At 40.6% G+C, this 72,089-nt stretch overlaps 1 protein-coding gene across 1 annotated transcript; it reads left to right on the top strand.

Moving 5' to 3' along the window:
• Positions 1 to 50,994: 50,994 nt before the first annotated feature.
• LOC104242325 (small ribosomal subunit protein uS13c) lies at positions 50,995 to 53,800 on the top strand. Its single transcript, XM_009797354.2, has 3 exons — positions 50,995 to 51,202; positions 51,672 to 51,896; positions 53,485 to 53,800. The coding sequence occupies exons 1-3, from the start codon at positions 51,089 to 51,091 to the stop codon at positions 53,650 to 53,652; spliced, it is 507 nt and encodes a 168-aa protein (XP_009795656.1). The 5' UTR covers positions 50,995 to 51,088; the 3' UTR covers positions 53,653 to 53,800.
• Positions 53,801 to 72,089: the final 18,289 nt, after the last annotated feature.

Below are 72,089 nucleotides of genomic sequence, written 5' to 3' on the forward strand. Positions count from 1 at the left end.
CCATATTCCCCCTTTGGGGGAGTATTAAGAGTTGGAGCTACGATGACCTATCAACAGATGTTTTACCTCTTCATCTTTGGCATCCTTTCACATAATCAATGTCCCTTGCTCACCTTGTGGTAATACTTATGTACCAAGCATAACAAAATTCCTTACTCACGAGAGTGACACTTAGTATAACTGGCACATACAGTTCCTTAAGCTGAACTTTGCTCACATTGCTTGCTTTAGGGAAGCGTCTTCCTGAATGACCATTCTCTGAATTTCTCATGACTATTCTTCTTTTGTCCATTCTATTATTGTCAGAACAAAATATGAAATTCTCATGATGTCGCTTATTATCAATCACTCAGTCCCTAATTCATGTTTAGTTTATCTTGTTCACTAATCCACACTGGTTCTATTACTCTGGGGTCTACTTTTTCCTTTTGGTAATCGCGTTAGAGTTGTGAACTTATTTCTCGAAATGAGGACATGACTGTATGGCCTACACTCTTTTGTTGTCCTAAGGCCTGTCACCTCTCGTCACTTCCTTCACTTGAATATAAATTCTATAATACTGTCATCTTTTGATCTTTCATTGTCATCCATGTATTATATCTTACTCATAATGCTTCATTAACTCTTTTATTATTTCCATCTAACATTTATGTCTGTCACTTTATTCTGAAAACTCGAACAAGACATACTTTTGCTTTTAGCTCCCATTTGCTCCATCCAGTGGCTCTTCGGGTTGCTTAACGTTCTCGCTTTACTAAGGACATGAGCCACACTAAGGTAATATTTATCTCTTCTGTTACACCCTATGTTTTCGTATGTTAGAGTATCCGTAAGTTAATTAATGTAAGCTCAGAAATGAGATCAACTTTGAAAGTACATAAAGTAAGTTAATACTTTCATAATGGAGGTTACAAACCTTTATGATCATGAATAACGAGTATCAAAAGGGTTGGAAAGCTTAGGCGCTAAATGAATTAAAGAAAATAAGTTTCATCGAATGTCGACAAGTTTGGAATGTTATAACCTATACTTTTGGGGTGAGACAAGGGTGATTAACATGATGATGAGGTTATGTTATGAGTTAGTTTAGTCGTATGATAGTCGTGTGTTATGTTTTTAAGTCAAGCAAGTTGTGGAACAAAAGTTGGAAAAGGTCATCACAAGTTACATTCAAAAATGAGTTGAAACTTAGGTTAAATGTAGCTAAGCTTTTCTCCCAACATACTTTGAATCAATGAATGATCTACATATGAAATTGAATATATATGAGTCTAGTTATCAACTCATTAAAGCGTTTATTAATACGATCTCAGAGTATAGAGATATTCGCATTTTCGCGAGACCGCGCAACTAGTAGGTGAAAAGTAGGTGCATCACCTACTTGCCAAAAAGAGAGGCCTCAACTAAGTCGGTCAAGAGGGGAATTTTAAGGGATTATAAACTCAGTTATTTCACCTATTATTCAGACCAAGAAAACCTAATTGAACCCCTGCAACTCTTCCCCAAAAATCCCACACAAACCCTAGGATATTCCGGGTGTTACGACGCGATTCTAGTGCTGAAAAGTCCGGACAGCTTGCTAGTTTCTCTTTCTCCTTCTTGTAGCCGTGTTGAGGAACTTATTTTTGATGAAAAAGGACCAGGTTTCGTGAGTTATACTCAGTACAAGGTAAGTTTATGCTTCTCCTTCCATTATCTATGCGTTTGCGAGTTGTAACTCGATCGTAAAGAATAGACCTAGCTAGTTTCGAAAGAATGGTATGTTGTTTGTTCTTGTGTAATGGTTGGCTGGTTGTAAACTTATTTTTAAGTGGAATTCATGGCTGGTTTATTGTATAAGAGGTATAATGATGTACTTTTGGTTGTATTTCCCAATTTGAAAGAAAAGACAAGTCGAAATGTGTTTAAGTAAACTGAAAAATTATTTTTGAGTTGATGAACTTGTGGGAATATTTTTGGGCTGTTTCGTGTTGGTATTGGGTTGTCTCTTTTCCTACTATTTTTATGGAGTTGAGAGGAGGAAGGTTGTGGAGAAACACCACATAATGGCAAGGTTGTTTGTTGGTCGTTCGTCGTAACATTTTCGGGTTGGTTGACACTATTATGGTTGTCGTGTTGTGTATGAAGTGATAGGGGTATGTTGGGTTGTTTGTGATTGTTTTTACTAGTGTGAAGTCATATATATAGGGGAGGTTCTGTCCGTTTCATTGTAAAATAGGTTGTGGTCGATACATAATAGTTACGACACTTAAACGATAACGAGAGTGTCATTTCTCTTATTGTAGACTAAGGAGCCGTGACATTGCATAGCTTGAGGTTGGGAAGAATATACAAGGTATGTTAAGGCACTTACTTCTTTCTTTTGGCATGATCTAAAGTGACATGAACATAAACGGTACGCTAATTCATAACGGATCTACTCCTAGAAACTAAGGTTGTCCATGTTGTTCTTTCCTTATAAAGTTATTCTAAACAAGTGTGTATGATCCTTAAATCCCACTAAGGTTCATATTGATGGTAGGGATGTCCATAATGTTAATCGAAGGTGCAATGACCTTACATCACTCCGAAAGGGTTAGAACGTGATTCCATAAGTCGAGCATGCATTATATATATGTATCTATTTTACTCTACCGAGTCGCGCTATAGTTGGCCGGGTATGGCACCTATTGTGCAACCATTGATCAGTTGGTTTTACCGAGCTCCACGTGGCCGGGTACGATTCTACCGAGCCTTATGATGGCCGGGTACGCTTTTATCGAGTCCTCTTTGAGGCCGGGTACGATATGATGATGATGATGCCCATAGAGGCGAATGTTTTTAAAAAGTGCATGTATATATATGTATTATGCATTTCATGTCAGTAGCCCCCAGAGGCACTCAGATGTTACAGGTTGTATCTCTTCTATCTCTCTTTACATCATTGTTCTTGTTTATGCTTTCCTGCCTTACATACTCTGTACTTTATTCATACTGACATCCCTTTTGCCTGGGGATACTGCGTGGCATGCCCGCAGGTCCCGATTGATAGGTTGACAGTCCTCCTAGTAGGCTATCAGGTCAGCGAAGGTGTTGGTGCACTCCACTTGCTCCGGAGTTGCCTAGTTGGTCAGTATGCTTTGGATATGTATTGATTGGTATGGCGGGTCCCTGTCCCGATCTTTATGATTTTATTTACTCTTAGAGGATTGTAGACAGATGTCAGGTGTAGGGACACTTGTATGGCCTTGTCGGCCTATGTTTTGAGTTTACAAATGGTCATGTCAGCCTTATAGTCCCGTATGTCACATATATAAGTTTGTATATCATTTTGGGTCTTCATATGTTGAGCATTCCCTTATGTTTTATTCTGGTTATCTCATGACCGGTTTTCTGGATCATTTACTCATGATAGTATGATAAGAAAGATATATTACGTTAGTACTCGGTTGAGTAAAGCACCGGGTGCCCGTCGCGGCCCTCTGATTCAAGTTGTGACAAAAGTGGTATCAGAGCAGTTCTATCCTAGGGATTCTACAAGCCGTGTCTAGTAGAGTCTTGTTTATGGGTGTGTAGTACACCACACTTATAAGCAGGAGGCTATAGGGTATTTAGGACTGTCACTCTTTCTTCTTATTCTAGATCGTGTGGTAGAGCTCTGTTGTAAGAATTCAAACTCCTAAATTCGACTTTAGTCGTAATACAACGATACCTACATTTAAAAAGATGGTTGGTAAAAGATTGTATGTGGCTGTGAAAGAGTTGAGTTAGAGGAGCTCGATTTTGCATGATGCATATGATGAGTAAATATAAGGTCTTCAATAAATCATGTGTGTACTAAGAAGTGTAAGCTTCTCGATAAGGAGCCTTAAGGCAAAGATTATCTATCCACCCCTAAAGGCAATGAAAGATTCAAAAGATAGATACAAGCTTCAACAAGTAAAAGGAGAAAGATGAGAAGGGTACAAGGAACCTAGTTAATAAAGATTATCGGTATTTTCATCTCCGGCAGAAAAATATAAGCATTGTAAGTTACCCTCAACAGTAACAGAGGTATGTATAATTGACCATACCCATCTCAGTTATACCCTATTGGGGGCTAACATGTGTAGATTAAGAAAAGGACGAGATATCAGGATCCGGTTGGGGTTAGGGTAACCCATAATGTTGAATTGATTGTTTGTGTTAGTTGACAATTTCTGAAGCATAATGCAAATGTGCTAATAAATATCCTTGTGAGATACCCAGATGGCGCACTCTAAAATAGTACAGCTAGATATGAGTACTATAAAGATAGCCACTGGAAGCCTTGAAGGGATAAATATTACCTTAGCATGGCTCGTGTCCCTAGAAGAGAGAATTTTAGGCATCCCGAAGAGCCAATGAGATGAAGCAAGGGGAGCTAAAAGTAAAAGAATGTCTTGTTGATGTTTTCAGAATAAAGTGATAGACATAAATGTTAGTAGGAAAATAAGAATAGAGTTAATGAAGAATTATGAGTAAGATGTCCACATGGATGACAACGGTGGAAAAAAATGATGATGAAAATGACAGAATTATAGAGTCTATAGTTAAGTGAAGGAAAAAGATGAGAGGTGACAGGCCTTGAAACAACAAAGGAGTATAGGCCATAAAGTCATATCTTCTTTTCGAGAAATAATTTCGCAACTCTAACGTGATTACCAGCAGGAAAAGATATACCCCCAGAGTAGTAGAAATCAGTATGGGCTGGTAAACAAGATAAACTAAACGTGAGCTAGGGACTAAATGATATGATAATAGTCAGCATCATGAGAATTTTAAAGGTTGCGTTCCGGCGATAATAGAATGGATGACAAAAGAATGCCCTTTAATGGTCATTCAGGAAGTCGCTTCCCTAAAACAAGCAATATGAGCAAAGTTAAGCTTAAGGGACTATGTGCGCCAGTTACACTAAGTGTCATCTTCGCGAGCAAGGAATTTTATTATCCTTGGTACAAAAAGCATTACCACAAGGCGAGTAAGGGTAATCGATGATATGAAAAGACGTCAAATATATAGAGGTAAAATATCTATAGGTAGATCGTCGTAGCTCCAGCTCTTAGTACTCGTCTAAAAGGGGGAATATGGAGTGACGTGGCATGAAGTCAAAATTTAGTGGTTCTACTAATCATGGAGTGGTAGAAGAATAATGCGGTAATGTGAAAAAGGGATGAGATTGTACTTATTCAAAGCTTACAGATATGTTACGATATCAGTGCATTATACAAACACGATATCAAGGAAAGAAAGTAAGGGTTTCTTCCCGAAATGTCATTGATATATCAGAGGCTAGTGCATGAGGTAAGTTAAAACAAAGGAAGTAACTCAAGAAAGATTACGCGGAAAATTGATGTGAGGATAGGCCAACGAGTATTTGGGATTTGATTAAGGAAGAGCCCAGTTATGGCAAAACAGGAGGTTATAGACGAGTCAACAGATCATGCAAGATAAATGTAGTGAATCCTAATATAGTGAATTCAATCTCGCAAATATGACGTCATAAACCTTGAGAAATGCTCAGATAGGAGTTGGGGTATTTAAAGGTATTGTATAAGTATTACGGGAATAATGGAGGGTGACACTAAGGAGATAATCAAAATCTGATTTTACAAGTAATCCTACGAGAACAACGGCATGAAGGTATGTAAGTAAGGATGTTTGTAGGCGAGTAAGAATATCAAAAATTCCTTCGAGTATACAGTATAACAAGATCACAACTTTACAAGATCCAAAAGGTCTCCTAAGTACTGCCACGAAAGACTAGCTGAGGAAATAAGGAAGAAGGTTTCCACCTAAGCATAGTGACCTAAATGATCTTTGATTTTGTAACAGCAGTCTCACTATAATATTGCATGCACTCCATAAGAAAGTGGCACCTATCATGGCTAATGAACAGAAAAAAAAAGGAAAAAAAACATCAAAGGTGATACTTAAGAGCATACGAGTTACAGGGAATTCCAATGTTCGTGGGCACTATGATAAGCCAAGTATCCATGTAGCAAGTGGTAGAATGACCAGAAAAAGTAATTATTTACATTTAAAGAAAGCTGAGAATGCGCAAAAGGGAATCTAAGGTGCTAGCAAGTTAAAGGAAGGTTCTGAGTGGAATAAATAAATATGTATAGGTCGCAAGCGAAAGTATAGTAGAGTGAAAAGATTTTGGGTAGATGTGAGTAAGGGTGAGAAAAGGTGAGTTAGAAGCTGATAAGAATAGGTAAGACCTCGGTATTAAGCCCATCAAACAAGAGAGCTGATGGTTTATATATGTTATAAAAGGCTCAGTATAGCTTGAATTAACACAGAGGAGTCTAAGACTAGGAGCATTTAGAAGATATGGAATGCTCCTCTGGTCGTAATGTAAGGGTGTAATAGTGGTAAATTATAAAAGGATGATATATAGGCCTCCATTTGAGTAATGATTCAAAGAGAAGAGATTTCATGGATGGCACGGGACTAGGATACCCCCATAAGACGAATCACATTGGGATGCTATGAAATACGGTTATTGAAGTATAGTATTGTCCCTAGGTGGATTAGGAAAACCACTTCAAGTGTTCCCCGATGAGACGTGAGACTTGTGGCAATGTATTACGTAAGAGGTTTCAAGTTATCAGTGGTGGATTATAGATTAACATTAAGGTAAATCAATAATAGATGGATAAAGATTCCAAAGTATGAGAGGAGATTATGATGTCATTCTTTAGATGAACAGTAATAAGGATTATACATATAGGATAAGCAGTGAGAGAGTAACCTGGAGTTGGGTGGCAGACCTCGGTAATAGTAAACCGAAGTAAGAGTTATTGTATAATATGACCTACCTAGTTGTATTAAAGCCATAAGCATAGATAACTGAGGCTATGAAACAAGATATAGCAAAAGTCGTAAGTTTAACAAAGTACCGAGTGAAGAACTTCACCCATAGATGCCCAGACGGACAAGATATCAAGCTTTGTATATGTTTACAACGTGCTACCTAGAGATTGGATAAAAGACGGAGAAAAAAAAGAGTCGCATAGGCGCACATACAAGGAAAATGTCGTACAGGCTGCATGACAAAAAGGAGCAACAGTTACGAGATTGGAAGGGGTCTGACCACAAGTCGTGGTATGAGAAGGAGGACTAAAGGGGAAATACCCTAGACTTTGGATTTATTCAAAGAATAGTTGCCTACATGGCTAGAAGAGTATTAAAGTGTTCACAAGAGCTATGGGTTATGAAAATGATAAGTGGATCAGTGAACATTCGAGGACGAATGTTCCAAAGAGTGGAATGATGTTACACCCTATGTTTTCGTATGTTAGAGTATCTGTAAGTCAATTGATGTAAGCTCAGAAATGAGATCAACTTTGAAAGTATGTAAATTAAGTTAATCCTTTTATAATGGAGGTTACAAATCTTTATGATCATGAATAACGAGTATCAAAAGGGTTGGAAAGCTTGGGCGCTAAATGAATTAAAGAAAATAAGTTTCGTCGAATGTCGACAAGTTTGGAATGTTATAACCTATACTTTTAGGGTGAGACAAGGGTGATTAACATGATGATGAGGTTATGTTATGAGTTAGTTTAGTCGTATGATAGTCGTGTGTTATGTTTTTAAGTCAAGCAAGTTGTGGAACAAAAGTTGGAAAAGGTCATCACAAGTTACATTCAAAAATGAGTTGAAACTTAGGTTAAATATAACTGAGATTTTCTCCCAACATAATTTGAATAAAGGGATGATATATATATGAAATTGAATATCTATGAGTTTAGTTTTCAACTCATTAAACCGTTTATCAATAAGATCTCGGAATATATAGATATTCACATTTTCGCGAGACCGCGCAGCTAGTAGGTGACAAGTAGGTGCATCACCTACTTGCCAAAAAGAGAGGCCTCAACTAAGTCGGTCAAGAGGGGACTTTTAAGGGATTATAAACTCAGTTATTTAACCTATCATTCAGACCAAGAAAACCTAATTTAACCCCTCCAACTACTCCCCAAAAATCCCACACAAACCCTAGGGTATTTCGGGTGTTACGACGCGATTCTAGTGCTGAAAAGTCCGGACAGCTTGCTAGTTTCTCTTTCTCCTTCTTGTAGCCGTGTTGAGGAACTTCTTTTTGATGAAAAAGGACTAGGTTTCATGGGTTATACTTAGTACAAGGTAATTTTATGCTTCTCCTTCCATTATCTATGCATTTGCGAGTTGGAACTCGATCGTAAAGAATAGACCTAGCTAGTTTCGAAAGAATGGTACGTTGTTTGTTCTTGTGTAATGGTTGGCTGGTTGTAAACTTATTTTTAAGTGGAATTAATGGCTGGTTTATTGGATAAGAGGTATAATGATGTACTTTTGGTTGTATTTCCCAATTTGAAAGTAAAGACAAGTCGAAATGCGTTTAAGTAAACTGAAAATTTATTTTTGAGTTGATGAACTTGTGGGAATATTTTTGGGCTGTTTAGTGTTGGTATTGGGTTGTCTCTTTTTCTACTATTTTTATGGAGTTTAGAGGAGGAAGGTTGTGGAGAAATACCACATAATGGCAAGGTTGTTTGTTGGTCGTTCGTCGTAACATTTTCGGGTTGGTTGGCACTATTATGGTTGTCGTGTTGTGTATGAAGTGATAGGGGTATGTTGGGCTGTTTGTGATTGTTTTGACTAGTGTGAAGTCATATATATATAGGGGAGGTTCTGTCTGTTTCATTGTAAAATAGGTTGTGGTCGATACATAATAGTTACGACGCTTAAACGATAACGAGAGTGTCATTTCTCTTATTGTAGACTAAGGAGCCGTGAAATTGCATAGATTGAGGTTGGGAAGAATATACAAGGTATGTTAAGGTACTTACTTCTTTCTTTTGGCATGATCTAAAGTGACATGAACATAAACGGTACGCTAATTCATAACAGATCTACTCCTAGAAACTAAGGTTGTCCATGTTGTTCTTTCCTTATAAAGTTATTCTAAACAAGTGTGTATGATCTTTAAATCCCACTAAGGTTCATATTGATGGTAGGGATGTCCATAATGTTAATCGAAGGTGCAATGACCTTACATCACTCTGAAAGGGTTAGAACGTGATTCCATGAGTCGAGCATGTATTATATATATGTATCTATTTTACTCTACCGAGTTGCGCTATAGTCGGCCGGGTATGGCTACTATTGTGCATCCACTGATCAGTTGGGTTTACCGAGCTCCACATGGCCGGGTACGATTCTACCGAGCCTTATGATGGTCGGGTACGTTTTTACCGAATCCTCTTTGAGGCCGGGTACGATATGATGATGATGATGCCCACAAAGGCGAATGTTTTTAAAAAGTTCATGTATATATATGTATTATGCATTTCATGTCAGTAGCCCCCAGAGGCACTCAGATGTTACAGGTTGTATCTCCTATATCTCTCTTTACATCACTGTTCTTGTTTATGCTTTCCTGCCTTACATACTCAGTACTTTATTCGTACTGACATCCCTTTTGCCTGGGGATGCTGCGTGTCATGCCCACAGGTCCCGATTGATAGGTTGACAGTCCTCCTAGTAGGCTATCAGCTCAGCGAAGGTGTTGGTGCACTCCACTTGCTCCGGAGTTGCCTAGTTGGTCAGTATGCTTTGGATATGTATTGATTGGTATGGCGGGGCCCTGTCCCGATCTTTATGATTTTATTTACTCTTAGAGGCTTGTAGACAGATGTCAGGTGTAGGGACACTTGTATGGCCTTGTCGGCCTATGTTTTGAGTTTACAAATGGTCATGTCGGCCTTATAGGCCCGTATGTCACATATATAAGTTTGTATATCATTTTGGGTCTTCATATGTTGAGTATTCCCTTATGTTTTATTCTTGTTATCTCATAACCGGTTTTCTGGCTCATTTACTCATGATAGTATGATAAGAAAGATATGTTACGTTAGTACTCGGTTGAGTAAAGCACCGGGTGCCCGTCGCGGCCCTCTGATTCGGGTTGTGACATCTTCAAGGCTTCCAGTGTCAATCTTTATAGTACTCATATGTAGCTGTACATTTTTTGAGTGCGCCATCTGGGTGTCTTACAAGGAGATCTGTTAGCACATTTGCAATATCGTTTATAAATATCAACTAACGTAAACAATCAATTCACCATTTTGGGTCACTCTAACCCCACTAGGATCCTGATATCTCGTCCTTTTCTTAATCTACACATGTTAACCCCCAATAGGGTGTAACTGAGATGGGTGTGGCCAATTATACATACCTTTGTTACTGTTGAGGGTAACTCACAATGCTTATATTTTTCTGTTGGAACTGTAATACTGATAATCTTTATTAACTGGGTGCCTCGTATCCTTCTTCACCTTGCTTATTTTACTTGCTGAAACCTGTGTCTCCCTCCTTAATCCTTTTTACCGTAAGAGTGGATAGACATTCCTGCCTTAGGGATCCTTATCAAGAAGCTTACACATCTTAGTATATATATGATTTGTTGAATACCTTATATATATCCATCATAAACATGATGCAAAAATTGAGTTCCTCTGACTCAACTCTTCCACAGCTATATCTCTTATCAACCGTCTTTCTAGATGTAGGTATCGCCATACTATAAGTAAGATAGAGTTTAGGAAATTGAGTTCTTACAACTTAGCTCTACCACACGATCTCGAGTAGGAAGAAAGAGTGACAATCCTAAATGCCTCGTAGCCTCCTGCTTATAAGTGTGGTGCACGACACACCTATAAACAAGACTCTACTAGACACGGCTTGTAGACTCCCTAGGACAGAACTGCTCTGATACCACTTTTGTCACGACCCAAACTGATGGGCCGCGACGGGCACCCGGTACCATACTCAACTAAGTACCAACATAACGTATCTTTTCATGTCATACTATCATAGATAACTGAGCTAGAAGGGTGCCATGAGATAAGTAGAATACAACATGTGATACCAACTTATACATAAGACATACTGGCCTATAAGACCAAAATAACCACTCGTACACTGAACATAGGCCGACAAATCCATACAATCGTTTACGTACATAACATCAGTCTACAAGCCTCTAAGAATACATAATTCTCATAAAGGTCGGTACAGAGCCTCGCCATACCAAACAATACACGTCTAAATCATACTAACCAAATAAGCAACCCTGAAGCAAATGGAGCGCACCAACATCTTTTGCTGAGCTGATAGTCTACTTGGAGGGCTCTCGACCTATCTATCAGGACCTGCAGACATGAAACGCAGCGTCCCCAGGCAAAAGGGACATCAGTACAAATAATGTACCGAGTATGTAAGGAATGAAAATCAATAGATAATACACATGAGAGAAACATGGAGTAAAAGACTCGACATATACATTTTCGTAGCTCTGTGAATCATTTTATTTTTATAATGTAATACATATACATATAAATGTCATACCATGCATAGGTATATGCGTCATAACATCATCAACCCTCTGAGGGCATCCCATCATATCATTTCAACCACTATGGGCAAATCATTAACATATACCAGCTGATCAGGTAGTGGTGCATATATAATGCCATAACCTTTTCCCATATCCTATATATATATATATATACACACATATATATACGCATATATAATACCATATGGTCATGGGTCAATATGAAATGTATGAGAAGTACGTCAATAAAATCTTTCGGAATGTCATAAAACCATTATACCTTTGATTAATATCATGAAGTAAACTTTATCAATCTTACATATTTTTTTGAGACCTATGACACACGGGGAATCAAGAACATAAGCATCTCTAGTATTAAAATGAATAGAGTCATTTATGAAAATTATGTATTTGCTCATTTCATTTGTGTAGTATAAATCATGCCAAAAGAAAGAAGGGATAACCTTGACATACCTGAGCCAATTGTCTTGACAATCCCTCTAACACACGTCAATTGCGACAACACATAACAACGAATCGGAGTAGAGGAAAATCCATATGATATTCTTGGAAAAGATTGCACTGTACTCCTTTAAAATTACAAAATCTCAAGTCGCTAAGATGCTAAGAAATCTTGCAAATCATGTTGAAGCATTTTTGTGTCACGTTAATTAATCCCTTTGCAAAATACCATGTATGAGTTTGCTGAAGTATTTCCATCTATTACTTAGTAAGTGTGACCTTCATTTGGTGACTTTAGGGAAGCCTTTTGTATTAGTGGGTGTGAGCCCCACTTGTGATGAATAAGCCACAAGATTCCTCCAAATGTGACACCTTATAGTAATGACTAATGAGTCATTAATTAGGATGGTGGGTGGGGGGGCTGCCACGTTAGGGATTTAGACTTATCCCAAATTTCACCATTTTTCCTTAATCAACTTATTAATCCCCCACTAATTCAATAATTAACCAATTACCCACATAATTAAGTATTATCTCAAATTACTTAAAATATTACTTACTTTTAACACACCCTATACACCTTACTATCAAGGCCATGTGGTACCTTGTATGATACTAGTCCATAAATACCGGGTATTTTAGCTCGGGCCACCTTCACGAATTTATTCATTACTTGTTTGAAATAACATAAAATGTATATAATCTTAAAATAATCTCATTCCCGAACTTATGTCGATTAACTTAGGACGAAACTTTAGCGTACGAAAAATGCGAGATGTAATATCTCATTTCCGAACTTTCATCAACTTACTTATGGCATACTTTCACGTATACTTTCACGTACGAAAATATGGGGTGTAAAAAACTCCATCCGTGAAGAGGGTCCACACCCCCAATGATGTACCCAATTTTAATAATAGTTCCTTTTCAACCTCGGGTACAAGGGTTGGCATGAAGTTGGCCACAAAGTTTGCGAAGATTTGAGACTTGATGGTCGTTTGGGGTTGATACTCGATATCGTACCTTCTGATCTCGATGGCCCATTTGGACAATCAGCCCGAGAGTTTGGGCTTGTGCAAAATATTGCAAAGGGGGTAGGTGGTTACAATACAAATTGGGTGACATTAAAAATTTGGTTTTAGTTTCCTAGAGGCGCTTATTAAAGCAAGCGCTAATTTTTCTAAGTGTGGGTATCAGGTCTCGGCTTCACCTAAGGTCTGACTAACATAATAAATACGAATTGCATACCTTGTTCTTCTCGAACTAAGACCCCACTTACCGCTATCTTCGAGACCACCAAGTACAAGTAAAGTTGCTTGTCCGCCTTCGAGATATGAAGCAATGGCGGGATATACATGTACCGTTTCAGTTCCTTCAAAGCTTGTTGGCATTCCGGGGTCTATCTGAGGACCTCAAAATAAATCGACCTAGGGCGGCTATGCGTCATGTTAACCTTTGTAAAGCCTTGGCATTGTCAACAATTGTGATGTTTTCGATTGCCTTGATTTTATCGGGGTTGAATTCGATCCCCCAATTTGACACCATAAAGCCGAGGAACTTGCCCGAGCCGACCCTGAATGCATATATCTCCAAGTTAAGCTTCATGTTACACCTTCTCAGTATGTCGAAGGCCTCCTACAAATGTTTCAAATGGCCCTCTGCTCGCAGGGACTTAACTAGCATATCGTTAATATAAACCTCCATTAATTTACATATTTGTTGTTTGAACATTCGATTTACTAGGCGTTGATAAGTAGCACCAGCATTTTCAGTCCAAACAACATTACATTAAAGCAATAAGTGCCATACTTGGTGATGAATGAAGTCTTTTCCTGATCCTCTGAATTCATATGTATTTGATTGTACCCGGAGTAGGCATCGAGAAAACTAAGGATCTCGTGGTTGGTCATGGAATCAATCATGTAATCGATATTCGGCAAAGGAAAAGAATCTTTAGGGCATGCCTTGTTTAAATCTTTATAGTTTACGCACATTCTAAGTTTGTTTCATTTTTTAGGGACTAGAACTATGTTTGCTAACCATTAGGAATATTTTACCTCCCGAATGGATCCTATATTGAGAAGTTTTGTTACCTCGTCCTTAATGAACGCATGTTTTACCTTAGACTAAGGTCTTCTTTTTTGTTTCACCGGGCGGAACTTCGGGTCAAAGCTTAGTCGATACGTAGTGATCTATGGTGGGATCCCTGTTATATCTAGGTAGGACCAAGCAAAAAAATCAATGTTATTTAAAAGGTATTGAACGAGTTTTTTCCTGATCTCGGGAGTTAACTCCGTGCCCAGGTATACCTTTCGGTCGGGCAGATGCTCGATCAGTATGATTTGTTCCAGCTCTTCGACCGTCGACTTTGTTGCATCAGAACTATTGGGGATTATGAAGGTTCGAGGTATCATATAATCATCATCCTCAAAGGCTTCCTGCTCCTCCGATCGGGCCAAGGCTGGTAATTGTGGTTGCTATTTGACCTCCTTCGACTCCGATCCCTTTGTTGATAATAACGTCGATAATGGTATTACCTCATCAATTGCAAACATTTCCTTGGCAGCGGGTTGTTCATCGTACACCATTTTGATTCCTTCTGATGTTGGGAATTTCAAGCCTTGGTGAAGCGTTGAGGCACTACTCTCATATTAATCCAAGGCCTTCCGAGCAGCGCGTTATACCTCATGTTGCCTTCGATCACGTGGAACTTTGTTTTCTGAATAGTCCCAGCCACATTTACTGGTAGAATGATTTCCCCTTTGGTGGTTTCACTTTCCATGTTAAAACCGTTAAGTACTCAAGCTGCAGGTACAATCTGATCTTGGAGGCCGAGTTGCTCTACGACCCTTGATCGAATAATATTTGCCGAACTACCTGGATCAATCAACACACGATTAACTTGAATTTTATTCAAAATGATAGGTATTACCAGTGCGTCGTTGTGTGGTTGTTCGATCCCTTCTGTGTTCTCGTCGTTGAAAGACAAAGTTTCTTCTAGTAAATAGTCCCGAGTTCGCTTCTCCCTTATGATTGTCACTTTGGTAAGTTTGAATACCGGTCCTTAAAGGATATCGACTCCACCAACAATCATATGAATTACGTGTTGTGGTTCTTCGTGCTCGTTTTTCCTGTTTGCATCTCTATCTCTAAAGTGATTTTTAGCCCGGTCACTCAAGAATTCTCGAAGATGACCCTCGTTGAATAAATGAGCTACCTCCTCCCTCAACTGTCTGTAGTCTTTAGTTTTGTGACCATGGGTATCATGGTACTTGCATATTTGATTAGGGTTCCTTTGAGCCGGATCGATCTATAGGGGTCCGGACCATCTAGTATCTTTGATCCGTCCAATGGCTGATACAATACCCGATGCATCAATGCTGAAGTTGTATTTTGACAGTCGTGGTGCTTCTATGGGCTCGACATGTTTATCAAAGCCACTTTTACTCATGAGTCCTCGGGAGCTCTGTTTTCAATCATTCATTTGATCATTTTGTATGGGGTTGCGTCCAGCCCCATTATTTCTCCGATCTCCACTGTATGGCTGGTATCTATCTCTATTCGTTCGTGGTTCCCAATTGACATCCCTTTTAACTCTGTCCACAGACCTATTGGGATAAATCAAACTGACTGGAGTTCCCAGTTGATCATCTTCAACCCTAATCTTTGATTGATACTGATTGTGTACATCGGCCCAAGTGACAGCTGGATATTCGATCAAATTTTGCTTCAACTGTTGTGAAGCTATGGCGCTCTGAGTGTTGAGACCTTGTGTAAAGGCTTGAACAGCCCAGTTGTTGGTGATTGGAGGCAAATCCATTTGCTCTGTTTGAAACCGAGATACGAACTCCCTGAGCATCTCATTATCCTTTTGCCTTACTTTGAAGATGTCTGATTTCCTTGTTGCAACTTTAATGGCTTCGACGTGGGCTTTCACAAAAGAATATATGAGCATAGCAAATGAATCAATAGAGTTATGTTGTAAGTTATGATACCATATCATAGCATCCTTCGATAAAGTTTCTCCAAATTACTTCAATAGAACGGATTCAATTTCATCATCTTCTAAGTCATTTCCCTTTATTCCGCATGTGTAAGAAGTGACGTGCTCATTAGGATCGGTAGTCCCATTGTATTTGGGGATGTCTGGCATATAAAATTTCTTAGGAATGGGATTCGGAGCCGCACTTTGAGGGAAAGGCTTCTGCATGGACTACTTCGAATCCAAACCCTTTAAGATCGGGGGTGCCCCTGGTATTTGGTCAACTGGTGAGTTGTATGTTTATACCTTTTTATCATTAGCCTCGATTTTCTTTTCACCTGATTCGATCCGTTTAGTGAGCTCTTCAAGAATCTTCATAATGGCGGGGTCAGTCCCCGATTCATTGACATTCAGTTTCTCCGGTACAGACTCGACTCTATGAACAACTTCTTGCGATGTTTCGAGCTCGATTTTGCTTGGTGCTCGATTCTAATTTTGGAGTTATGCTATCACAGTTTGTTGAGTTTGCAACATTTCGAATATTATTTGAAGGCTAATTCCGCCCTCTTCATCGCTCTGTGCGTTCTGATCGGTTGCTCGGGCATCTCCGCGGACACTATTTCCAGGGTCGACACCCAGTTTTGCATTTAGGGTGACATGCAAACTGACATCGACGGGGTCTGCGATCAGCACTCACTCGTGGCCAACTTGAGGTACTTCGATCCCTAGGGCGGCTACATTACCATTTTTTCCATAGAAACTGTTGCTCTCAAACGCACACGCAAGTATACGTGGTCGACAAGTAATATAGGATTATAAGTCCAGATATCGTACCCACAGGGACTTGTGATTAACTATCAACTAAATTAAATCAAACAAATAATCTATTCAAGCGAATCCTAAAGTATGAATATTTAACTAAAATTAATCTAAAGTAACAAATTAAGAGATCAATGAAAACAACGACAAGCTTAACGGCGAATTCAATGTGGGTGAATATTCTAGAGTTATGGGTTAGCTAACAATCCCGTTGAGTTTTCCACTTAAATCGTCTAATTAATTTATCTGGTTTATTGGTTGACAGGGTTAATATTGCTCGTAGCCTTCTCCCGAAGTACAACTCGCCTATTCAAGCTAATCTAATGCCTATATTCCTGTGGAATTAGAATTAACAAGAACGCATTAATAATTCCTGTATAGTAACTAAGCAAGGTGATTAGGTATATTCCTATCCTAACGGCAAATTTGCCCTCCCTAAGAGTTAAGATCTTGCTCTACTCAATCTTATATGCAATCTAGAATTCCCTCTCCCGAGTTCAATCCTAGATTTGTAGATAGTATTCAATTGGTGATCAAGCAATCAAATAATTAAGTGCAAGATTGAATAAATAAACCAATATGATAAAATAATAAGAACAATCTAAGCTTCAAACTACAACGTTCATGTAGCACCCAAAACTCTAGAACTAATAAACTATGAGATTAAAGGAAGAGATGAGAAGAAAAACTAGTTGGAAGCCTCCTCCAAACGTGGTTTGTCTTCCTACATATCTAAAGTGTGTCCCTAGGTCTAAGATGTGTCAAAATTCTGTTAGATATCTCCAAAGTAAAGTTTTTCCATGAATATATACCAAGTAAGATTGAGCCCAGACGAAAACACCTTCTCCCGCGCGAAATAGGACTCTGGCTCTGTGAAATTTGTACAGCCGCGCCACACCATGCGCCGCACCCTGTGGCGCACTAATGGAGTTTATCAGCAGCCTCAACTTTTCGCATCAGGCAGCATTTTACGTTGTTGCGCCGCGCCTTGCGGCATCCCATGCGGCACGGCAATGTAATTTTCTCAGAGTGAACTTATTTCGTCCTCTTTTAACATCCGGACTTGGTACACGACCTCTGAAACACCTCCTTTTTCCGTCCCCGCGAGGGTGCAAGGAGTTTTTTCCAATTAAAGGACAATCGAAACGAGATTTATTTATTTATTTCAGAGTCGCCACTTGGGAGATTTAGGGTGTCCCAAGTCACCAATTTTAATCCCGAATCGAGGAAAAGAATGACTCCATATTACAGTCTGCGTACCAGAAATCCGGATAAGGAATTCTGTTAACCCGGGAGAAGGTGTTAGGCATTCCCGAGTTCCGTGGTTCTAGCACGGTCGCTCAACTGTCATATTCGGCTTATTTATCTGATTTTAATACAATTATGAACCGATGTGCCAATTTTAACTTTTTACCACTTTATTATTATTATTTTTAAAAGAATGTGAACATCGCTTAAAACACGTCTTTGGACTGCGTCACATGAAATGCACCCACAATCCGGAACACATTTTATTTGATGTTTTGGGATTTGGATTTGGGTCGCATGAAATGCACACCCAAGCTTAAGAAAGTAAACTATTAAACACGCGCCTAAAGAGACTATCGCGTTATTATTTTGGGAAGGCCATGAAATTCGCTAAACGGCCCTCCCGAATTCTAAGTAATTAACACATATATTTTTATGAGGGCCTCGCAATCTGTGTGTTTCATTTGGCGAGGCTCGTCTCATTTTATTTAAAAGGATAAACCTATAGTGACTACATTTCTTCTATTAAGTTCGTCTCTAAAAATAAAAGGAAATCCCTCAATTAATTACATGCTGAAAAAGTCGAACTTATTAGTTATTAGTTTACGGCTAATGCAAATGGAAAATTGCAATCGAGTTTGTACAAAGAGAGATTGCTTCCGTTCTATATTCTATTATTTAATAACACTGGAACATGAGATTTACGCACAATAATATCAAAACAGATTACTTGTTCTTTGATTAATTTAAACTAACATTATTAGATGAAGAAGTTATGCAACCTCGTTACTCATTAATCAGTCAACTACATTTTTATACAAAGAAAGGAAAATTATATTCAAACACAAATCTAAACAGGAGGAATTCAACAGGAACAAAGCCTGATTAATATTTCATTTCGCTTCAAGCCGAGAGTGTACAACTGTGTACCTAGAAATGGCAGTACAAGAACAAAAGAAGGAGGAGTCAGCAGCAGCAATAACACAGCAACAGAATCCCACAGCAAATAACAACAACAAAACCAGCAATAACCAGTGTAACAATGGTCAGAACCAAACTGAAAAAACCAATCCCGGAAAGCCTAACTGAAAATCAGTAACACTAAACGCAATCCACAGAGGTAGTAACAAAGTTCTGATTTCAGTAGTAAAGAAAAGGACCTCACTTTCAGTTTTTAGCTCTCAAAGACTGATTTTTAGTTCTCAAAAATTAGCCTATTTCTCCCTTTTAAGTTCTGAAAATTTTTCCTCTCTGAATTTTTTTTCCAGTCCCCTTCTCTATATCAACTCCCCTTATTTATAGGCTAGAACTAAACATTATTTATTCAAAGCTTTTCACTTTCAGCCTGTATATTCCATCTCATGTGCATCTATACACTTTTATCATTAATCTCATGCTTACTTTCTGATTATCCACCCTTAAAGACACCAGACATGGTGTATTCTGCACTACTAATTCCCTTTCCATTAAACAATTCATTAATTTAATTATACACTGAATATTAACTGGAAGACTACTAACACTAAACTTTTTAAATCTTTTAACACCAAAAAAAATACCCCTGAGAATCCCCTATTATTATTGCCTTGCCCTCACTCTTAGCAATCTGTATTTAAACCTCTCTGATTTACAACTACACCAAATCACTACACAGCTACAACCAATCTTTAAGTCAAATTCACACAAAATGATTCATGATGTATTCGTCCAAACAAAGCAATCATAAACTAACTATTCGACGAAGTTGTTCAAATCGAATGTAGCTTATAACTCAAACAAACAGAAGAAAAACCTTGACCAAATAAAAGGTCTTGAAGAAGAAGGAGAACTAATGAACAAGACAAGATTTACAAAAAATAACACTTTAAACAAAGATTCAATAATCCGAAAAATAGAATGAACAAAACAAGATTATTATCAACACTTAAAACCAAAAACCACAACAGAAAATAAATCAAATGAACTAAATAATCTTGAAAGAAAAATCTGAAACTTGAACGAACCCAAGTCGAACTCAGATTGTTTGTGGGCGCTTGAAAAGGGATAAAGCAAAAGCTGGTCGACGGGGCAGTGGGGTTTGGTGGTGACGTGAAACAGTGGTCGATGGGGAAGTAGGTTTGGTGGTGAGGAGTAGCAGTGGATGGTGGTGCGCGACGGGGAGGTTGGTTATGGTCGTTTTTTTACGTGAAAGAGGAGGAGGCCATGGGCTATGGCGTGAGGGTTTTCTTCAGTTTTCTTCTTCTTCAAAATGAAGAAGAAGATGAACAGTAACTTTTTCTTCTTTTTTTTTCTCTTAATTTTTCTTCGTTTTTTTCCTTTTCTTTCTGTTCCTTCTTTCATGAAGAAGAAGAAGACCACCAAACGTGTATCCCTCTTCCTTTTTTTCTAATTTTTCTCCTCTCCCTTTTAAAAACTTTTTGCTTTTACAAACTTTTTCTCTACTTTTCACGTGCCCTCCTCTTCTTTTTTCCAAAAAATTTTTGCTTTTAAAATTTTCAATCCCTTTCTTTTCTCACCCGTTCTGTCCTCTTCTCTCTTTCCCAAAATTTTTGCTTTTTTTTTTAAATTCTTTCACTCCCTTCATGTGTTTTGTCTTTGTTCAAAGGACATGGACCCCACGTGTGTAGGGGTCCAATACATGTGTCCCCCATGTGCGGTGGGGTTCCCCGTGTATGGTGTTCCGTCCGTGTTCCCCACGCGTGTCCCCCATGTGTGGTGGACTCGGATTATTATAGGCTAAGTCCGAAAATTAGGCCTAAAAACGGGTAGTTTGAACCCAAATATTATTCTTTTGCCCGGACCCGAAAATAAAATACGATGTTATTCAATTAATCCTATGCAAGTAAAATAATTACAAAAATAAGACTAACTTTTAAAACAAAACTATTTCTTTCTTTTCTTTTTTTTTTAGTATTTTTTCAAGATTAAAATAGCTACAAAGCATAAATAAAACTATTTTTGTCATTTTCGTTTTTATATAAAGATAAAATATAAAGTACTATTTTTTGTATTTTTCAAGATTGAAATGGCTACAAAACGTTAATAACTCTTTTTTTTTGTAATTTTCGATAAAAATATAAAGTACTATTTCTATATTTTTTAAGTTTAAAATGACTACAAAACATTAATAAAACTATATTTTTTATAATTTTCGAAATTATATAAAGTATAAAAATAAGGTACTTTTTTTTTGTATTTTTTTCAAGTTTATGAGAAATACATAAGCTAAAATTTACATATATATTTTTTGTAATTTTTCTTTTGCGACGAAAAAAGGTAAAATAGTCAAAATAACTATATTAGACTCAATTCAAATATTAACGTTTTGTAGCCCTCTTTTTTTTTTCTTTCTTTTTTTTTATTTTTGATAAAACTAAAATTCTAAATTGAGCTACAAACTAAATTAACTCCAAAAATACTAATTAAACTCCTAACAAAAATTATCATATACAATTAAACACCAATTAAAACAAAATTGCATAATTTGACATTAAATGCTAACAATGCAAAATATTCCTATTTTTGTGACTTTCAATTTTTTTTTTTGTAAAACAAACTTAATTACTAACAATTGTAGAATTAAATCCTACATGCAAAATGCGACATATTTTTGTATTTTTTTATTAATTTAACAAATAAACATGCACAGACAAATACAAATAATTATCCAAAAATGTCACAAAAATTTTCAAAATTACACACCAAGGAAAATCATTTTATTTTGAATTTTTGGGAGTAACTCTTTCAAAGGGCAAAAATCACGTGCTTACACACGATCCCGACTTAATGTCGTGGGCTTTTACTCAGACTTCAAAGCTCCAAATCACTTGAATTCATTCCATAATGCCTACATAGATTGGAATCACTCCTACAAGGCATAAAACACATATTTAGTGCAAAACACTAGCGATTAAAGCTCAAACTCAATTAAAGTGCAGTAAATTAGAGTGTAATAAGCGACTAAAATATGCAATTATAGCCTATCATCAGAAATTGAGGTCATCATCAGCGTGAGTGGGTACTGCTTGCGAGTTAGACATATTGATCCTGAAATTAAAAACACTCACAAGAACAAGCATAAAGTAGTGTGTGTGTTACGGGAATTAATACCAGGCAATCACTATTATCCTTAGCCCCACGATGGGCGCCAACTGTTTACCCTAAAAACTAAATAACAATTAAACTTATAATGTGGTTTTAAAGATAAGTGATTTCACCTAATATCAATTGATAAATGCAAAGAGTGATAATAGAAATTAACAATAAGATAAAGCAAACCAGTGTTATAACGTAATTCAGCTCTCGAGCTTGAATACCTTCGGACTAGTTTATGCAAGAACAGTTAAAATATAACAAACTGATGAATAAGATAGTGTAAATTAAAGAGAGAATATTGTATTGTTTTGATCTACGTGAATATAATGTGTATACAAAATAATTAGAACCTTCTTTATATAGTAGAAGAATCATATTTATGGTACAATTCTAATTATGGAAGTAAATCTCATGATTAGCCTAAATAATCTCCCTTGATTTGATCTGTTCTGAGATTTCCGTCATGACCTTCGACCGGTTACGGATATCTCGTTGCTCCGTTATTGCGCTTTGCTCGAAGTCTGTCATATTTGGGCTCGATCACTGCTGGACTTGATCTCGACAGGCACCTCGATTCTCGAACTCAATACCTTGTCTTTGTGCTCTGGTCTGATCCATTATGAGGCTGACCCTCGATGCAATTCTCTGGTCTCGGTCAACTAGTAAAATCGGGTAGGCCCGGTTTTAACCGTATACAGCTTTCTTATAAGATTTTTAGTTTGTTCAAAAAAGAAACTAAATTGTGTCCTAAAAGATCAATAAGTTGCAAGTAATAACAACAACAACAACGGTCCAGTATAATCCCACAAGTAGGGTCTGGGGAGGGTAATATGTACGCAGACCTTACCCCTACCCCGAGGGGCAAAAAGGCTATTTCCAGGAGACCCTCGGCTTAAGAAAGCAACAAGAAACAATATATTAGTACCATCAATAGACTCATAATAAAATAACAACAATAGAAGAGATACGAAATATGAAATAGATTGATGGTATAGTAAAAACCAGCAGATAAAGCCCTGCATCAGTAGACGACCAGTAGCATCCTCAGACTAACTCCTAACTGGCTAGTCTCACTCTATTGTGCTGTAGAAATATTCACAACTTTCCCCTAACCTACAACCTTAATGCTCGACCTCCACAATTCCCTGTTAAGGGCCATGTCCTCAGTAATCCTAAGTCGCGCCATGTCCTGTATGATCACCTCTCCCCAATACTTCTTAGGTCGCCATCTACCTCTCCTCGTACCACCACAGCCAGTTGCTAACACCTCCTCACCGGTATATCAGTGCTCCTCCTCTGAATGTGCCCGAACCATCTAAGTCTTGCTTCCCGCATCTTGTCCTCCATGGGGGCCACGCCCACCATCTCTCGAATATCTTCATTCCTAATCTTATCCATCTTTGTGTGCCCGCACATCCACCTCAACATCCTCATCTCTGCTACTTTTATCTTCTGGATGTGTGAGTTCTTAACTGGCCAACACTCAATCCCATACAACATGGCAGGCCTATCCACTGCTCTATAAAACTTACCTTTTAGTAATGGTGGCACATTCTTGTCACACAGGACTCCCGACGCTAACCTCCATTTCATCCACCCTACCCCTATACGGTGTGTGACATCCTCGTCGATCTCCCCGATCCCCTGAATAACCGATCCAAGGTACGTGAAACTACCCCTCTTAGGAATGACTTGAGAGTAAAGCCTCACTTCCACTCCCACTTCCATCGGCTCAACCCCAAATTTGCACTCAAGGTATTCCGTCTTCGTCCTACTCAACTTGAAACCTTTAGAATCAAGAGCATGTCTCCAAACCTCTAGCCTCTCGTTGACGCCGCCTCGTGTCTCATCATTGTGAGCACGTGATTTTTGTTTCGCACGACAATCGCTCCAAAAGGAAATAAAAAATAATAATTGGCCCTGCTGTACAAATTTTGGATTTCTGTGCGGCACCTTGTTGATTTATTTGTGACTTCGGCCCATTTTTATTTATTTACTTTATTAAAACAAAATTCAAAAAAAATATATGTGTCCTGCATAATTCGAACCGTAATCCAGTCGTTGAATAGAAAATCACAAATAGGCATCTTCGTCCGTGATTTTATTTTGTTTAACTTTACCTGTTTTGAAATATTTTAGTGTGTGTGCAAATAATTGTATTGAGTGTGTGTTTAATTTTAATTTGATTTTTTGGCTTAGTTTTGTTTTAAAATAAATAAGAAGAAAAAAAATATATATATATATATTGAAAGGACCCCTTCCCTCCCGGACTTGGGCCAATTTTAACAAAATTGGCCCAAACAAACAGCCCAAAACCCAGGCCTGCCCGGTCCAACACCACCTGATGCCCAGAGAATCCAAACGACGTCGTTTTGGTACAGGTTGATCTGGGCCGTTGATCTCAAATTGATCAACGGCCAAGATCAATTCCCCATAACCCACCAATAAACCCGACCCGTCTCACCCGGACCGACCCCAACCCTTTACCCTTGAAACGACACCGTTCCACTTAAGCTATCAGATCCAGACCGTAGATCTAGATTGATCTAACGGTCGAGATCAATCCACCCATTAACTATATAAGGCCATAATCCTACCCTGCCCCCTATCTGAACCCCAACCTTCGTCCCCAAACAAACAGCCCTAAAACCCTAGCCGCCCCTGCGTACTTTCGCCATGAAAGCCGGCGGCATGGATGCCGGTGACCTTCCCCTTAACACCCTAGAATCCCCTTGTCTTCCTGAACATGAATCCATTAACCCTGTAGTTCGAATCCCTCCCCACCTTCTCGAATCTTCATTTGAAGATTCGAGTCGAAACTCGATCTACACAGTTTAACCCCAGCTTCACACCAGATACTCCCCAGACCCCCCTCGTGACCAAACCATACTTGGTTTGGTCCGAATCTGACCAGGGAAGCCTGAATCCCAGATCTAAGTTTTGAAAATTTTGTGTTCCTCCGTCATTTGGTTCAACCAAAGAGATTAAGGTCTAATGGACTTTAATCAAAGTGTTTCTCATCTGAGAAACACTTCGTTTAAAGTCCGTTCAGCCTTAAGAAAGGCCTGGCCAAGTCCGAGTCAAGGTCTTGATTTTCAAGGTTTAAGGTGAGTTCTTTCTTTTCTTTATTTGTTTTGGTTCGTTTGATTGTTGTAAGGGTCTGTTCGTTTTCTGTCCTTGACTTCTATCAACTGTGCTTCAACCGTTTTGCCTGAACTTCTATTTGTTTGTCTAAAATCCCCCCTCCTGTTCTGATAAAACATATGTATTTGTTGTACAATAATTGAGCTTCAAATGTTGACTGAGCAATTGGTTCCTCGAGTACCACTTTGCTCAGTCAGTATAATTCGAATTATGGGTCGATACTGTTAAATGTCGGATTTTTGGTTACGATTGTGTATGTTAATGCTAATATAGTCGAGTCGACATGTGTCGTCAATTAATTTCAACTGTCCGAACAATAACAAATCGATTTACTTCTGCTAAGCATTTGTTGAGTCAATTAAGAACCAGTTTTTGTTTACTTATAGTTGTTTGGATTAAACAGTAATGTAAAAAGATTTGTTTGGTTTAAATTCTGAATTGGAAGGCATGTGCACTCGTGCACAGCATGTGCATTAGTGCACCTCATGTGCTTTGTGCACAGCCTGTGGCCTGCATAAAGGCCTTTGTTAAGTTTTAAACAATTTGACAGCATATGCTGTCAGATACATTCCACTGCCCATACTTGGCTTTAGTTTAAAGAAGTATTTAAACCTTTTAAAAGTGAAGTCTGCCAGAGAATGTTGATGGGGTTTAATACTTAATTAGCTAAAGTTTGGAATTAAAAATGGAAGGCACATGGGAGGGGTACTGGGATATTCTGAAAACAGGCTGTTGAAAGAGATAGTTTTTGAGGTTTATAAAGGCATGGACATACAGAATTAGAGGGACAGACATTGAACCTTAGGAGCTGAAAAGGAAAAAAACACAAACACAGATAGAGAGAGGTGAAGGGATAGAAACTATACAACCAACAATCAGAAACTTTTTCCTCCTATTATTATTGGTTTTCAGTTGCTCAACTTGTTGAAACCCATTTTGATTCTTTGAAATTCCAGTTGTGTCTATTAGTCGAGTGTTTTTCCATTGGTTTACTACTAGTTTGGTCTGTCTGGAGTTCTGATTCTACTCCACTGGGTGTTGCTGTTATTTGGCTATTGCTTTCTATTGGCCATAGTTGCATCTCTGCACTCAAGCTTGTTTCTTGCTGTATTGTTTTGCCTGCTGCTATTCTGCCCTGCTGCTACTGATAATGCTGTGATTGCTGCTGCATTTGTTCATTGTTACTCTACTGATTGCCCTTTTCTTCAATTGCAAATATTCCCAGGTACACAACCTTTGAACCTTGTATTGTTGAAAGTTTGAAGTTGAAGCAGTAATAAAGAAATGAACATCAGTTCATGTTATAGCATTGGTGTAAAAAGATAGCTCGAATGTTAGTTGGGCCTGTATTTTTACTGCAAACTGCAAATATTCTGTATAAACTAGCATACATTCTGTTTAAGATGAACTGTTAGATAGCATGGTTCAACAGTAATAACAGTATGACATAGACAGCATGCTTTGATTTAGTATACATTCAGTTCAGTATAACACTTGTTTGGTTTAGTTATGACTGTATAACATAGAGTCATGGTAAGCACTTGTACGTATTTTGCCTAGACCACTGAATTGACAAAACTGTGGCACTGGGTCCGGGATAAATGTATCCCAAACAAACTCTCATACCGTCACATTAAGAGTCTGGCTATGAATGCCAGTTTCTCCTGTCAGTTTATTTGTCCCAATGCAGGTTCGATACTGGTTTTCGGTATAGATTCTTTGTTTCGAAATGATGTGATGATTGTTGAGAAAGACTAATAATCATTTTTTAGTTCAATTAGTAGTAATTTCCCTAATAAACAGCCGATTTCGTTTTATCAATTTCAAATAGGTTAGAGTGTTAAAAATAGAACTTGGAGGTCGTTAAACATAACTCAATATATGTTGTTAGTTTGTTGCAATTTCACTTAGCGAATTAATAAACATATTCACTCGATGAAGACAAAGCATAAGGTAACCCTCACCTCATGAAACAATCAATCAGGTAATCAAACAAGTTTAGGTTCGGCTAACATAATAAGGATTCAGTCCGTACTTGTCCAAATAAGTAAGTTCGGTATCATCTTTCTTTTAAAGATAAACGCAGTAGAAATGTAGCCATTGTAGGGTACCCTTCTAAAATAATGAGACGAGCCTCGCCGAATAAAAATGCAAATTGCGGGGCCCTCAATAATTGATCATGATAAATACTTAGAATTTGGGACGGACTGTTTAGTGAATTCCACTGCCCTCCCCAAAGATAATAACGCGTTTAGATTCTTTAGGCGCGACTTTAAGTAAAATATATTCTTAAAATCGGGTGCACATTGATGTGACCCAAATTCAAGTCTCAACGGAGTCAAAATGTGTTGACAACTACGGGTGCATTGATTGTGACGTGGTTCGATATGCATTTTTACGACGTTGCAATTCTGTAAAATAAATGATAATAATAAAAGCGGTTAAAACTTAATAAAAGCACACAAGTCACAACATGTATTTAAATCAGATATTTAGTCATTATAACAATCTAAGCGACCGTGCTAGAACCACGGGATTCGAGGGTGCCTAACACCTTCCCTCGGGTCAACAGAATTCCTTACTTAGAATTTCTGGTTCGCAGACTTCATTTGGAAAAGTCGAAAATCTCCTCGATTTGGGATTCAAGATAAACCGGTGACTTGGGACACCAAAAGCCAAACCTTTCCCAAGTGGCGACTCTGAATTAAATAAATAATCCCATTTCGAATATTGTCACTTAAATTGGAAAAACTCCACCCGCGCATTTAACCCTTCGGGGCCGGGCGCGCAAAAAGGAGGTGTGACAGCTCTGGCGACTCTGCTGGGGATTTAACCCAGAACCACTGGTTCAGGGTTCAAGAATTCGAGCTTAGAATAATTGTTATATTTGGCTTTATTATCTGATCTTTATTACATGTTTTTGCATAACGTGCTAAATGTTGTCTTTTACCGCTTTGATATTATCTGAACTGTATATAAACTGTGCTGAAACCCTTCTCTTCTTACCTCCGGGGAGAAGCTCGCTGGTCGAGACTCCCTATTCTGTTAGTGTCAATGCCCGAAATAAGAAAGAGGACGGATAAGTTACGAAGCCGGACGGCCTTTTGGTTCCCGGTAAGTTGCCCCTCCTCGACTCGAGTTGTCCGCTCGGGTACACAGTCTAGAACAAATACCAAGGTTTAAACCTAGTATAACTCGACTTCATGCCGGATCCTAGTAGGAACGCTTATTTGCATCATGTTGCATTTGACTTAGGGGGCTCAACACAGGGGTTGGGCCCGTCTAGGACAAGCAACCAGAAATGAAAAGGCCACCCTGCTGCATCTTATTTGTTTTGCGCATTTATTTGCTTCGGTTCCGCATGTTGATCGGTTTCTAAAAAAAAAAATAGCAGCGTAGGGAGATAATTACTTATTTTGGAAAAATAAAAAGTAGTGTCGAAACCTCGCCGGAATTTTTCTAAAAAAAAGGAATAAAACCAAAAGTGGCCTTTTAGTCAGATTAAAAAAAACATATAAAAATTGTTCTTTTCTTTTAAGAAAAAAAGAGGGTATTTATTTCGAAAAAATAAAATAAAAAAAAATTTGGAAAACTCATAATTCGAAAAATGTGTTGTTTCTTTTGTAGTACCCTTTTATAAATTCGGACTAATAGCCCAAATATTGCAAAATATATATATATATATATATATATATATTTAGTATTTATCTTTCTCCAAAAAATAATAAAAATGCTTATTCTTGATTACTAGGTTTATTTGATTTTCTCTATGACCGAACTACGCCGGTTTGATTCTCGCACGGGGTGAGATACGTAGGCAACCTTCGGCGGGTCCAACCTCCCGTTTTTACAAAAAAAAAAAAAATCTAGATAATTTTAATTTTTGAGTCTAATAAAGTTTATCGCCTTAAATAAATGTGCAGGATGAGCACGATACAAAATGAATCATTTTCAATAATGACCAAGATCCCTTTTGAGTTGCGATTATGGTGGAACGACTTAGGCAAAGAAGGGCAAGGCAAAGTGAGGAAATATCTGAAAAATCTCCCGGATTTACTAGACATTCAGCCTCGGGGTGATATTATCAGATCATTGGTCACTTACTGGGATTCGGCGCACAATGTATTCCATTTTTCAGACTTCGAACTCACCCCGACGTTGGAGGAAATAGCGGGATACATTGGGGGTGATGAAGCTCCGTTAAGGTTCAAGTACTTGATTGCACCTAGGGCCGTCACGGTACACCGATTTTTGGATTTTCTGAAAATACCCCGAACATTTCACCATCCAGATCTTGCCAAAGGTTTCTGCAGTCTCCATCTCATGTATGCTAGATACGGTCATGAGGGCGGGTTCAATAAGCCGGATTTCAAACTATGTAGTAAAGGCAACCGACAAAAATGGGACGAACACAGGCAGTTGGCTTTCATGACGGCCTTCTTAGGTCTTATAGTGTTCCCAAGGAAGGACGGCCACATCGATCTAAGAATGACTGGGGTTGTCAGTACTTTGCTTACCCAAGATAAAAGTACTCTGGCGCCTATGATTATGGCTGACATTTTCCGGGCTCTCACTGTTTGTCGATCCAGGGGTGACTTTTTCGAAGGAAGTAACCTACTGTTGCAAGCGTGGATGACCGATCATTTATGTCATCGCTCCTCACTTTTGGGTTATGGTTCGCCAGAGAAAACTTGTATTGGAGAATTCTACACAAGAATCAAAGGGCTCAATTTACCTGAGGGAGTCACATCATGGACCTCATTTCTCCGAACTCTCACCGCCAACCAAATCCAATGGACGCTCGGATGGTCACCTATCGAGGAAATCATATACATGCCGGCAACCCGGCCTCACTTTCTGTTGATGGGACTGAAAAGTATCCAACCCTATGCACCGTATCGGGTTTTGAGGCAACTTGGGAGGTACCAAGTGGTACCGAAAGATGAAGATTTGAGTACCCAAGTGATTGAAATCAGTCCGAACGGTCATTTCCCTGAAGAAGAAGTTCGCCAAATCTGGAGTGAATGCCAACATCTGACAGCAAACACTTGTGTGATCGATACGGCAAAAGGGGAAGTCGCCCCAGGATATCACGCTTGGTTTAGAGGTAGCCTGTCTTACGAAAGACCGGCTAAGAGGCCGCATCTCAAAGATTTCGTAGAATCATCCCAAGGGCAATGGAACTGGTTAGCAAAAGAGAAGGGTTATCGAGCAGAGATTGGCGATTTGAAGCTACAAATAGATAGTTTGAAATTCGATAACAGCGTACAAATCGCGGCGGATCGAAGCGAAAAGAATAGGTTGATCCAAGAGAATGAAGAACTTAAGGCCCAAGTCCAAAAATTGAGATTGTCTCTTGATGAGCAACCCAGAAGTCAATCAGACCAGCGGTTGATAAAGGGTTTGAAAAGAGAGATCACGGAATGGCGAGACAGGTTAGAAGAATCCGAAAAGGTCATGACAGAGTTCAAGGCACGGTGGGAAACAAGAGTAGATAAGCATCGCCGATGTTTGAACCAATTGAAACGTGACCACGAGAAGGTTGTTTCCAAAATAAAGAGGGAGATGGCTACACTTGAGTTTAAAGCAGTTAAGCAGGCCAGGGATTTCCAAATGGAGAGTAGATACTGTTACGACTTGTTGGCCCAAATGAAGGAAGAAGTGCGGCAGTTGAGGGATCAGCACATACAGGACTCACAGGTATTCAAGACGAGCAGTGATCAGATAAGGCACCTACTCATAGAGAAGAAGCAAACCAGAGATAGGATCAAGGCCATTGCCCATGCCATCACCAGACGATGTCTACGATGTGAGAACATGTCCAGCGCTACCGTCCTCTCGGCAGTAATGGGTTATGTCAAGCAGACTATGCACGAGCTGGAGCAACTTGAGAGGGATCTCACGCCTAGGACCGCGGCGAGGCCGAACGATGCCCCGCGGAAACCAATTTTTAAAACCATAATGCATTCATAGGTCAAATCTGTATTTTAGCATCTTCTGCCTGTTTTTTCATCAAGGTGATTTTCAGTCTATTTTGAGTCTAGGTTCATTTTCCAAGTTTGCTTTTTCTTTTGCAGAATGTAGCTTGTAATAGAACATTTCAACAATGAAGAGGTTGTTTCTTTTACGTCCATTTGTGTTTTTCGAACTACGTAATGATCTGATTCACGTAGGCATCGTGATACGTAGGCAATCCTCATCGGATCCGGTCGCATTTCTTTTACTGCAGAATAAAAAAAACAAAAACAAAAAAAAAACAAAAGAAAAAAAAAGAAAAAAGAAAAAAAGAAGGGGAAAAACTAATAAAAGGAAAAATGCCGGAATGACGCATGCTCTCGTAGCAAACATATAGTAATCCACTTAACTGTATAGGTGCATCATGCCCAACGTGAGATTAACTATCTGTTATTTGCTACAAATTGACCGTGCGTTTGTCGTTGAGTATACCCAGGGTTTTGAAAGGACAGTTGGTTTGGTGAAAGTCTGGCCTCGCACTCATATTTCACGAGGTCAAGGAGAAGTGTTCAACTACCTGTTGTTAGGGCCAGAAGCAGTACTCACACTTACTTCACCAGGTCAAAAGGAAGTGTGGAAATGTCTTCAGAAATTCCATTGCAAACGATCCCTGTTTCTGAGGAAAGCTCAATCTCAGCCGTCCTCACACCTGAATCCGCAACCGCGGAGGAAAATAGAATCCTGCGGCTCCGCATGTTAGAAATGCTGGATGACTGGAACAACGGGAAAGAGCCGCCAAGTGTCGTCCCCGGATTCCCTGAATTATTCTCCAGGTCAAGTGGGACTTCTAATGTCCCCATAAATTACCATGCTACCCCATTCGGGTACCCAGCCACCTCGGCCTTCTCTGCTGGATCGCCTTCTGAGCCTCATCCCCGAATGTCGGCCACTGATGCAAGCATGAACATCTTTACTGCATCGCCTTGCCCGGTTACAGCACAGCCCACCACGTACAAGCCAAGCTTTGACTCATCCTCTTTTACATTCCAAGCACCGTCGTTCTCAATGGAACCAACTAGGTTCGCTACCAGTACTAATCCTCTACCGCCTCAGTGCGAGCTTATACCAGGGCAGGATCAGAACCCCAGAGTTGTAGAACAAAATGAGATGGCCAAAAGGATGAGAAGCCTTGAGCAAAGCCTGAAGAATATGCAAGGATTGAGCGGGCAAAAGAGCGTCTCTTACGCCGACCTATGCATGTTTCCTCACGTACACCTGCCAACGGGTTTCAAGACCCCCAAGTTTGAGAAATACGATGGGCACGGTGACCCCATTGCACATCTTAAGAAATACTGCAACCAATTGCGGGGAGCCGGCGGAAAAGAAGAACTGCTAATGGCATACTTTGGGGAAAGTTTAGTAGGGATAGCTTCGGAATGGTATATGGATCAGGAAATGTCCCGATGGCATATATGGGATGATCTCGCCAGAGATTTTGTAAAACAATTCCAGTATAACATCGACATTGCGCCAGACCGAAACTCTCTGTCGAATTTGAAGAAGAAGCCTTCGGAAAGCTTTAGAGAGTATGCTATTAAGTGGCGTGAACAGGCGTCGAGAGTGAAGCCTCCCATGGATGAAGTGGAAATGGTCACTACCTTTCTCCAGGCTCAAGAGTCTGACTATTTCCAGAACATGATGTCGGCCATGGGTAAGCCATTCGCGGAAGCGATCAAGATTGGAGAGATGGTGGAAAATGGTTTGAAAACGGGAAGGATTTTGAGTCAAGCAGCCATAAGGGCAACCTCCCAGGCCGTCCAAAGCGGGTCTGGAGGAACAACAAGGGGGAAGAAGAAAGAAGAAACGACTATGGCAGCCTCTGAAGCAAGGGAGTATCGTCATCCCAGGCCCCATTTTCCGGAAAGAGCCCCACAACACTACTACCCCCACTCAAATTTGGCATATGCTCATCAACCTTATATGGTCATGAATGCCCAACCTTATAACCATCCACCACAACAAGCCAACCGAGGCCCAGCTCCACCTCCCAGAAATCAGCCTCCTTACCGCAACCACTATAACCCACAACCCCCGCAGAATAACTACCGCCCCCAAGAGCCACCTCGACGTCGGACTTTCACGCCCATCGGTGAGTCATACTCAACTTTATTCCCAAAGTTGGTCCAGTTGGGTTTCTTGCAACCCATCCCTCAAACAAGGCAAAACCCGACATCTCCTTCTTACAAAGCCGGAGTTAGATGCGCCTATCATTCAGGGGCCGAGGGACATGATACAAACGACTGCTGGTCATTGAAAAGAGTGGTCGAAAATTTGATAGAGCAGGGGAAAATAGTGCTAAGGGACAAGGAGATCCCGAATGTAACAAACAATCCATTGCCCGCTCACAATAATGGGCCGCTGATCGGCATGATTTGTGAAGACAAAGAGTTCGATCCTGCTTTGAAAGCCATAATTGCCATTGTCGACACGGGGAAGAGGACTGAAATAGACCAAAAATCAGAAAAGGGGGAGGAGGCCAAGGTTGCAGAGAGCAAGTCTGAAAAGAAGGTGGTACCAGCAAAGGGCGGAGTTCTTTACGTACCGCGAGGTCAAGCTGGGAAGACGCAGAAATCCGGGATCAAAAAGACAAAACCTATGTACGTGCCAAAAGGGGCCTATGTGGTCCGGGGGACGATTCAACCACCTCGGCTGAATGAGCCAGTGGTTATCGGACGCGTGCCACAAAAGCCAATGACCAACCTGTCCACAGTGCCGTGGAATTATCAAAAGACTTTGGTAATGTACAAAGGAAAAGAGGTCATGGGAGAACTTCCAGAAAATATTTCCATTGGAAGGTACTCAAATACCCAAGAACTGAACAACGCCACACAAAGGCGCTTTCCTCCAAAGAAGCCTGTGAGTGTTGAAGAGGCGGAAGTGTTCTTCCAACAAATGAAGATGCTGGAGTACGAAGTGATAGATCAGCTGCGCAAGCACCCTGAGCAGGTGTCCATGCTATCATTATTGATAAGGTCGGCCGAGCATCAAAAGATCTTACTGAAGACCCTGAATGAGGCATATGTGCCGGTTGAAACCTCGGTTGAGCAATTAGAGCGGATGACAGAAAGATTCTTCGCCGTCAACCAAATCTCCTTCAGCAAGAACGATCTACCCCCGGAAGGAGCAGCACACAACAAGGCTTTGCATTTAACAGTCAAATGCGAGGACTACTATGTCAAGCGGGTAATGTTGGATGGAGGTTCAGGCGTTGACATTTGCCCGCTCTCCACGCTACAGAGAATGGAAATTGGGACCGGAAGAATCCGACCCAACAATGTCTGCGTAAGAGCTTTCGATGGCATCAAGAGAGATACCATGGGAGAAATAGACCTGTTGTTGGTCATAGGACCAGTCGAATTACGAGTAACCTTCCAGGTGATCGACATGGACACATCCTACAATTTTCTCCTTGGTAGACCTTGGATCCATACGGCAGGAGCCGTGCCTTCCACTCTTCACCAGATGGTGAAGTTCGAGTACGAAGACCAAGAGATCGTGGTCCATGGGGAAGACGAACATGCCATTTATCGGGACCCATCCATCCCGTATCTTGAACCGAGAGAAGGGAGCGAACATACGGTCTATCAAGCTTTCGAGGTGGTACTGGCAGAGCAGCACGAAGAGGGAGTACCTTGCCCCCAGCCTTTCTTGTCTAACGCTTCGGTTATGGTGGCCAAAGAGATGATCCGACACGGATTTAGGCCGGGGAAGGGGCTTGGACGAACCCTTCAGGGAATGGCAGAACCCATTACTTACCAGTCATCAAGAAACCTTTTGGACTAGGTTTCAAACCTACTCCAGCAGACGAAAAATGGGCAAAGAAAAGGAGAAATGAGGGCTGGAAGTTGCCTCAACCACTGCCGGATTTATATGCGACTTTCGTCAGGCCAAGGTACGCTGAAGAAGAAGATGATGAGGTCTTCACAGCTGAGGAAATCGAGGAAATATGTGGGGCGATGAGAGAAATGCTCTACGAGGTCCACATGGTTCAACCAGGTGAAGGCACAAGCACTGCTGAGATGCTGTACATGGGACCGAACGCCCAACTTCAAAACTGGAAGGCCACGCCATTCCCGACTAGACGGAAGTCCGGGTAGACCTGCCCTGCCACCTTTCCTGTATCACAAGTTATCCCCGGGACATAACTTGAACGTTTTCTTCTTTTCGATTGTTGTTTGAATTCCTAGTTGTAAACATTGTTGTCTTCCAACTTTCCAAAAGAAATATACAAAAATACAAAAAAAAAAGAATCATCATTGCTTTCCTATTCTTTCTTTTGTTCTGATTTTTATTACTTTTCCTCTTATCTTCCTTTTCAGTCCTAATAATGCGGCTTTAAATATGACATGCTTGCGGACTTCACGCCCAGATCACAATGAGCTATTTAACTGTGAATTAATGAACCCAGAACCAGAATATGATGCGGAAGAGGCTTTTAGGGAGATAAACCGAGAGTTGGAATATTTCGAGAATAAACCTAAGCCAAATCTGAATGACACTGAACCGGTAAACTTAGGAACCCCGGAAGAAGTCCGGGAGACCAAGATAAGCATTCACACGGACAAGAAAACGCGAGAGGCGATAATTCAACTTCTTCTTGAATTCAAAGACGTGTTTGCCTGGTCATATGATGACATGCCGGGACTAGGTGTCGATCTAGTGGTTCACAAATTGCCAATTCATCCTGATTGTCCTCCAGTTCAACAAAAGCAACGAAAGTTCAAAACTGAGATCAGTGACAAGATTAAGGAGGAGATCACCAAACAACTGAAAACGGGAGTGATCCGGGTAGTCCAATATACAACATGGCTGGCGAATGTGGTTCCAGTACCGAAAAAGGACGGGAAAACTCGGGTATGTGTAGATTACCGAGATCTGAACAGAGCAAGTCCTAAAGATAATTTCCCGCTGCCTAACATCCACATCCTCGTTGATAATTGCGCCAAACACGAGATACAGTCCTTCGTAGATTGTTACGCTGGATATCATCAGGTGCTGATGGATGAAGAGGACGCCGAGAAAACCGCTTTCACCACGCCTTGGGGCACCTACTGTTATCGGGTCATGCCATTTGGTCTAAAGAATGCTGGGGCTACTTACATGAGGGCCATGACCGCCATTTTCCATGACATGATGCATCAGGAAATAGAGGTGTACGTGGACGATGTAATAGTCAAGTCCAGGACGCAGGATAATCACATCCAAGACTTGAGGAAATTCTTCGAGAGGCTAAGGAAGTATGACTTGAAGCTAAATCCAGCCAAATGCGCTTTCGGAGTTCCGTCGGGTAAACTTTTGGGTTTCATCGTAAGCAGGAGAGGTATCGAGCTAGATCCGACTAAGATAAAATCCATCAGAGATCTGCCTCCCCCGAGAACAAAGAAAGACGTGATGAGTCTGTTGGGCAGGTTGAACTACATCAGTCGGTTTATTGCCCAGCTGACAAGCACGTGTGAGCCCATATTCAAGCTGTTAAGGAAAGATGCGGCGATTAAGTGGACAACGGAGTGTCAAGAAGCCTTTGATAAAGTCAAAGAATACCTTTCGAATCCCCCAGTCTTGGTCCCTCCAGAACCAGGAAGGCCACTTTTCTTGTATCTGACAGTCTTGGAGAACTCTTTCGGCTGCGTCCTCGGGCAACACGACGTAACCGGAAAGAAGGAGCAAGCAATCTACTACTTGAGCAAGAAATTCACCGGCTACGAGGCCAAATACACTCTGCTGGAAAGGACATGCTGCGCTCTCACATGGGTTGCTCAAAAGCTGAGACATTATCTCCAAGCCCACACTACATTCCTCATAAGCAGGTTGGATCCCTTGAAATATATATTTCAGAAACCAATGCCTACTGGGAGACTGGCTAAATGGCAAATCTTGCTTACGGAATTCGACATAGTTTATGTCACTCGCACGGCAATGAAAGCCCAGGCGTTAGCAGATCATTTGGCCGAAAACCCGGTCGATGAGGAATACCAGCCATTAGATACCTACTTTCCAGATGAAGAGGTAAACACCGTAGAAGTGATCTCGGAGGAAGCTCATGTTTGGAAGATGTTCTTTGACGGAGCCGTGAACGCCAAGGGTATAGGGATTGGGGCAATTTTGATCTCGCCTTCCGGTCAGCATTATCCCGCCACAGCTAGACTGCGTTTCTTTTGCACAAACAATACAGCTGAATATGAAGCCTGCATTATGGGCATGCATATGGCAATCGATCAGGATGTCAAAGACTTACTGATTATGGGAGATTCTGACCTGATCATCCGGCAAGTTCAAGACGAGTGGGAAACTCGGGATGTCAAACTTATCCCATACCGACAACATGTGGAGGACCTCAGCAAGCGCTTTACCTCAATAGAATTCAGGTATATTCCGAGGTGTCACAATGAACTGGCAGATGCACTTGCTACTCTGGCTTCTATGCTACCCTACCCGGGCGACGCCCACGTCGATCCTTTGGAAATCCAAATCAAGGAAAGACACGGTTACTGCAGTGTAATCGAGGGCGGGATCAAATACGCAGCCTTGGTACCATGACATCAAGAGGTTCCTGAAGACGCAAGAATACCCAGAGCATGCTACTGGAGATCAGAAGAGGACCATTAGGCGACATGCAAGTGGTTTCTTTCTAAGCGGTGAATTGTTATATAAGAGGACCCCGGACCTCAATCTCTTACGATGCGTCGATATCGAGGAGGCAAGAAAGATCATGCACGAAGTACACGCAGGTGTGTGTGGACCTCACATGAACGGGTATGTCTTGGCGAAGAAAATCCTTCGAGCAGGTTATTACTGGATGACCATGGAAAAGGATTGCTTTAGTTTCGTTCGGAAGTGTCATCAGTGTCAGGTGCACGGTGATTTGATTCATGCACCTCCCACGGAACTGCATCCCATGTCCGCACCATGGCCATTTGTCGCCTGGGGCATGGACGTCATTGGACCAATTGAACCAAAGGCCTCGAACGGACACAGGTTTATACTAGTTGCCATAGACTACTTTACGAAATGGGTAGAGGCTGTCACTCTCAAGTCGGTCACCAAGAAAGCTGTGGTGGATTTTGTACACTCAAATCTTATCTGTCGCTTCGGTATTCCTGCGACTATCATTACAGATAATGCAGCAAACTTGAACAGTCACTTGATGGGAGATGTGTGCGAGCAATTCAAGATAACACACAGGAATTCCACTCCTTATCGGCCAAAAGCCAATGGTGCTGTGGAAGCTGCAAATAAAAACATCAAGAAGATTTTGAGGAAAACGATACAAAATTCCCGACAGTGGCATGAGCAGTTACCTTTTGCATTATTGGGGTACCGCACTACGGTACGCACATCGGTAGGAGCAACTCCTTATCTTTCAGTTTATGGGACCGAGGCTGTAATACCGGCAGAGGTAGAGATTCCTTCGCTTCGAATCATTGTCGAAGCAGAAATCGAAGACAGCGAGTGGGTTAAGGCTCGACTGGAGCAATTGACGTTGATTGATGAAAAGCGAATGGCCGCAATTTGTCACGGACAGCTATACCAACAAAGGATGGCCCGTGCTTACAACAAGAAAGTCCGACCCCGGAATTTCGAAGTAGGTCAGCTAGTACTGAGGCGTATTCTGTCGCATCATGAAGAAGCAAAAGGAAAGTTTGCCCCAAATTGGAAAGGTCCATACATCGTAAGGAAGATATTGCCGAGAGGAGCACTGTATTTAGGTGATATCGAAGGAAATGACCCCGACACAGCAGTGAATGCAGATGCAGTCAAGAGATACTACGTCTAGATCATACTCCGAGTGGTCCTGACACATTCGAAAATGGCGAAGGTTTTATTCCCCACTACTTCCAAACACTACCCAATCCTCCCTATATAAAAAAGAGAAAAAAAAAAAAAAAGAGAAAACAAAAACAAAACAGATTTGATTGAGGCCTGAACTACGTTTGACTTGATTCCGAAAGGATACGTAGGCAGCCTCTCCCTGAGGTTCAGTCACACCAACAATAAAATCCCATTCACCCTGAGATTGAAACTGGGGCACGTCGAGCAGTTTAGAAGTTAGTATCATCTACCTCTCTTTACCAAGCACAAGCCTTCAAATCAATTACCAAATATGATGGGGAACCAATAAGCGTCACGAATGGAGACCAGCACACTTTGAATTGAGAGAAATAAAATGAGAGAGCCTCGGCGGTGAAAACCTTCGGGCACCCTGAGGCGACGGGAGTAGAGAAACCAAAATGAGAGAGCTTGTTTAGTAAAAACTCGCAGTGCTATCAAGCGATGACAGGAAGAGAAATGAGAGAGGTCAGCCAGCGAAAACCCGCAAAAGGGCACTGTTGGCCGAAAAGAATGACTCCATCCCAAGAAAGTTTCGGTGGAGTGCCGCCAGTTTGGAATCACAGATCCGTTCTGGTTCAGGAAAACGCAAGCTCTTAGAAGGTCAGACGTCCAGTCCAAAAAGCATGTCATGTCATTTAAAGTCAGCGTTATCTTCCTCAGATAAGTCTTTCTCGTCCCGAAAAGGGTATTCCTTTTCTGATTTGTTTTCCCCTTTCTTTGTTTCTTTTCGAATCCCTTTTGCATTTTAACCCCGAGTTCAGGACACACCGGAAAGGACAGGTGGCAGGTTTGTTTGCACGGAATCCCGTCTCATGAAGGAAAGCACCTCATCTTGCTTATATGATTACCCAAACATGATGAATCATGACGTTTGATGGCGTTCCAGAGTAAAGAAGAAAGAGAGAAATCTTGAAATCTTCCCCAGCAAGTCCACCTTCGGACAAATCCCCACAGAATCTCCCCTTGTACAAAACCCCACAGAGTTTCTCTTTTTGTACAATCTCCCGCAAAGTCTCCCCAATATAAAAAAAAAAAAAAATCCCCGTTGGAATTTCATCAGCACATCCCCAGCGAGTCCTTTTGTAAATATTCCTCAACAAGCTTACCCCAACAAACCCTGGGAAACCCGTTTTGAAACAAAAACCGAGCATACCCCATTGTACAGAATCTGCACAAAGAATCCACTTTGTAAATATTCCTCCCACATAGCTTCCTTTTGTACAAGTTCCCACGGAACGCCTCCAATAAAATCCCCGTTGAGAACCTTCAATCAAAATGGGACAAAAGAAAAAAAAAAAAAAAGAGGCCTTACGAGGCAAATCATCACAGAATCCGGAAATACAAGCCTGAGCAGTCTAAAAGTTTCGCCATTCGAATCAAATCAATGGCGGGACTTCACAACAGAAATAGAGACGCAACAAAGCAATTGGGAACGATCAAGGTCACCGAACCGACCGTCATTTCCGAACTAACAATTGTTCTTTGTCTGAGAAGTTGAAACAGGTTTTAATCCACGACAACCGTGCAAGAAGCAGGTGTCGCCCAAAGAAGAAGGTACACGGGTATACGAAACATTTTGGCAATAAGGAATTCACTCAAAAGGTAAGTTCCCGCAAAACTCTCTTTTATCTTCTATTAAAACAAGAAAACTCAAAAATAGATCGTGTAGTATTCTCGAGCTTTATCCCCAGCCAATCAGCATTAGGGTTTTAAACCCTAAACTGAATTTTTCTTTTGGTCAGCATTAGGGTTTTAAACCCTAAACTGAACTTTTTCTTTTCAGCCAGCATTAGAGTTTTAAACTCTAAACTGAGCTCTTCCATGCAATCAGCATTAGGGTTTTAAACCCTAAACTGAATTTTCCTTTTAGTCAGCATTAGGGTTTTAAACCCTAAACTGAACTTTTTCCTTTCAGCCAGCATTAGAGTTTTAAACTCTAAACTGAGCTTTTCCATGCAGTCAGCATTAGGGTTTTAAACCCTAAACTGAATTTTCCTTTTAGTCAGCATTAGGGTTTTAAACCCTAAACTGAACTTTTTCTTTTCAGCCAGCATTAGAGTTTTAAACTCTAAACTGAGCTTTTCCATGCAATCAGCATTAGGGTTTTAAACCCTAAACTGAATTTTCCTTTCAGTCAGCATTAGGGTTTTAAACCCTAAACTGAACTTTTTCTTTTCAGCCAGCATTAGAGTTTTAAACTCTAAACTGAGCTCTTCCATGCAATCAGCATTAGGGTTTTAAACCCTAAACTGAATTTTCCTTTTAGTCAGCATTAGGGTTTTAAACCCTAAACTGAACTTTTTCCTTTCAGCCAGCATTAGAGTTTTAAACTCTAAACTGAGCTTTCCCATGCAATCAGCATTAGGGTTTTAAACCCTAAACTGAATTTTCCTTTTAGTCAGCATTAGGGTTTTAAACCCTAAACTGAACTTTTCCCTTTCAGCCAGCATTAGAGTTTTAAACTCTAAACTGAGCTTTCCCATGCAATCAGCATTAGGGTTTAAAACCCTAAACTAAATTTTCCTTTTAGGCAGCATTAGGGTTTTAAACCCTAAACTGAACTTTTTCCTTTCAGCCAGCATTAGAGTTTTAAACTCTAAACTGAGCTTTCCCATGCAATCAGCATTAGGGTTTAAAACCCTAAACTGAATTTTCCTTTTAGTCAGCATTAGGGTTTTAAACCCTAAACTGAACTTTTTCCTTTCAGCCAGCATTAGAGTTTTAAACTCTAAACTGAGCTTTCCCATGCAATCAGCATTAGGGTTTTAAACCCTAAACTAAATTTTCCTTTTAGTCAGCATTAGGGTTTTAAACCCTAAACTGAACTTTTTCCTTTCAGCCAGCATTAGAGTTTTAAACTCTAAACTGAGCTTTCCCATGCAATCAGCATTAGGGTTTTAAACCCTAAACTGAATTCTTCCTTTGTTCGGCGTTAGGGTTTTAAACCCCAAACCGAACATCTCCCCAGCTAGCCGGTGTTAGGGCTCCAGCCCTGAACTGAGCATGTATATCCTCTTTCATCAATTTTATGAACTTCCTGGTGAATAATTAACGAAATTTTCCTAGTGAAACTGGGGCAGAAAATTTCGTTCGTTTGTTTGTTTTCTCCCGCAGGTCTAACCTCGAGCCACACGGATCGAAATGACCCACGAGATGAGTCTCAACTCAAAATCAAAGAAGGAAAAGAGGTGTCCCAAGATTCGGATTAAATGGAAGGTGGATTGACTCCAGCATTTAATTAAGGTCCGGAACCCTGCCAGTCGCGCCTCACTCAGTATCCCAGAGAATTAAACAGGTCACCGCAACTCGCAAGCATCAAGATTCAGATCGGAGTCTACAAGCAGAATCAGCTAAGACCCAAGATCAAGTTATAAAAGAATCATAGATAGGAATCTTGTAACTAGCAGTTGACATGCATATAAGTAGTTAGTTCAGTTTCCAATTTTCGTTTGGTTGTAATAAGGCGGTCAGTAACGTAGCAGTGACAACAGCAGCAGCAGTAGCAGCAAGCATCGCAATCCCATGGTAGTCCCAGCTACCAAGACTTCTCGAACTACATTGACCTGATTCCTGTTTAGCCCAGGATATGTAGGAAATCTTTGAAGCAAGATTCGGTCAGATCTTTCGAAAAAAAGAAAAAAAAAACACATGCTTCATACGGAGTGGTCTATAGGCAAAAATCGCTCATACACGCTCACTTTATCTTTGCACGAAAACCCTTCGTGTTTCCGAACAAAGAGGGGCAGCTGTGAGCACGTGATTTTTGTTTCGCACGACAATCGCTCCAAAAGGAAATAAAAAATAATAATTGGCCCTGCTGTACAAATTTTGGATTTCTGTGCGGCACCTTGTTGATTTATTTGTGACTTCGGCCCATTTTTATTTATTTACTTTATTAAAACAAAATTCAAAAAAATATATGTGTCCTGCATAATTCGAACCGTAATCCGGTCGTTGAATAGAAAATCACAAATAGGCATCTTCGTCCGTGATTTTATTTTGTTTAACTTTACCTGTTTTGAAATATTTTAGTGTGTGTGCAAATAATTTTATTGAGTGTGTGTTTAATTTTAATTTGATTTTTTGGCTTAGTTTTGTTTTAAAATAAATAAGAAGAAAAAAAATATATATTGAAAGGACCCCTTCCCTCCCGGACTTGGGCCAATTTTAACAAAATTGGCCCAAACAAACAGCCCAAAACCCAGGCCTGCCCGGTCCAACACCACCTGATGCCCAGAGAATCCAAACGACGTCGTTTTGGTACAGGTTGATCTGGGCCGTTGATCTCAAATTGATCAACGGCCAAGATCAATTCCCCATAACCCACCAATAAACCCGACCCGTCTCACCCGGACCGACCCCAACCCTTTACCCTTGAAACGACACCGTTCCACTTAAGCTATCAGATCCAGACCCTGGATCTAGATTGATCTAACGGTCGAGATCAATCTACCCATTAACTATATAAGGCCATAATCCTACCCTGCCCCCCTATCTGAACCCCAACCTTCGTCCCCAAACAAACAGCCCTAAAACCCTAGCCGCCCCTGCGTACTTTCGCCATGAAAGCCGGCGGCATGGATGTCGGTGACCTTCCCCTTAACACCCTAGAATCCCCTTGCCTTCCTGAACATGAATCCATTAACCCTGTAGTTCGAATCCCTCCCCACCTTCTCGAATCTTCATTTGAAGATTCGAGTCGAAACTCGATCTACACAGTTTAACCCCAGCTTCACACCAGATACTCCCCAGACCCCCCTCGTGACCAAACCATACTTGGTTTGGTCCGAATCTGACCAGGGAAGCCTGAATCCCAGATCTAAGTTTTGAAAATTTTGTGTTCCTCCGTCATTTGGTTCAACCAAAGAGATTAAGGTCTAATGGACTTTAATCAAAGTGTTTCTCATCTGAGAAGCACTTCGTTTAAGGTCCGTTCAGCCTTAAGAAAAGCCTGGCCAAGTCCGAGTCAAGGTCTTGATTTTCAAGGTTTAAGGTGAGTTCTTTCTTTTCTTTATTTTGTTTTGGTTCGTTTGATTATTGTAAGGGTCTGTTCGTTTTCTGTCCTTGACTTCTATCAACTGTGCTTCAACCGTTTTGCCTGAACTTCTGTTTGTTTGTCTAAAATCCCCCCTCCTGTTCTGATAAAACATATGTATTTGTTGTACAATAATTGAGCTTCAAATGTTGACTGAGCAATTGGTTCCTCGAGTACCACTTTGCTCAGTCAGTATAATTCGAATTATGGGTCGATACTGTTAAATGTCGGATTTTTGGTTACGATTGTGTATGTTAATGCTAATATAGTCGAGTCGACATGTGTCGTCAATTAATTTCAACTGTCCGAACAATAACAAATCGATTTACTTCTGCTAAGCATTTGTTGAGTCAATTAAGAACCAGTTTTTGTTTACTTATAGTTGTTTGGATTAAACAGTAATGTAAAAAGATTTGTTTGGTTTAAATTCTGAATTGGAAGGCATGTGCACTCGTGCACAGCATGTGCATTAGTGCACCTCATGTGCTTTGTGCACAGCCTGTGGCCTGCATAAAGGCCTTTGTTAAGTTTTAAACAATTTGACAGCATATGCTGTCAGATACATTCCACTGCCCATACTTGGCTTTAGTTTAAAGAAGTATTTAAACCTTTTAAAAGTGAAGTCTGCCAGAGAATGTTGATGGGGTTTAATACTTAATTAGCTAAAGTTTGGAATTAAAAATGGAAGGCACATGGGAGGGGTACTGGGATATTCTGAAAACAGGCTGTTGAAAGAGATAGTTTTTGAGGTTTATAAAGGCATGGACATACAGAATTAGAGGGACAGACATTGAACCTTAGGAGCTGAAAAGGAAAAAAACACAAACACAGATAGAGAGAGGTGAAGGGATAGAAACTATACAACCAACAATCAGAAACTTTTTCCTCCTATTATTATTGGTTTTCAGTTGCTCAACTTGTTGAAACCCATTTTGATTCTTTGAAATTCCAGTTGTGTCTATTAGTCGAGTGTTTTTCCATTGGTTTACTACTAGTTTGGTCTGTCTGGAGTTCTGATTCTACTCCACTGGGTGTTGCTGTTATTTGGCTATTGCTTTCTATTGGCCATAGTTGCATCTCTGCACTCAAGCTTGTTTCTTGCTGTATTGTTTTGCCTGCTGCTATTCTGCCCTGCTGCTACTGATAATGCTGTGATTGCTGCTGCATTTGTTCATTGTTACTCTACTGATTGCCCTTTTCTTCAATTGCAAATATTCCCAGGTACACAACCTTTGAACCTTGTATTGTTGAAAGTTTGAAGTTGAAGCAGTAATAAAGAAATGAACATCAGTTCATGTTATAGCATTGGTGTAAAAAGATAGCTCGAATGTTAGTTGGGCCTGTATTTTTACTGCAAACTGCAAATATTCTGTATAAACTAGCATACATTCTGTTTAAGATGAACTGTTAGATAGCATGGTTCAACAGTAATAACAGTATGACATAGACAGCATGCTTTGATTTAGTATACATTCAGTTCAGTATAACACTTGTTTGGTTTAGTTATGACTGTATAACATAGAGTCATGGTAAGCACTTGTACGTATTTTGCCTAGACCACTGAATTGACAAAACTGTGGCACTGGGTCCGGGATAAATGTATCCCAAACAAACTCTCATACCGTCACATTAAGAGTCTGGCTATGAATGCCAGTTTCTCCTGTCAGTTTATTTGTCCCAATGCAGGTTCGATACTGGTTTTCGGTATAGATTCTTTGTTTCGAAATGATGTGATGATTGTTGAGAAAGACTAATAATCATTTTTTAGTTCAATTAGTAGTAATTTCCCTAATAAACAGCCGATTTCGTTTTATCAATTTCAAATAGGTTAGAGTGTTAAAAATAGAACTTGGAGGTCGTTAAACATAACTCAATATATGTTGTTAGTTTGTTGAAATTTCACTTAGCGAATTAATAAGCATATTCACTCGATGAAGACAAAGCATAAGGTAACCCTCACCTCATGAAACAATCAATCAGGTAATCAAACAAGTTTAGGTTCGGCTAACATAATAAGGATTCAGTCCGTACTTGTCCAAATAAGTAAGTTCGGTATCATCTTTCTTTTAAAGATAAACGCAGTAGAAATGTAGCCATTGTAGGGTACCCTTCTAAAATAATGAGACGAGCCTCGCCGAATAAAAATGCAAATTGCGGGGCCCTCAATAATTGATCATGATAAATACTTAGAATTTGGGACGGACTGTTTAGTGAATTCCACTGCCCTCCCCAAAGATAATAACGCGTTTAGATTCTTTAGGCGCGACTTTAAGTAAAATATATTCTTAAAATCGGGTGCACATTGATGTGACCCAAATTCAAGTCTCAACGGAGTCAAAATGTGTTGACAACTACGGGTGCATTGATTGTGACGTGGTTCGATATGCATTTTTACGACGTTGCAATTCTGTAAAATAAATGATAATAATAAAAGCGGTTAAAACTTAATAAAAGCACATAAGTCACAACATGTATTTAAATCAGATATTTAGCCATTATAACAATTTAAGCGACCGTGCTAGAACCACGGGATTCGAGGGTGCCTAACACCTTCCCTCGGGTCAACAGAATTCCTTACTTAGAATTTCTGGTTCGCAGACTTCATTTGGAAAAGTCGAAAATCTCCTCGATTTGGGATTCAAGATAAACCGGTGACTTGGGACATCAAAAGCCAAACCTTTCCCAAGTGGCGACTCTGAATTAAATAAATAATCCCATTTCGAATAATGTCACTTAAATTGGAAAAACTCCACCCGCGCATCTAACCCTTCGGGGGCGAGGCGCGCAAAAAGGAGGTGTGACAATCATTAGAATAATGTCATCAGCAAATAGAATGTACCATGGCACCTCCCCTTGAATATGATGAGTTAGTGCATCCATCACCAGGGCAAATAGGAATGGGCTGAGCGCAGACCCTTGGTGCAACCCCGTAACAACTGGAAAATGCTCGGAGTCACCTCCTACTGTCCTAACCCGAGTCTTAGCTCCAGCATACATGTCTTTAATCACCCTAATGTAGGCAACTGGGACCCCTTTATCCTCTAAGAAGCTCCATAAGACCTCCCTAGGAACCTCGTCGTACGCTTTCTCTAGATCAATAAACACCATGTGGAGATCCTTCTTCCTATCCCTGTATTATTCCACCATCCTCCTAATAAGGTGGATAGCTTCTGTGGTAGATCGCCCCGGCATGAACCCGAACTGGTTATCTGAAATAGACACCGTCCTTCGCACTCTCATTTCTACCACTCTCTCCCAAACTTTCATGTTATGACTCAATAATTTGATACCCCTATAGTTGTTACATCTCTGGACATCACCTTTGTTCTTATACAACGGAACCATTGTACTCCACCTCCACTCCTCAGGCATCCTATTAGTCTTGAGTATAACATTAAACAATCCAGTAAGCCATTCTAAGCCTGCTCTACCCACACACCTCCAAAGTTCAACCTGAATTTCGTCTGGCCCGGTAGCTCTGCCCCTTCTCATCTTACGCATTGCCTCCATGACCTCATCAATCTCAATGTCCCTACAATTACTTAATTCATGGGGACTATCGGCATTCCTCAATTCCCCTAGTACAATATCCTGATCCCCTTCTTCACTTAGAAGTTATGAAAGTAGGTCTGACACCTCCTCTTAATCTGGTAATCTCTCATCAAAACTTTGTCGTCATCATCTTTTATGCACCTCACTTGGTCCAGATCCCGAGCTGTCCTCTCTCTCACCTTAGCGAGTCGGAATAAATTCTTCTCCCCGCCTTTGTTCCTTAGTTCTTCATATAGACGAGCAAAAGCTATTGTCTTAGCCTCAATTACTGCCATCTTCGCCTCCTTCCTAGCTACTTTATACCTCTCATTGTTCGCTCTCTTCTACTCCTCGCCAGTGCTCCCTACTAACCACAGGTAAGCCGCCTTCTTTGCTTCCACTTTACCTTGGACAACTGCATTCCACCACTAGTCTCCTTTGTGGCCACCAGTGTGGCCCATAGATATCCCTAACACCTCTTTCGTCACCTTCCTTATACAGTCCGTCGTCATCGACCACGTAGTGTTTGCGTCCCCACCACTTCTCCAAGCTCCCATTGCCGATAACCTTCCTTCCAACTCCTGAGCTTTATCCTGAGTTAAGGCGCCCTACCTAATCCTCGGGTATCCTCGTACTGACCTCTTCTTCCTCCTTATCATAATACAAATGTCCATCACCAAAAGCCTATGCTGTGTTGTGAGGGTCTCACCTGGGATAACCTTACAGTCCTCGCACAACCTTCTGTCGCATCTCTTGAGGAGGAGATAGTCAATTTGAGTCTTCGCCACCGAACTTTGGTAAGTACCAAATGCTCCTCCCGCTTTGTAAAACTTGAGTTCTCAATCACTAGATCGAATGTCTTGGCAAAGTCCAACAGCGAAATGCCCACTCTGTTCCGCTCCCCGAAACAAAGTCGTCATGCACCTCAGTGTACCCACCTGCAGATGACCCAATATGACCATTGAAATCTCCTCCTATGAATAACCTCTCGGAAGGCAGAATACTACAAACGATCTCATCCAACCCCTCCCAAAAGTGCCTTTTAATCTCCTCATCCAAGCCTACTTGCGGCGCGTACGCGCTAACGACATTTAAAGTACTCTCACCCACCACCAACTTAATAGTCATTAGTCTATCATTCACCCGCATGACCTCTACCACCGACTCTCTAAGATAGCTATCTACCAGGATACCCACTCCATTCTTACCCCCTCAGGACTCCAGAATACTACAACTTATACCAATCCACGTTTTTCGCCCTCGATCCGACCCACCTAGTCTCCTGGACACACGCTATATTAATCTTCCTCTTCTGAAGGATTTTCGCCAACTCTATGGACTTACTCGTTAGTGAACCTATGTTCCATGACCCGATTCTCAACCTATAGGCTCTCTTGCCCCCTCTACCTCCCCTGCCACCCGTCCCACCCCTGATACTGGCCCCACACTCTGCCCCACCCGAGGGCATGCCCTTATTCTATCATCCCAGAAACCAGCCACTACACCTACGATAATCTAAAGAAGACTCGCTAGTGCACAACGGACAACGAATCCAACTAGAAGGAAACAAGTGACTACTAGTACACTTGTTGAAAAATTGAACTATTGCGAACTAAAGTAGCATCAATTTAGCTAACACCAAAAAGGAAACAGTAAAACGGGAGGTACCAACTCCCGAGAACAAAACCTGTGGTTGATTTGCTGTACTCGATGTAGTTGTATGCTCACGCACCACTTCCTACCCCCCTTTGCTGACACTCGCCCAGGTTGCTCTCCTTTGCTAGTGCTCGTGCGCGCAACTTGTCTCCAACACTTCGAGAATTTCCCTGAAAATACAGAAAATACCACGACCCAAAAACCAAAAAGGTATTGTCACCGCTATCACTGGTGTAGCCCCGACAATATAAAATTTACAAAAAAAGGAGAAGAAGAAAACGGGAATATAAGGGGGGTGGGGGTAGATTTGGGAAGCAAAAGGGGTGGGGGCAAGAAGACAAGAAAGAAAGGGAAGTAACGGGGAAGAAGAAGAAAGCAGGAGAGAAAAAGAGAGGAAAAGAAGACAGGGGTGGGGTGGGGTGAGGTGGTTACCTGGTTCGGTGGTCGCTAGAGGTCCGGTGATAGGGACGTTAGAGAGATGAGAGAGAGACGTTAGAGAGAGAGAGCAGAGAGACGTTAACTCATGAAAATAAGAAAAAATCAAATTGCCCCTAAAATAGTCTTTGACTTAAATTCCCTCTCTCTTGCAAGTAAAATAGAAGGAAAGCCATCTACTATGTAACTGATACAAAAAAGAAAAGTTGGTAAAAATTTCTCAATTTCAGATTATTATATCGACCATTGACCTCAACATTAAACCACGGGATTTCAAGTTTTGGTGTGTTTAGCTCGGTAGATTTTTTTTTCCGTAAAAGCTCTTTTGAATGATATTAATGTACCTTTGGTAGTTAGCTCGAAAAATATTTTCTCCAAAAAGTGAGAAATTGATTTCCATCACTTGTTAGCAGAAGCTAATTTCCTTTACAAATACCAAAACTCTTATTTCATGTTACTTGATTCAATCAAAATTTAAAGCATGCTCGTGCACAATTAAATTTTTTAGAATATGTTTCCGAATAATTGAAAAAGATCCAAATGTATACTCACCTTCCACCGCATGAACCAAATCAAACCAACTTCTATACGGTGGAAATTATTTTTCTTCTTCTTCTTCACGGTAGAAATCATCAGTGTAAGATGAAAGATTAACGATGAAAGTCTTTTATGCACGGAAAGATGAAGTGAGAATAGCATAAGTTAGCCAGTTTTCGGACGGGTAATCGATAAATAACCATTGTTTGTAAATTTATTAAAAAATAGCTATTGTTTTGCTGAAACACAGTAAGTTCCAGTATAGTATGTGGGATTATGGAGCTCCTGCATACAAACTTTCAGCATATTATGTTGGAACTCCAGCACACAGAAAGTTCCAGCATAATATGCGAGATTATGGAGCTCCTGCATATAAATTTCCCGCATATTATATTGTAACTCAAGTACATTATGGAATCCAATGTATTATGTTGGAAGCTCATATGTACAAATTTCGAACTCTAGCATATTATGCTGGAATATTTCCTAATTTTTAAGGGTACTTTTGTTTATATTTATCTTTACATAAAAAAGTGGCTAAAATTCAATTATTTTTGAAACTATGACTATTTTTCAATTAACAATTGAAAATCTGACTATACTTATTTTTTCCCAAAGATGAACGTATAGCATATATATATATATATATATATATATATATGATAAATACAAACGTTGAATATATTTTTCCCAATTATGGAAAAAAGTAAATTTGTAATTACGACATTTTAGTCATTAAAAGTTAAATTTGTCCCAATTTCTTTTTTTTAAAAAAGAGTATATTTCCAAAGCGGGGCTCCATATTAGAAAACCATAGCGAACAACTCCATTCCTATCCAGCTATCCTGTTTCCCCAAAGGATAAGAGAAAACGCTCTATCTTCTCCTCTTGTTTCTTCATCAAAATTTCAAGAATGGCACAAGCACTAGCAACTCCTGTACTACCTTCGCTCTCCCTTATCTGCAACACATCTACCATCTCCAAGCACAATTTTCTCTCTTTCTCAACTCCCACATCTTTTCCCAAGGTACATTTCACTCCCTTTTCTTTTCTTGAAATTTTTTCCAGTAACCAAACATGGGTGTTTGCTTAAGTTTGCACTGTTTTACCTTTTTGGAGTTATAATTGAAATGGGTTTTCTTTATTTCACCACCCTTCATCGCTTACTTACGTGAACTTCATTCCCTTTTTTCTTGAAATTTCTCAGTAAACCAAACATGGGTTTCTGCCGAAGTTACCATTTTTTGAACTTCTTGAGCTTGAATTGAACTGGGTTTGCTAAATTTTTCATTTCTGAGACCATTTTGTGTTGGAATTGATTTGGGTTTGCTGACTTTTCCATTATTTTAGTTTTTTGAGTTGGAATTCAATTGGGTTTTTGCTGAATTTTCCATTTTTTCAGTTTTATTTATTGGAATTGAATTGGGGTTGCTGAAATTTCTATTTTATGACTTCTTCTTTTTTTGAGTTGGAAGTGAAATGATGTTTGTGTGTAGATTGGAGGTTTGAGTATAAAGTGTGTGCGTGTGGGAGGAGTGGAGATACCAAACAACAAAAGAGTAGAGTTTTCCCTGCAATACATTCATGGGATTGGCCGCACCAGTGCACGCCAGATTCTGGTAGACCTTCAAATTGAGAACAAGATTATGAAGGACTTTTCTGAAGAGGAGCTTATCACTCTCCGTGATGAAGTCTCCAAATACATGATTGAAGGCGACCTCGTGAGTTTCCTTGCTCTTATTTTAAATTGTTTGTTTGTTTTCATGGCAATGTGATTAAGCTAAATGAAACTTATATGCTTAGGTAATTCAATTTGGTTTCTCTATTTCATGTTACCTTGGTGTGGTTGAGGTTCTTGATACTTTGTAGTGTCGCTTGTTTCATTGTGCCATTTGGTTTTTTAAGTAATACAATTTAATTGAGCCACAAGAATGTTTCACTAGAGGGGTATTTTGAACCAGTCCTTTTATCCGATTTTTACATGTGAAGTAGCATACTGAAGCTGAAAACAATATCTTAAAATTATTTTCATCAGACCAAGTATTGTAGCCATCTTGCTTTTGATTGGAGTACGTGTTTTGGTTTTGACTGTGATTTCTCAATACTTTGTGCCTTTAAGGTTTGTCAAACCTTTTCATGGAGTCAGAACTTTACTTCAAGGGGGTTTTCATTTTTTTCGCCCAAATTTTAAAATGTCATGTTGTTTATTGGAACTGAAAACCATATTTTAACTCAAACTAACATTTTGTAGAGAAGTGTCTACTAATCCCCTAAAAATATATAAAGGAGCAGTTGCTGGGAATTAGCTAATTTCTAACTTTGTGCAAACTCACTTAGAGGATGACTCAATTCAATCTTCGTTCTCCATGACCTCAACCAAATAACGGGACTTAATGATTTTCTGTTAAGACGCCAATTAGTACAAAAAAATGGCCACATAATTAGTAAAGAATGGATACCTAGTAACTAGCTTTCTTATTGTCCAATTATTGTTTGCTTCAATGCCTCACATGCTTTAAACTTTAGTTCATTTAGTAATGCCTCCCTTTAGTTAATGGAAGAATAAATGCTAAAACACAGAAAAACAAAAAAATCTTATGTACATGATCTTTTTCTTAAGGCGAACTTTAATGCTTGGTTTCCAATTAGTAGAGATATTACAGTAGTAGCAGCTACCTTCGTAAAGGGTCCGTTCGAAAAGGTTTTCTTGCGGACCTACAATATTGGTTTCCTTATGCATGTTATACTTATTTTGTTTTGTAATAAAATACTATTGGAAGGACAGTCGTTGAAGTAAAATTGTTTGGCTTGGGGGGGGGGGGGGCTGCTCTCTTTACCCCTCTCCTGTCCATTTTCAGATATTTTTTTCCTGTTTCAAAATTCAAATTGTAGAAGCTTCTTGTCCTTGTATATTTGTGTATTTTTTTCCCCATCTTCTTTGGTTGGGATAGTGGAAACGAAATTAATGACATACATTGTGTTATTTCATTTTGGTGTCTCTGTGTGAATGTACAACGTATATCTGTATATGATAAGTGGAGTTTGATATGTTGGATCATGGCCTCTATCGCTACCACTGCCTAACCCCAAGTTAAAATAATTCTTTTAGAAAGAACAGTTCTTATGGAAATGTTTATACACAGAGAAATTGATAGCTGGTTCCTTATCCATAAAAAAAGAAAAGAAATTGATAGCTTGTTTTTTAGAGTGATAATGTTCATTGTTATTCTCATATACTAATTTGGTTGTTGGTCGACGCTTCCTATTTGAAATGGGAAAATGATTATGTACTTGTGATGTTGGTTTCAGAGGAGATTCAATGCTCTTGCCATTAGGAGATTGAAGGAGATTCAGTGCTACAGAGGGGTAAGGCATATCCAAGGATTGCCTTGCAGAGGACAGCGAACAAAGAACAATTGCCGTACTTTGAAAGGCAAGAAAGTTGCAATTGCAGGGAAGAAGAAGGCACCTCGTTAATTCAAGTTTGGTTTTTCATCTGTTTTGGTAACTGACTTGTAAAAGCTATATGCCTATTCCTATGGCAAACCATGCATTTATTTGTTTCTGATTAGTATTTCCATTGAATTCATTTTACTACGTTTCAAGATATAGTGTTTATTCTCAATGATGACTTCAAGAGTGTTAGTGCTTATTTTGTGGCATTTGAGGGAGATGACACATGAAACAAGCATCACTTTTTCCTCAAATCTTGTTAATTATGCTCAAATATTGATAGTCTCTGGCCAAATGCAATACTTGAAGAGTAACTTGGTTATACTTTGTTGACTGGTGGTCCAAGTTGAAGTTGTTTCGTGTTTACCAGAATTGCCTTCACAATTCACCATCATTAAAAATATTAATCACCAAGGGACACCATAATGTAGTACAGTAACCACTGCCTTAACAACTTATATGGAAGTTAAGTTGAAATTGTCAGTGGTCTTAACATTGTAGTATGTTTTCATTTGGAGTAGTTGCAAATTTCCGTTATTCTCAGTTCATGATTTGGTTTCTCAGGTAACTATGGTCATTATAATTGTTGTCGATGTACTATTGTATTGCTTTGTTGACTTATAGAGTGCAATCCGTACTGGTTGGGCCTAGTTTGAAGCTCAAGTTTAGTCCAGAGTTTGGCCAACTAGGAATCGCTTCTTGTACTTATTCCTTTTGTTTTAAATACTGATATTCTAAATATATTTGCATCATTATTGTCACGACCCAAAAACCAACCCGATCATGATGGCGCCGATCATGGAACTAGATCAGCCGACACAAACTCAAAACCAATTAGTATTTACCATTCTTAGGATAAAATCAAATCTATTTAACAATAAACTTTTATTTAGAGTTCAAAACAAACAACAGTGCGAAAAAAAAGCCCGACATCGGGGTGTCACTAGTCATGAGCATCTACTATAACTGTTTGACAACCTCAAGACCAACATGGTCGTGGAAAATCACAAAGTACACTAAGGGAGAATGAAGAGGGAGAAAAGCAGGGCTGCAATCGCCAAGCAGCTACCTTGCTAACTCCGATGAACCTGCCACCGAGCTCAGAAATACCTGGACCTGCACACAAGGTGCAGGGAGTAATGTGAGTACGCCAACTCAGTAAGTAATAAAAGTAAATAAAGACTAAGCGGTAAGAAATCACGTAAATCACGTCATAGCACCACGTAAATTACTTTCACCAAAACAGGATATAAATCAAATCATCTCGTAAATTCCAATTTTCGTAAAATCCTTTGAAAAATTTCTTTCTAGCCGTTTCAATAGAGGTTCAATGTAATTTATAGTGAAAGTGATGAAAACCATAATTGGCCCCTCGGGCAAAAACATAGTTCGTTTACAGTTCCTCGGCAAACAAGAATTCATAAACATCTCATAACTTAAAAATCTCAGTAGAAATAACAAAACCCAATCAGTGATTAAATTCCGAACATCTCGTAAAAACTCTAGTTTAAACGAAAGTTGTTTAAAATATTTGTTTAACATTTTCAATAGAGGCTCAGCATAAAGATGAGTGAAATCAGTAATTTAATCAGCATATTCAACAGAGACTCACATTAAGGAGGAGCGAAAATAGTAATTTCACAAAACAAGCCCCTCGGGCAAAGCATCACTAGTATGTATGTATATATATAGCCCATCGGGCAAGCCTCTCAGGCACTCATGACTCAACTCTCATCAATCAGCACTCACACTCAACACTCACGCTCAACAGGTACCTTATAATAACTGTTGCGACGTGCAGCCCGATCCATATATCGTTGTGGCGTGCAGCCCGATCCATATATATAGTCAACTGGGCTCACTAGAGGTGTGCAGACTCTGGAGGGGCTCCTACAGCTCAAGCGCTATATCGTTGCAGCGCGCAGCCCGATCCAACATATCGTTACGGCGTGTAGCCCGATCCATATACATATATATTGTTGCGGCGTGCAGCCCGATCCATAAATATATAATCTTCACAACCAGTCCCTCGGTCTCTCTCAGTCATTAACCTCACAATCAAACCATCGGCCTTTCTCAGTCATTACCCTCACAATCAGGCCCTCGACCTCTCAATCATTAACCTCACAAGCCACTCGGGCTATCAGTAAAATAGGGCGTTCAGCTCGAAAATATCATTTATAGTATCAAAACTAAGTAAATAAGGCTGAGTTATGAAATCAGTAAAATACAGCATGACTGAGTACAAATATTAAGTCCAAAAAACAGTGAGGAAATATAGTAAAACGTTCCTAAGGGTCCAAACAGTTGGCACGAGGCCGAAGTATGGCATTCCGCCCAAAACATAGCAATACTTTCCAAAATACAATGATATCAAGCAATTTTCAATCAAATACGCGACTAAATAGTCGTACGGGACGTACCAAGTCACAATCCCCAACTGTGTACGATCCCACACTCGTCATCTAGCGTGTGCGTAGCACAACGATGTGAAATACAGGGTTTCATACACTCAGGACAACATTTACAATCATTACTTACCTCGAACCGGATGAAAATCAACTCCGCAATGCCCCTGCCGCTCGACTTGGCCACAACTCGCCTCAAATCTATCCAAAATCAAAATCATAACATCAATATACGCTAAGGGGACAAAGGCCACCCAAAAATAATCAAATTACATCAAAAATCCCGAAATTGGTCAAATCCGACCCCGGGCCCACGTCTCAGAATCCGATAAAAATCACATCAAGAGAATCTTCATCCTTCCACGAGTCTATACATATCAAGATCATTAAAATCGGACCTCAAATGGCCCCTCAAATCCCCAATTTAACTTTCCAATTTGAAGCCCTAATTTCCCAACTCTTTCTCTAATTTTTCCCACTAATTTTCATGACTAAACAATGAAATAATCACCATAAACACAAGATACAAAACACAAGTAGCTTACCTCTCTATCAACACTTGATTCCCTCTTGAAATCACAGCTTGGAGCTCCAAAATCACACAAAAATGATGAACAAATGACTGAAAATTGCGAAGGGGCCTTTTTATACATTCTGCCCAGCAGTTTTGCACATGCGATCCCATAAGCGCACCAACGCTTCCGCTTCTGCGGAACAACATCCGCTTCTGCAGATTTCACTTATCTCACCAGGCCTCGCATCTGCGGTCGCCTCACCGCTCCTGTGACATCGCAGATGCGGTTACCAAGCCGCACTTGTGGTCCTCCACGCACCTGCGCCTCTCTTCCGCTCCTACGGAGCTTGCACATGCGGTCCCCAATCCGCAGGTGCGGATATGACAGAAGCAACAACATCAGCTGAAATTTCTCAAGTTCAACCTTTCCAAAAACTATCCGAAATCATCCCGAAGCCCCCGGGACCTCAACCAAAAATACAAACAAGTCACATATTACCATTCGAACTTATACCAATCTTCAGAACACTCAAAACAACACCGAATCATCAAAACACCCTCGGAATCAAGCCTAAGGATTTCAAAACTTCTTAATTCCGCATTCGATCAAAAAGTCTACCAACCTCATCCGAATGACCTGAAATTTTGCACACACGTCACAAATGACACAACGGACCTGCCACCACTTTCGGAATTCCATTCCGACCCTGATATTAAAATCTCCACTACCAACTAGAAAACGCCAAAATTCCTAATTTATCAATTCAAGCCTAAATCTACCACGGACCTCCAAATTCCATTATGGATGCGCTCCTAAGTCCAAAATCACCCGAGGGGCTAACCAAATCACAAAAATCCAAATCCGAGATCGAATACTAATAAGTCAAAACTTGGTAAAACCTTTCAAATTTAAAGCTTCAAACTGAGTATTGTTCTTACAAATCTATTCCGATTATCCTGAATACCAAAACCGACGATTTACATAAGTCATAATGCATCGTACGGGACTAGTTATGCCCGGAAACTGGCGAGCGAAGTGCCAATGCTCAAAACAATCGGTTGGGTCGTTACATCCTCCCCCACTTAAACATACGTTCGTTCTCGAACGTGCCTACTGTTGTTTCAAAAGCCATCAAATCTCCATGTACCCTTACTATGCACACACTTGGGGGTGATTCCACGTCATCTTATCTCATATAGGTCCGATAGCACAATGTAACTGAAATTTCACAATCCAACCTAGCCCATAACCTTCGAACCAAATTTTCGCTTCTGAAATTATCTATAAGATCATAGTCTCACATCTACACACCGAATAAATCTGGACACGCTATATCAAGCCATAACCACATATTCAAGACGGAAATCACAGGATATACCGTACCACTCGAATACTCATAGCGAAAACTTCAAATCACAGCCACTACTCAAAACAACTGAATACCGACAATAAACCTTTTATCAAATAAAGCCGCATTCCAACACTTTCGTACTGCCAACGATAAATGAAACATGCATAAAGTCATAACCATTCCTCAGATCAACCATTCATGAAGCTCCTTATCCTTAGGCAAGGACCTCAGTAAATTTCTAAACCGAGCATCGATATTATCCTTCATGCTGCAATCGAATTCGTTAGTATCCATTCTAGGTCCAATGACCTCACCTCATCCAACATGACTACTCTGGTGACTTGACACATCAATACAATCTAAAGCCATAACATGTGCAACCCGCGCTCCAATAAGCAACAATCCGAACGTACTCAAATCCTGAAAAATGACTCAAATGAGAGAGCTGTACCGCAAGCTCACCAGTACCATCAAAACACGATGCTAAGAACCCATCACTCACTGTAGAACCAGATAACTTGAATCTAACCCGAAGTATCTTACCTCCACATAACTTTGCTGCAATGCGCGATCCTATTCAAATATTGATCCACATGAATCACCTCAAGTTACTATGCTCAAAATCAATAACCACGTGCAATTTGGTGTCTACTACCAACAATGAATCACCATAACCACGGAGAGCAAATGACACAATGTCATACCAGTCCGAGAGAACATATCCAATGCGCAATCAATCATAAAACACCCAAATACCTATCTCACTCAACTCTGCGATAAAGCCCCAAATGGAACCACACCATATGTGCATATAACCAACAAATCACAACTCCTCGTAACACAGAAGAGTGACTCATAGATCACCCTAGAACACGAATAAGCTCAACAATAATCGAATGGAACATATCTCAACAATAGCAGTTCGGAGTCAACATATCCGACTTGATGTTGAACGCACATCCATATTGGCCTACCAATGGACCCCAAATCAACTCTGGTCACCCACAACAGATAACCAACTCTCTGAAAGTTCACAACAACTGAATCATAATACATATTATCATCTGACTAGCTTGCCCACATCTTCATTGTCAACAACCACAAAACCATCTACTCACACAAACTCTCAGTCCCCAAATCCATTAGGACATTCGAATCACCATTTATGGTCTCAACTCCACCGCCTGAATACCCACACTTCTCCGATTACACGGTCATCCTACGAGGAATGCTCCTGAAATTTTCCTGTGCCACAAGGCAAAATCTGAACAAGAGAGTGCCGCAATACCAAGGAAATATCCATAACTCAAACACCCCTCCCTTTCCGAAATGTATACCATCATCAAGCCACACCAATCAGTGATCTCATTTATCTAGTCATCTGAAATTGTCCCTGCTGCCTAAGAATTTATGACCTTCCTTTCAAAACTGAACTGTAACCTTACACATGCAATCTCAACCCTACACAACATACCACATATATCATGCCATCCCATGTCAATTATGAGGAATTCATAATCCATTTCGAGCCACAAGCTACTACGTACTCAACTAGCCAAGAACTTTCCATTTGATCCCATCAATAAGGAAATCATTATACATCACATGTTCCTCACGCCGGTAGAAAATATACATCTCTAACCGTGGTAGAAATCATCAAGAACTCTTTGAATCCCATTTACACAAAACCAAACCGTCAGGACTGAATCTTCCTATCTTAACCAAGCTACGCAAGCCATCAAAAACCTAAGAGCATTGCCATGAAATACCTGTAGAAACTCATTACCTCATAAGCATCCAAAGAACTAATCATATCCCTACCATGCCGATCCGACCTACTACCAAGCTATCCTATCATCCCCAAGTTTCTTCTCATTTACCTTCGAATTGATACTTCTCCTTGCTATGATACTGAAGTCCTCAACCCAGACTCATCACATGAGACCCAAGCATAAAACCACACCGCCCTTAGGCTCATAAACCATTGTATTCTTCTGAAGCACCCCTAAAAGTACCACAACCAAGATACACGCTCTGAAGAGACCTTCTGCGAATCTAAAGCCATTACCTTTGCCTTCCTGATACTGGTATATAGAATCCATAATGATGCAGAAATGCCACAAGTCTTGTCATCCTCTAATGTAAACCTCAGTTTCTAGCCAAATACACACCTGAAACCCCAATTATTACATGTAAAATCTTGAACCATTAGAATCATTCATGAGAGTCATTGATCGCAGCGGACTCAACCTAAGGAAGAGTGGGCGCTAATACTTTTACCCAATAGCGGTATCGGGGTCAATTTTCCATAGGGAGCTTCAATTTGGAGTTGAGTGTTTGTATGGTCTAGGACTATGTTTTAGCTCCTAATTGATCTTCTAAAAGTTTTGGTTTCTTTTGATTATCAACTACAATATAGCAACTACAAATTTAAAGCTAAGTTAGGCTAAGATATTGATTCTAAGTTGTATGCAATATAGAGAAAGGCACTAGGGTCGTGGCATGCATCTAGGTGGTCAACTAACGGATAGAGAATCCTAATACAAGAATGATGAATATGAGACTTATGCTATAACCGTTGCACTTTTGCACCCACTCTCACACCTCTCGGTAGAGAGAGTGATTTTGCCCAATTGACTCTCTCGAGACCAATTGGGTAGGCCAATTTGCCCAAGCAACTTATGGTTCAAGTTGGGTAATTACTCTCTCGAGGTTTAACCCGTTAATTGGGACTACCATTCTCATGGGTCCATCCCAATTCCTTGTTGGAATTAATCTTGGGGTCATAGACTCTCTTTCTCAAGAAGAGTCAAGACTCACTAAGCTAGACTTAGTGTTTGCAACCACCAAATCTTAATGAAAACATAAGATTAATCCAAATAACAAATACCCAACATCATTCATGCACTAAACAATCACACCCATTAATTACCCACACTAGGGTTGAGCCACAATCCTAGCTAATGGGTTTAGCTAGCCATAATAGAAACAGAAATTGAAGAAATAGTAGATGAAATTGACACAATAATTAAATACAATGTTAATCTACTCAATTCCACGTTAATACTAGAAGAAATTGCCCAAAATAGGCTAAAACCATGAAATATCGAGTTCAGCTGCTATCTGATACGAAACCAAAACTCCCAAAAAACCGATCCTAAAAAGTAACATGTTCTATTTATACTACACAGGAAAAATCGGACAAAAATACCCCTGAGGGTCTGGCGCGGACCGCGCACAAATGACGCGCGGCCGCGTAGGGTTTTGGGTCTTCATACCTTGCTTCTGGCACTGGGGACGCGAACCGCACAAATGTGACGCGCGGCCGCGTGAACTTCATCCACGCGGACCGCACTGATTAGGTGTGCGGCCGCGTGGGCTTTTGCCTTGAATGATTGGGTCTCTGACACTCTTAGGCGCGGACCGCGTAAAAAGGGGCGCGGACCACGTGAAAAGGGGCGCGGACTGCGTGAAAAGGGGCGCGGACCGCCCATCTTGACTTAAAAATGGCATGGCCTCTGAACTTTCCTGCGCGGCCGCATGGCAAAACAGTGCGGACCGCGCAGGTTGACCTTGAAAATGCCCAGCCTCTGAACTCTCCTGTGCGGCCGTGTGACAAAACAGTGTGGACCGCACAGGTCATTTTGTTCCCCCTTTCAGTTGTCTTTTGACACTTGGCAGATTTCACTCCTTTTTTAGCCGATCTTTGGTATTTGTCATCTTGTCGTTCAAACCTGCAATCAAGCGCAACTTGTAAGCATTTTGGGACAAATTTATAGCAGTTAATGCACAAAGCTTAGGTAAGAATGGGTATAAAATATGTAAAAAATCACAATTATCAACTCCCCCAGACTTAACCCTTTGCTTGTCCTCAAGCAAATAAAATGAGACCTACCCCTCAATGGACAACACCCATGTAATTCCTGTTTATCCTAAAGTAACCTCAACAAGCATCAATTGGGACTAACAATTTCCCTCAATGCGAATGCATCATTAACACATTTAAACTTTGAAAGCTTGTGGGTCAAGTGTGACACAAGAGCATCAAGAGTTGACACATTTCATCAAGGAACCTTTCTCAATTTCTTTGGTCATTGTGGAATCCAAACTCACGCATCCTCGACTTTCCCTAAGTGAACCTCGCCTTTATAGAGTATTTGCACACAAATCGAGGTGAATGAACTTCTCTCTCATCTCTCATAAAGAAAAGGCTCTAAGTCCGGCTCTAAGTACCATATGCTTACCCCTTATGTAAGTATCCACTAATGTAGGCTTCCCTCAACTCAAGATCATATAGGGCTTTTGAGGAGTCATTGTGAAGGCTTTGGGTAAAGGTAGGACGTGTTTTTGTTCAAATGGGTTCAATCTTCCCCTAAACACTTCTTTGAATATATTTTGGCACACTTTCTTGACTCAATTAAGTAATTCACTTCTTTCAAGGGGTTAGAGAGACACATTATCACTCTTTCTTTTGCAATTCAAACCCTTTCTCCTTTTTACCACTTTTCCACACTTTTTTCACTTTTTTTTTGTTGTCCTTGGAATCCCTTTTTGATTCTTATTCATTTTTGTCTTTTTTTTTTTTCTCTTTTTCATCGCCTTGCTTTTCTTTTGCTTTTGCCCCTTTTTACCACATTGATGCCTTTCTTGTCTCTCCCCCCCCAAACTTAGACATTTTCCATTTACTCAATTGCTCTTCTTCGGGAACACACCGGCGAATTACATCATCAGTGCAAATTTTGAAAAGATACGGCTCATCCTAATAGTAGTCCAAACAATCCCGCTTGAGCTTCTTCCTTTGGTTAGAAGAGAGCTCATACGAAATCACACCGGTAACAAGATAATTGGCTATGTCGGCAAACCATGGCATGTCTAGCATTGAAACCGAGAGGAGTTGTTCATCCGGAAAAGCATCATTTATCTCAAGGCCGTCCAAAGGCCTCCCTTCCTCCTCCAATCGAGACAATTGGTCCGCCGCTTGATTTTTACTTCCCTTTCTATCAACAATCTCCAAATCAAATTCTTGAAGAAGAAGCACCCATCTCATTAACCTCGCTTTCGAGTCTTTCTTCGTCATCAAGTACCTAAGGGCGGCGGGATCGGTATGAATAATCACTATGGCCCCCATAAGGTATGGGCAAAACTTCTCCATGGCAAAAACAATGGCAAGCAATTCCTTCTCGGTGACCGTGTAGTTCCTTTGAGCTTCATTCATTGTCTTACTTGCATAGTACACCGGATGGAACATTTTGTTTATTCTTTGGCCCAAGACCGCCCCCACCTCAACATTACTAGCATCGCACATGAGCTCAAAGGGCAAGCTCCAATTTGGTGCGGTAATGATGGGGGTAGTCGTCAACTTGTGCTTTAGAAGCTCGAAAGCCTCCATACATATCTCATTGAACACATATTTGGCATCTTTCTCTAGCAATTTACACAACGGGTTAACTACCTTAGAAAAGTCTTTGATGAATCTTAGGTAAAAACCCGCGTGTCCAAGAAAACTCCTCACCCCTTTGACAGAAGTAGGGGGAGGGAGCCTTGAGATAACCTCAATTTTTGCCTTATCAACCTCAATCCCTCTTTTTGAAATTTTGTGACCCAACACAATTCCTTCTTCTACCATAAAATGACATTTCTCCCAATTGAGAACCAAGTTTGTGTCTTCGCAACGGGCCAACACACGATCCAAGTTTTGCAAGCAATCACTAAATGAGTCCCCAACCACACTAAAATCATCCATGAAGACCTCCAATATGTCCTCCATCATGTCGGTGAAGATTGCCATCATACATCGTTAGAAGGTCGCCGGTGCATTACATAATCCAAATGGCATTCGAGAGAAGGCGAATGTGCCATAAGGACATGTGAAGGTTGTCTTTTCTTGGTCTTCCGGGGCAATGAGAATTTGGTTATAGCCTGAATACCCATCTAGAAAACAATAGAAAGCCCGGCCCGCAAGACGATCAAGCATTTGGTCCAAGAACGGCAACGGGAAATGATCCTTCCTAGTCACCTTGTTCAACTTCCGGTAGTCCATGCATACCCTCCAACCCATCACAGTACGAGTCAAAATAAGTTATTGTTGTCATTGGTCACCACCGTCATTCCTCCCTTCTTTGGCACACATTGTACCGGAGAAGTCCACGAACTGTCAGAAATTGGATACACCACACCGGCGTCAAGCCACTTGATGACTTCCTTTTTGACCACCTCTTGCATGGCCTCATTGAGTCTCCTTTGATGTTCAAGAGACGGCCTAGCATCCTCCTCCAATATTATCTTGTGCATGCAAAACGCGGGGCTAATATCCCGAATATCTGCCAAGGTCCATCCAATCTCCCACTTGTGCTTTTGAAGAACCGCCAAAGTGGCATCAACCTACACATTAGTCAAGCAAGAAGAAAGAATAACCGGCAAAGTGAAATTAGGACCAAGAAATTCATACCTGAGGTGAGGAGGAAGTGGTTTCAACTCCAACACCGGTGGCTCCTCAATAGATGGCTTAGTGGGTGGAGTTTTTCGGTTTTCAAGATCAAGAGATAACTTTCTCGGTTCATAAGAATACGAGCCCATGCCATGTAATGCGTTCACACACTCCACCCTTCTAGCATCATCATCAACATCCATGTTCAATAGCACGGCCTCAAGTGGGTCCTCAACATTTGCCATTGCGCTTGTGTCATCCACTATCACCGCCATGACAATGTCAACAAACGAGCACACCTCGGTGCTATTTGGTTGCCTCATTGATTTGCATACATGGAACACCACCCTTTCATCACCAACACTGAAGGTCAATTCTCCCGCTTCCACATCAACCAAGGCCTTCCCCGTAGCTAGGAAGGGCCTTCCAAGAATGATAGGCACCTCGAAATCCACTTCGCAATCCAAGATACCGAAATCGGCCGGCAATAGGAACTAATCAACACGAACAAGGACATCATCAATAATTCCCAAAGGCCAGGCCGCTTCATTGACCGGTCCGCTATTTAAAGCCTCATAGAAGTTGGACGAGGTTGTCTGATTCCCAAGGTCTTGAAGACCGAATATGGCATTGAATTGATACTTGCCCCCAAGTCACAAAGGGCTTTTGCAAAGTCGGCACTTCCAATGGTACATGGGATAGTGAATGCACCGGGATCCTCAAGTTTCGGAGCCATAGAATCCACAATTGCGCTCACTTGATGGGTCATCTTGATTGTCTCACACTCCATTGATCTCTTTTTTGTAACTAAATCTTTCATAAACTTTGCGTATCCCGGCATTTGCTCGAGTGCCTCCACCAAAGGCACGTTGATAGTCAAACTCTTCATCATTTCAATGAATTTCTTAAATTGTTTGTCACCCTTTTGCTTGGCCAACCGTTCAGGATAGGGCGGAGGAGGTTTAGGCAAGGCTGTATTGGCTTTTGGCACCACCGGTTCGGGCATATCAATGACGTGTTCCCTAGACGGGTTCACGGCCTCTTGAGTCTCCTCCTCACCCTCATCAATTTCAATTCTCACATCATCACTTGCACTTTGTTCAACAACATCCTCAACTACCAACGGGATCTCATCATTTCGTAACTCATCTTCATCTACCGCAACTTGGTTTCCTCTTGAGGCATGCACATCACCGCCTCTTCCACTTCGCGTTGTCACTGCCATCACATGATTATTGTGCCCACCCTTGGGGTTTACTACCGTATCACTTGGTAGAGTATCCTTTGGGCGAGTATTTAAAGGCTGGGAGATTTGGCCTAATTGCATTTCCAAGTTTCGGATAGATGTGTTATGCGAAGCTAATTGGGCCTCGGAATCTTGGTTATTTTTCATCATTTGCTCGAACATGCTTTCAATTCTCCCCATCTCGCTTCCGGATGAACTCGGACCTTGAGAGGGAAAGGGAGGCGGGTTATTGGGTTATTGATACATTGGGGGCCTTTGAAAGCCTTGCCCCCTATTACCTTGTCCACCATTGTTGTTCCAACCACCTTGACCACCATTGTTGTTGTTCCAATTGTTGTTCCCGTTCCAATTACCTTGATTCCCCGAATTATTGTTCCCCCAATTGCCTCCTTGATTGTTGTTGTAATTCCAATTGCCACCTTGTTGATTGCCCCAATTACCTTGGGGTCTCCATTGTTGATTCCCTTGATTACCTCTATTCCTTTGATAGTTGTTGACATATTGGACTTCCTCACTTTGGTCATCAAAACCTTCATTCGAATATCCACTACCAACATTATTGTTGTCATATTGTTCACAATTACCTTGAGGTTGTTGTCCTCTTTGCCTCCTTTTCAACATCGAAACACCTTCCATTGCATTGACTTGGCGTGGGTTTTGGACTTGTTGCAATTGCGCCTTTGCCAATTGATTCATAGTTGTTGTAAGCTCGACTATAGCTTGGCCATGATCATGCAATTCCTTGTGCAAATGGATGACCGTGGGGTCACCTTGGGGCACGTTTGCTCGGCTTTGCCATGCTGAAGAGGTGTCGGCCATTTCATCAAGTACATCACATGCCTCTTGGTAAGAAAGTTTCATAAAGTTCCCTCCGGCCAATTGGTTCACAATGCATTGATTTGTGGTGTTGATGCCCCGATAAAAGGTTTGTTGAATCATAGCTTCGGTCATGTCATTATTAGGGCACTCTTTCACCATTGTTCTATATCTTTCCCATATCTCATGCAAAGGTTCTGTTGGCTCTTGCTTGAAAGCTAGAATTTCATCCCGAAGAGCTGCCATATGACTTGGAGAGAAGAACTTGTCAATAAATTTGTCCGCCAATTCATCCCATGTTGTAATAGAATGATTAGGGAGCCTTTCTAACAAATCCAATGATTTACCCCGAAGAGGAAATGGGAAAAGCCTCAATCTCAACGCATCCTCGGACACGTTTGTCTGCTTGCTACCCCAACATGTATCCACGAACCACTTCAAGTGCTTGTAGGCATTTTGATTGGAGGCACCCGTGAAATAACCTCTTTGCTCGAGCAAGGTCAGCATAATATTTGTGATTTGAAAGTTCCCCACCCGGATTCGAGGAGGAACAATAGCACTGGCGTATCCTTGATTTGGTAGAACTCTGGGAACCACTCTCGGCGGTGCCGGAGGAGGGTCTGGAATGTTGTTATTCTCATTTGCATTTATATTGACATGTCGGCCTCTCCGTGGGAGTTGAGGTAAGACCTCATCTTGTTCTAGATCCTCTACCTCCTCCCCCGCTATCACATTGTCGAGAGGGTCATTTGCATTAAGAGCCATTGTACCTGATTGATCGACACAAACAAAGTCAGTAAATAAGAAGGAAAGAGAAGCGAAACACAATACTAGCTACACAAATAGTCAACACCGTAAAGCTCCCCGGCAACGGCGCCAAAAAGTGATCGCAGCGGACTCAACCTAAGGAAGAGTGGGCGCTAATACTTTTACCCAATAGCGGTATCGGGGTCAATTTTCCACAGGGAGCTTCAATTTGGAGTTGAGTGTTTGTATGGTCTAGGACTATGTTTTAGCTCCTAATTGATCTTCTAACATTTTTGGTTTTCTTTTGATTATCAACTTACAATATAGCAACTACAAATTTAAAGCTAAGTTAGGCTAAGATATTGATTCTAAGTTGTATGCAATATAGAGAAAGGCACTAGGGTCGTGGCATGCATCTAGGTGGTCAACTAACGGGTAGAGATTTCTAATGCAAGAATGATGAATATGGGACTTATGCTATAACCGTTGCACTTTTGCACCCACTCTCACACCTCTCGGTAGAGAGAGTGATTTTGCCCAATTGACTCTCTCGAGACCAATTGGGTAGGCCAATTTGCCCAAGCAACTTATGGTTCAAGTTGGGTAATTACTCTCTCGAGGTTTAACCCGTTAATTGGGACTACCATTCTCATGGGTCCATCCCAATTCCTTGTTGGAATTAATCTTGGGGTCATAGACTCTCTTTCTCAAGAAGAGTCAAGACTCACTAAGCTAGACTTAGTGTTTGTAACCACCAAATCTTAATGAAAACATAAGATTAATCCAAATAACAAATACCCAACATCATTCATGCACTAAACAATCACACTCATTAATTACCCACACTAGGATTGAGCCACAACCCTAGCTAATGGGTTTAGCTAGCCATAATAGAAACAGAAATTGAAGAAATAGTAGATGAAATTGACATAATAATTAAATACAATGTTAATCTACTCAATTCCACGTTAATACTAGAAGAAATTGCCCAAAATAGGCTAAAACCATGAAATCTCGAGTTTAGCTACTATCTGATACGAAACCTAAACTCCCAAAAAACTGATCCTAAAAAGTAAAATGTTCTATTTATACTACACAGGAAAAACCGAACAAAAATACCCCTGAGGGTCTGGCGCGGACCGCGCACAAATGACGCGTGGCCGCGTAGGGTTTTGGGTCTTCATATCTTGCTTCTGGCACTGGGGACGCGGACCGCACAAATGTGACGCGCGACCGCGTGAACTTCATCCACGCGGACCGCACTGATTAGGTGTGCGGCCGCGTGGGCTTTTGCCTTGAATGATTGGGTCCCCGACACTCTTAGGCGCGGACCGCGTAAAAAGGGGTGCGGACAGCATGAAAAGGGGCGGACCGTGTGAAAAGGGGCGCGGACCGCGCATCTTGACTTAAAAATGGCATGGCCTCTGAACTTTCCTGCGCGGCCGCATGGCAAAACCGTGCGGACCGCGCAGGTTGACCTTGAAAATGCCCAGCCTCTGAACTCTCATGTGCGGCCGCGTGACAAAACAGTGCGGACCGCACAGGTCATTTTGTTCCCCCCTTTCAGTTGTCTTTTGACACTTGGCAGATTTCACTCCTTTTTGAGCCGATCTTTGGTATTTTCATCTTGTCGTTCAAACCTGCAATCAAGCGCAACTTGTAAGCATTTTGGGACAAATTTATAGAAGTTAATGCACAAAGCTTAGGTAAGAATGGGTATAAAACATGTAAAAAATCACAGTTATCAGTCATCCACTCTGCTCAAACCTCAATTAGACTAATCAAACGGACCGGGTGACCTGTGCTCCATTAGCACTCCGACACTGCAGAAAGTAACCCCACCTTAATGCAACCAAATAAATTTTTGCTCCATGTACATTACATCCCTTCCCAATAACAACTCAAGTCATTTCATAAATTCTTATATGCCCGTAAAGCATAACACAACCTCTATCAAAAAATTTCCTTATTCGGGTCATCCTCGATCTCAACCTTTATAAGCCATAACCGATTCACCAGTATGCCTCAAATTGGAACCAACATTGTCACGACCCTAAACCCGGACCCGATCGTGATGGCGCCTCTCGTGGAGACAAGGCCAACCAACTATTCCCAATTCGATGTTAAACACTTAAACAACAGGAAAATAGTCTAAAACATGATTTAATAATACTAAGTAGCAGATAATATCATAAATTTGCAGAAGGACAACCCAACATAACCCGATACCGGGGTGTCACTAGTCATGAGCATCTATCAATCCTCCTACAAATCCGATAAGTCTATAAACTATTACAATTATCTGATCAGAAATAGAAATGATAAAGAGGGAGAAACACAGATCTGCGGACGTCAAGCTACCTCGTGAACTCCTAATGCCCGTCGGGAGCTCTCAACTCGCACTAGCAGGATCAGCAACGCCTGAATCTGCACACAGGGGTGCAGAGAGTAAAGTGAGTACTCCAGCTAAGTGAGTAACAAATGTAAATAAAGACTGAAAGCAAGAAATCACGTAAGGTACAAAGCATTCTATAATGAACCAGTAAAACCATTTAAAATCAGTAAATCAGTGAAAGATAGGTAAAATTCTTTAAGTCAAATGTAGTTTCATGAAAAGCCTTTTTCAATGATTAAGCAGGTAATTGACAGTCAATTATGAAAAGTAAATACATAAAGGCTCGCCCCTCGGGCTTAGTATCAATAAATCCGCCCCTCAGGCAACATCTCAAAGCAGTACCAGCCCTTCGGGCAATCACATAGAACAATACCAGCACCTCGGGCTTAATCTCACATCATAATGGGTACCCGCGCTCACTGGGAGTGTACAGTCTCCTGGAGGTGCCCCTTACGGCCCAAGCGCAATATCAAGCCACCTTGTGGCATCATCACTAGGCCCTCGGCCTCATATCAATCAAGCCACCTTGTGGAATACATATCTCAGGCCATCGGCCTCATAATCAGTATCAAATGTTTCCTCACAACATAGGCCCTCGGCCTTACTCAGTCAAAATCCTCACAAGCCACTCGGGCAATAGTAAAACATGATTTTCAGCCCCAAAAATATCATTTAAAAGGTCATGTAAGTGTTAAAATAGAGTAAATATGGCTGAGTACGAAAAACAATAAAATATAACATGACTGAGTTCAAGTTTAAAGTCAAAATGGTAAGAAAATACCAGTAAAAATCCCCGAAGGGTTCAAATAGTTGGTACAAGGCCCAAATATGGCATTCAACCCAAATAATGATGATAACAAATATATTTAAGTCAAATACACGGTAAAATCATCAATCGGGACAGACCAAGTCACAATCTCCAATAGTGCACGACCCCATGCTCGTCATTAAGCGTGTGCCTCACCTCAATATAGCACTACGAGGTGCAATCCGGGGTTTTAAACCCTTAGAACATCATTTACAATCATTACTCACCTCGAACCGGTCAAATCTCTAGATCGCGATGCCTTTTCCCCTCGAATCGGTCTCCACTCACGTCGAATCTATCCAAAATTAGAACGAGGACGTCAAAATATGATAAGGGAATGAAGCCCAAGCGAAAATAATCAAAATACGACACAAATCCCAAAATTACCAAAACTCGACCCCCAGGCCCACGTCTCGGAATTTAATAATTTTTACATCAACGGATTCTTTATGTACTCACGAGTTCATACATATCAAAAGTTTTGAAATCCGACCTCAAATGGTCCTTCAAATCCTCAAGAAAAGGTCTAAATTTCTAAGCCCTAGTTTCCCCAATTTTCTCCCTTCATTTCCATAATTTCTAGCTCTAATCCATGAAATAATAGCATAGGAATGAGTTTTAAGTCCAAATTCCTTACCTCAATGAAGTTCCCTTGAAATCCCTCTCTCAAATCGTCCAAAAAGCTCCAAAACCGAGATAAAAATGGTGAAAATAGCTAAAATTCACGAAGGCTACAATTTATAACTTCTGCCCAGTTATTTTTGCATCTGCGGCACAATACTCGCTTCTGCGGTACCGCATATACGGTTCTTCTTCCGCTTCTGCGGAAATCAATTAATGGACCAAACCACTTCTTTGATCAATCTTCCGCACCTACGCCTCCGCAGGTTAGGTCCATCAACCGCACTTGCGGTCACTGCCTTTTCAGGCATTTCCGCTTCTGCAATCCTTTATAGGCGCACTTGCGGTCCCCAATCCACAGGTGCGGAAATACCAGAAGCAGCAACTTCAACAGCTGCAACAAGGTCCAAACTTCTCCGTTAACCATTCGAAATCACCCCGAGGCCCCCGGGACCTCAACCAAAAGCACAAACATATCCTAATACCTTATTCAAACTTGTATCAATCTTCAATACACCTCAAACAACATCAAATCAACCAAACCACATCGGATTCAAGCCAAATTTTCTAAAATCTTCAAAATTTCGCTTTTGATCAAAAACCCAACCAAACCACGTTTGAATGACCTGAAATTTTGCACACACATCCCAAATGACACAACGGAACTATTGCAACTCTCGGAATTCTATTCCGACCCCTATATCAAAATCTCTCCTACCAACCGGAAATCACCAAAATATCAACTTCGCCAATTCAAGCCTAAATCTACTACGAACCTCCAAAATTCATTCTGATCATGCTCCTAAGTCAAATCACCTCCCGAAGCTAACCGAACCATAGCAACTCACATCCGAGCCCTCTAACACATAAGTCAACATCCGGTTGACTTTTCCAACTTAAACTCACTCTAAAGAGACTAAGTGTCTCAAACCTTGCCAAATCCTTTCCGAACTCGATCCGACCAACCCGATACCACATAACATGGATAAATAAAGCATAACGAAGTAGAAATAGAGAAAATGGAGCGGTAACTCATGAGACGACTGGCCAGGTCGTCACAAACATAGCACATAATTGTGCAATCAATTGATCAATAGCAGACTCCCCCACTTGGCTCAAAGCCATAG

The sequence above is a fragment of the Nicotiana sylvestris genome, chromosome 10, assembly GCF_000393655.2.
Source record: "Nicotiana sylvestris chromosome 10, ASM39365v2, whole genome shotgun sequence".
Taxonomy (NCBI): Eukaryota; Viridiplantae; Streptophyta; class Magnoliopsida; order Solanales; family Solanaceae; genus Nicotiana; species Nicotiana sylvestris.

Excerpts from the sequence above, each read along its gene's own strand:
- LOC104242325 (XM_009797354.2), top strand. The coding sequence starts at position 51,089 with ATGGCACAAGCACTAGCAACTCCTGTACTACCTTCGCTCTCCCTTATC. Across the intron at positions 51,203-51,671 it reads CTCCCACATCTTTTCCCAAG|ATTGGAGGTTTGAGTATAAA; the intron begins GTACATTTCACT and ends GTTTGTGTGTAG. Across the intron at positions 51,897-53,484 it reads ACATGATTGAAGGCGACCTC|AGGAGATTCAATGCTCTTGC; the intron begins GTGAGTTTCCTT and ends TGTTGGTTTCAG.